Source organism: Xylocopa sonorina, chromosome 1 (assembly GCF_050948175.1).
Source record: "Xylocopa sonorina isolate GNS202 chromosome 1, iyXylSono1_principal, whole genome shotgun sequence".
NCBI classification, from domain to species: Eukaryota; Metazoa; Arthropoda; class Insecta; order Hymenoptera; family Apidae; genus Xylocopa; species Xylocopa sonorina.
In genome coordinates, this window is record NC_135193.1 from 14,861,114 (window position 1) to 14,933,202 (window position 72,089).

At 43.6% G+C, this 72,089-nt stretch overlaps 3 protein-coding genes across 10 annotated transcripts in view; all 3 read left to right on the top strand.

Annotated features, from left to right (window-relative positions):
• Positions 1–6,031: 6,031 nt before the first annotated feature.
• On the top strand, positions 6,032–59,276 carry For (cGMP-dependent protein kinase for). Of its 3 annotated transcripts, none has more exons than XM_076909252.1 (10): positions 6,032–6,734; positions 36,074–36,240; positions 55,687–55,906; positions 56,589–56,652; positions 56,757–56,929; positions 57,027–57,173; positions 57,883–58,329; positions 58,405–58,704; positions 58,790–58,852; positions 58,923–59,276. In XM_076909252.1, exons 1-10 carry the CDS (start codon positions 6,265–6,267, stop codon positions 59,086–59,088), a joined length of 2,217 nt encoding a protein of 738 aa, XP_076765367.1. In that variant the 5' UTR covers positions 6,032–6,264; the 3' UTR covers positions 59,089–59,276. The 3 variants fall into 3 exon arrangements, with proteins under 3 accessions (XP_076765367.1, XP_076765368.1, XP_076765370.1); XM_076909253.1 differs by lacking the exon at positions 6,032–6,734 and adding an exon at positions 35,023–35,256; XM_076909255.1 differs by lacking the exons at positions 6,032–6,734; positions 36,074–36,240 and adding an exon at positions 42,747–43,198.
• Positions 59,277–61,935: 2,659 nt separating this feature from the next.
• Positions 61,936–66,235, top strand: Ago3 (Argonaute 3). The gene is made up of 11 exons (XM_076893009.1): positions 61,936–62,157; positions 62,366–62,533; positions 62,702–62,934; positions 63,006–63,279; positions 63,369–63,630; positions 63,887–64,240; positions 64,494–64,744; positions 64,849–64,999; positions 65,141–65,341; positions 65,515–65,706; positions 65,787–66,235. Exons 1-11 carry the CDS (start codon positions 62,030–62,032, stop codon positions 66,114–66,116), a joined length of 2,544 nt encoding a protein of 847 aa, XP_076749124.1. The 5' UTR covers positions 61,936–62,029; the 3' UTR covers positions 66,117–66,235.
• A 1,634-nt stretch (positions 66,236–67,869) lies between these two features.
• Chico (insulin receptor substrate 1 chico) overlaps positions 67,870–72,089 on the top strand; it is an 11,910-nt gene continuing 7,690 nt past the window's right edge. The window contains exons 1-5 of one of the 6 annotated variants that reach the window (XM_076905693.1): positions 67,870–68,345; positions 69,023–70,363; positions 70,877–71,022; positions 71,125–71,410; positions 71,813–71,908. In XM_076905693.1, the coding sequence (XP_076761808.1) occupies positions 69,979–70,363; positions 70,877–71,022; positions 71,125–71,410; positions 71,813–71,908 (913 nt within the window). In that variant the 5' untranslated portion in view covers positions 67,870–68,345; positions 69,023–69,978. Of the gene's footprint in view, positions 68,346–68,906; positions 70,364–70,876; positions 71,023–71,124; positions 71,411–71,812; positions 71,909–72,089 lie in introns of those variants that run through there. The other 5 variants (XM_076905702.1, XM_076905717.1, XM_076905726.1 and 2 more) reach the window with 5 other exon arrangements.

Genomic DNA, 72,089 nt, shown 5'->3' on the forward strand with positions numbered 1-72,089 from the left:
ACGGGCCAGAGAGCGGAGGCGCGGAGGGTCGTGGCGGGGGCAGGTTGGAAGGATGGATCCTGCCTGGGAGCCATGTTCCTCCTGCGGGAACGTCAGCCAGCCTTCGTTCTGGATGGAACAGAGGCTGCTGCCGGGGAGGGTGAAAGAGAGCGAAGAAGGGCAGAAGGCGGCGGTGGTGGTAGTGGTAACCGTGTAGCCTGCTGGTGGTGGTGATGTTCGAAGCTTCTGGGCTCTGTGTACGCCGCGCGGGGGAGGAACGGTTGGGATTCTTTGGTGCAACGCGACGGATCGACTTTCCAGCTTCTGATGCTTTGTTGCTCGATCTTTTTATTTCTCACCGCGCGCACCGCCCAGGCCCCCGCCTTCGGCTCGGGCGCAATAATCCCTTCTATTGGGTCAACCTTTTTACTCCATCCACTTCCACGTGGAATCTCTTTGTCCCGCGGTTTATGCGCGACACCGAGATCGCGAAAATTTCTTCTGTTCCCCTTCTCCTTTGTTCGTTTTTTCTTAGACGGATAGTTGCTTCGTTGTTAAGTGGGCTTTGCGTGCTTCGATAACGGAATTATTTGACATGGAGCGTTGCGATGGAAATACGGTGGTTGGTTGCGAATAAGAAAGTCGTCTAACGTCGCTCGAAACTGAACGACGAACACTGTCGATAGAGTCAGATCGTCGACGTAGACCGTGGTGTCTTTTTAATAAATTGCCGTTGTGAAATGCGATTAGGCGTAAACGTGGTGTTTTAAGGGTGAAAATCCACGCGGGGTCGGCTCGTAACGCTCCTGAGTGACGGCGGACAGACAGGTCGAGACTTAAGGTTCCCGCCGTTCCTGCAGGGGTGAATACGGGGGCGACAGATGATTTAGCGCGGTGTTTCTCGTGTCACTGTATCAAACATCCGGGAAAGTTGGCAGCTTCGCGGGGAACTCGATATTCCTCTCGGTCCCTCGTTCATTTTTCAGATGCGTAAGAACGCGAAATTTTCTTTCAACATCATGTTTGCGTCATCAGAAGCAAGTACAAATTTACAGCAAAGAAACGAAAATTCTATTGAAATCGAAGAAATTTCCATCAGCTTCGTTCCGCGATTTCCTCTTCTTTTTGTTTAAATTCTTCGTAAAAATACTTTTCAAATTCACTGCCTCCGCGTCATTCGAGACTGGAAGAGAGACACGAATAGGCCGTGGATGGACGATCGGTGTCCAATTTGATGAATCTAGTTTGTTAGACCGCGACTCGGGTACGCTGCGGATAAGAGGAATGACCGGGTGAAGGGTGGATCCTTTACCGGTGGAATTCGAGTGTCAATCCATATCTCTTTCTCCTCTGATCCCTTCATCCTCGGGGACTTGGACACAGAGGGAACGCGAGACGGGAAGAGGATCAACGACGCCGTCTTGGTCTTCGAGGGGCGCGCGAAATGAGAGCGGGAACGGGTAGGAATTAAAGAAAAAGCAACGGAGGAACGTCCGTGCGATATTCTTGACGCAAATTGACGTCTTGAAAAACGTAAAACGTGTACGAAAATTGTTTAGGAGTGATTCTGTGGAAGCGCTCTTCCGCTGCGGTACCTTTCGTACAGTGTATATAAATGGCGGATAAAATATCGAGATGGATGCAAGGTTTCGCTTCAATAAGTTGCGCTATAAGTTAAATTAATACAATACGAAGAAACTTATTATTCGTTCGTTCGATAAGATAAAGAAGGGAAGCGGATGGATACCGAACGTTAAAATGGGGAAAAGGGAAAGGGTAGAAACAATTTAGGAATATCTTCCCGGAATGAATTGTCGCGCAACGCGCTCGACACTAATCTTAGTTATCCTAGTTGACATTTCGGTGGTTCGCGAAGACGAGGCGAGCCAAGATTAAACATAATATGCGGTGGCTTCATTCCGAAAATGAAACTGCGCCATCCTCTAGCGACGATTGAATTATTTCCAGGATGACGGCAATAGGCCTTAAGAGCTTTTCTACTATGAAACTACATAATTTCAGTACACTCTGTTACATCGCTAACGCCTGTACAATGGTCGTTAACAATTCCGAGCGATTGAATAGATTCACTAAAATTCTATGTAATTCGAATTGAACCAAATGGCTATCCTTTTTGTCCCTTATAACTTCAGAACGTAACGCCATAATTTTACTGATCAATGTTACTCTGAACTCACGAATCACGGTAAAATACATCTTCATCGTGTACAAGTTTCTAAGTTAGAATTATACGAGAGCGGACTCGAGAATTAAATGAACTAAACGCATTCTCTTAAATTGCCCTAATGAAAATATTGCTTTATAAAGAACTCCTCGTAAACCGTTCCACAGCATTCGTGGCATCTCGCTCAACTATTTTCGAAACAGAACAAAACTTGCAATTCGTCTCGACCTCTCTCGATTCCGTCTCTCTCTCTCTCTCTATATATATCCTGCTCGCGATGCGCAGGCACGCTTCGCGGAATTCTTTGAAAAACTACTCTGCAAAATTGGAGCCGCGGGAGGAGCAGCGAACGAGCCGCTCCTTCTGAATAATAAATGCGGTTATCGTTTAGTTGATATTTTGAGGGGCGCGGACGGATCGAGGGAACCGGAAGGGTGTCACGGTAGGGGGTGGTGGTGCGCAGCAACGAAAGCGAGAGAGAGAGATCAAAGGGGATGCTTGGTAAAGATGCTGCTCCCACGTTCTTTTGCCACCTCGTTGGCGATTGGATGTGTGAATGCTCGATGAGTAGCATTGTATTATCGTTCGACTCGATATTAAAACGTCCGATTGTAGAAACCATAGATACTACTGATTGTTCGAAGCCTGATTTTAACTAAATTATAAAGTTCCTCGACGAGACAGAGGCAGTAACGGTTTTAATCGATCGTTCGGATGCGCGTAATTCCGTTGCGATGGTATCAAGCCTCTTGAGCGAGAAAGCTTTGACAAAGCGTATAATCAGATTGAAGCTCGTCGAGATATAGAGGGGAGTCACTGTTGACATAAATACACGATCGTTTAATCGCAAACAACAGAGGAAACGCTGGAATTAGCAAATGTAATTAGCAACAAAGTATTTGTACAACATATCGTACAACATTCATATCTTCGGTTATAGTTCCCCTAATTGTTAAGTAGCTGCAACTTTCCATCTCCATTTCGATTTAACCTCGTCGCGAGCGATCTCACGAAAACAAGACCGAAGCCAGTCGTAACAACAGTAACGTGTCAAAAAAAATCAACTCGCCGCTGTCGTGAGGAGCAAAAAAAAAAAAGAAAAAAAAAAAGAGAAAACGACGGGCAGGAAAAAAAGAGAATCGGTATCGAGCCGCAAAAGTTCCTTTCCCCGTTAGCCATCCGATGGAGCGGCTAATAACGATAACGATGCCAGAAACGATAATCGAGTTAGCGGTTTCCGCGGTTTCCACGGTTCTCCCAGGGCGCTGATTGCTGGAACGGCGGCGGTTTTGCCGTCGGGATGGCCGATGCGCGCCGCGCCGCGCCGCGCCGCGCCGCGACGCCGGCGCGTCCACACACAGTCGGTGGAGGCCGCGCGCGGACGAGGAGCCGCGTAACGAATACATACGTATATATACACGCAATGCGATGCAAATTGGGCCTCTCTCTGCGCGTACCCAGTCAATCGGCCGGTTGCCTACGCCGGTGCAACGCGATGCTATTACTAACATCGCTATTCTATTATGACATTACGGTTCCCCGAGCAGCAGCCCGGGCTATTACCCGGCCCCGGACTCTCCCTCCAGGCATTCGATTCGGTATAACTCGGTAACTAGTCATCGAGACGCCAGAGACAATGCCCGATCGCTAGCCCCAGGCTGGTCTTTCAATTTATTTTCATGCATTCAATCGTCTCTCTCTCTCTCTCTCTCTCTCTCTCTCTCTCTTTCTCTTTCTCTCCCTCTCTCTGTTTTCTCGACGTTGCGCGAGCGAGCGTACGATGGGGGTGGAGGCTGGATTTATTTCTTCTCCTGCGTACGGTAACGCAGTTCTTGACGATTTTTTTCATTTTGTCCTGTTGTGCTGCGTTTCGTGATCTTTAAAAAGGAATCTTATTTTTTTTTTTTTGGTCTTCTAAAGGGGATAGGTTTAGTTTGGTTTTTGGATATTTCTTTGGAGTGGACGTTGACTTTAAGATTAATTAGCGGAATTTGTGTTCGCGTTTAATCCTTCCAAGCGAAAACACCTCTAATTCACTGAGCGGAAAATTCAGAATTAGATTTCAATTGGTTCAATTGGGTTCGATGCATGAAACAGAATTACGATCCGTTGATTCTGATTTATTTTGCGGACTAGCGGTGCCCAGTAGCATATTGTTCGCGATACGTTGGTTTCATTAAGTGATTTATGAAGTACACAATCTTGCTGTTCAGATATTGCGCTCGCAAATTCCTCCTGCGGTATGGCTGTCGTTTTAATCGTTTCAATCAAAACATAACTGCTATAATGTAATGCAATAAGGTCAGCGGACCACGTGGCGTCATCTCTAGAAATCTGATGCACATAAACCACGGGATCAACTCTTGTCCGCTGTATAAAATTATACGGTTTGAATACCATTATGATTCTGCTGGCCACTCTTCTCTTTTTCTTTTCTTTTTTTTTTTCTTGTAAGAATGTAATTTGTATTTCGTGAATATAATAACAAAATCCATACCATACAATGAAGTTAAATGGGTATAATAAGCAAATCAACATTCATGGATTATTGACTATGATTTATAACAAATTCTTTCTTTTTTACCTATTTTTATCTATCCGTGACAATTATCTTATTGATATATTAATTTTTGTAGGTTCGAATATTGTTTAAATATAGAATTATACGCAGAAAAGAAGGGTTGAATTGAGGCACGAAAATTGATCTCTTCATTAAAGTTTCTATGAAATCTACCCAAACTATTAGCTTTGACAACGATCGCACTGAATTACCGACATAGATAAAATCACGATCTATGAAAATTATTCTACATAACCACCATGTGGCGTGATGTGCACGAAATGCTTCGAAAATGCACTCACTTTTATCCAAGGTAAATAAGGGGTAGCGCGACTGCAATTTGAAATGAAATTAAAATTATCAAAAGCGCTAAAACTGTTCGTATCAACAGCTCCGGTAATTATTATAGAAATTACGAAAAATACAATTTTTTTAAATGTTTATCACTCAAAAATAAAAAATCGTAGGCAACAAGTTCGAAAATATTTGAGGTATTAATTTCAGTTACTGTGCTTTTGGAGCAAACATAGTGGCAATATAGAAAATAATCAAATGAACCTGAAGAAACGAGTTTTCCGCGGAAGTAAGAAACTAAAAGGATTTACCTGTAAAATTGATGAACTTTGGTTTCAAAATACTCGCGGCCGATAAAACAGGTATCGCGTGAACCCTTTGAATGGAGAGGAACACCGTAGATGCCGCGTAAATCGCGTGGCGCAATCCACGAGTAAATTTGAACTACCATCGCGATTCTCGCGGCAAAGCGTAAGAGGAAGATGGAACGTGCACGATATAGCAGGCAAGAGGAGGACAGCTAGAGGCGATACTAGCGAAGTTGGTCGAGATACGGCGAACAAACTCGACTCTGTTTCGTCCGCATCGTTGTTGCGTTCGAGAGGAGATTGGAAATAAGTGGCGTGCACCGCGTAGAGAAGGTAGAAAACGAACAGGGACGTGAACGAAGCGAGAAACAGGAAACGTCGAAAAGCCAGTAAGTGACCGAGAGGAGGGAGACGCTGTTAAGGGGCAGAAGGAAGATAAGAAACTCGAACGGGACGAGGAACACGGCAACGTCACACAACTGCGAGGAGGGAACGTCCGAGAAGGAGAGACATTCCACCGTCCCGTGGAACGGCGAGGAGGGACCGCCTAAGCGGGGATCGGCATAAAGCGAGAAAAAGAGCAACGGTGACAAAGTAACGCCAGAGAGAGGTAAAAATATAGAAGGAGAGAGTAGAAGGAGCGGAGCGAGATGTAGCGAGAAAGAGGTTACAGTGCGAGAAGGAAGGCTTAGGTGTCGGCGGCGGTGGTGGGGATGAGGAGCGAGAAGGAGAAAGAGAAGGAATCGGGTTGGATAGGAGCGAGACGGCGATGATCGACGAAGCTCGTCACGGGAGACGGTGGTCCTCCGCTGTCGGAGAGCGCGGAATCGTGGAGTAGAGCGGGCCGACGACGCACCGTGTGCTCTCTTCACCGGGTCGTGCTCCTCGTCGCGACTCCAACGATATTTTCCTCTCGCGGTCGTTTTCGTACGGGTTGAATGGACGAGGGTACCAAGTGCAGAGTGCCGATCGGCGACGCCTGCGTGTCTATGCGCGTGTGCTTCGACTCCCTGTGCTTCTCGTCGACGCAGCAGCGGCTCGCCGACGAGGAGGACGCTCCCCAGCTGCCGACGAACGGCCCCGTGGCCGTGGTCGCAGCGGGCCAGAGGGCCGGCTCGAACGTCCACGGAGCGACCGCGATCACAGCGATGGGCACCCTTCGAGAACTCCAGGAGCTGTTGCGCGTCAAGGACGAAAAGATCGCCGAGCTCGAGACGCTGCTCTGTCGCCGCGACGCCGAGATACAGGAGTTGCGCAGCCACCTCGACAAGTTTCTCAGCGTGCTCCCCTTCAAGTCACCCCTGACACCGACTAAACCGAGACCACGAAAGCAGAGGGCGCAGGGCATCTCCGCGGAACCACCGCTACAGGAGCTCGCCACGCTTACGGTCGTAGACAAGAGCGACAGGTTGGTCACTCACTCTGTTTACGTCTCGCCTTTACCCGTTTACGCATTGCCCTCGAAACCAGCGATGTGCAAACCTTCCCCGCGGAACCGTCGCGCGTTGAGCTTCTGCCACCAGGTTAACCGCTTAACGCCGCGTTCGCTTGCGCCTGATGTCCGCGCGTTCGCCTCGCCTCCGATCCGATGCTCTCTGATTTAACCGCTCGTTTTTCACGCCGCGCGCGGCCAAACCGGAGAATGTATCACGGGTTCACTGATAAAACCTATGCGATATCGATGCGCGTGAGTTTGCAGATTTTCTAATTGAAAACTTGCTAACACCCGTGCACGGTTTTTCCGCTGCAACGCGGCGTGTTTTTGGGTGTAGCGCGCGTTTCATCGATGATAACCGTTTTCTAGGTGCATTCGCGCGATCGACACCGCGACGAGACGTTTTCGAAATTGGTTAACGCGTTTTCGCGGAACCCGCGGCGCAACCGCACGCCTCTGATCGTTTGTTTGGAGTGTCTGTGACGTATCGGCCAGTGCCAGTGTAATACGCTCGGATGCGTTCGGCGACAGTCGGCAGAATTTCACGTATTTTTAACGTCGCCCAGCGCTACTCTACTCACGCGTCGTCGACATGTTTATTATGACGAGCACACGCGTACACGCGTTTCGCACTGGCTGGCCACCATGTGACTACGGACCAGTGCTTTTCCACCGCTGGCTATGCAGCCATCGACATGGTACGTGGCTTTTTTACAGCGATTTCGACCGGATGTTTTACCATGCTACTTTATTGTCGCTGGGATGCTTTATGAAACGATTAAAAAACCGGTGTGTATACGCGGCTCGTCGACGAGTGTTAACCAAACTCGTAAAAGTGACAGATTTCAAATTTTATGCTTCACAATTTTAGTCGTAAGATGGGGGCTCTCGTAACGGGAGTATAATAAACGGAATAAAAATATGGCGTTGCGGTAAATATTTGCACGCACCAGGCCAAGTTGGTCGTTGTCGCGTCCGTTGCTGGCTAGTCTAAGGCCCAATTTTTTTTTTTTCGTTCGAATTCGTTTGTTTGACGCGTTAACTGTTTGACGTTCGCTACTGCATATTTGCGTATTATCGAACACTGACATCATCCTTATTTTGAAGTACTACTCCGAGCGTAATCGTTATCTGCAAATCGGTGACATTCAATAACTCGCTGAACGCGATCGAGTCGTGTTTTCTTGCTCTCCTTTTTGCCCCATTTCTTTCGAAACGATTCGAGATTACATAGTTTCGATGTTTTCATTGACACTCGTTGATCGTCCGCCACTTTTTTTCTCGCGCTAACAGCGACGTCCGCTATTGCCGTGACTCGCGATGCAAGGGCTCTTCAAATTCTTCGCACAACCTTCATCGATGGTCGTTCGATCGCAAATTAGCGGGCTTCTGGGCGGACCTATGCGTCTCGCAGACTTTGGAGCACCAACTTCCTCTTATTCTTGTTTCTCTTTTTTTCTTACACCGCTTTTAACGCGTTTACAGACGTCCTATTAGCAGCGATTTTTTCAATCTCTTTTTTCGTTAACGATCCGTGTAATTATTATTGTTTTCAGAAATCATTAAAAGCTATTTTTGGAGCCGCGTTTACTTCTAATTAAAAGTATCCTCATTTTTTCCCACTGTTTGCAAATTATGGTGTTAAATATTGCGTTCAGTTTGTGTGAGCAGAAATTATGAAAGCGTTACTAATAAATTTTAGCAAAGTAGTTACACAAGGGAATCGTATACACGCGCCTGTTGAGATACGAACGAAATAAACTTGGACGAATAGATATCGAACCGGGATTAGATTAGCAATTTTTCCTCGTTCTTTTTAATAGAAAAGATATTGCTTACTGTAATTTTCAACTTTTATCTGCAAGACTTACTCGCGCGGATTTATTTATTTCCCTTCTCGATTCGCAAAATTTATGTTCGAAAGATGAATGCATCTCGCGATATGGCCACGTTACCGTTTAAATTGGAGCGATACCTATTTAAAGCCTATTCAACGACTTAATTGGACTACTTACGTTGATTTCTATTACCGTGGATACGATTCTTTATCATTATCGCTAATAAATCTTTGTTCTGGCAATAAAAATCTTTCGCGCGACGATAACGTACGAAAAGTTTTCGAGGGGGGGGGCAAAAATTCTGAATACAAGCGATCATTTATATCGTCTCCTCTCGCTCTCTGCCTCGAAGCACTTGTCGCGCTCGTAACGCTAAATCGACAATGGAGGATCGAATGGAATAATTACCCCTTTCCGGCGAGATGTCAATTAAAACAAGAATAGTCTGAACAGGTGCAAATTGGTAACGCTAATAAGCGAAACAACCGCGAAAATATGGGAGTTAATAATTTTCCTCCTCGGTCACTTAACACCGATACCACCCGAACGATAAAGAAAATAATTCCATTCCGCAGCCAATAATTATCTCTGATTACGCATCTGCGTATAATATTTATAGCGCAGCCTGTAAATATCGCCGGGAATCTCTATTGTTTTTTCGCGCCTCGCCTCGCTTTTCCCGATACGCGGGTTAATTTGAATAATTGCGCGCGCGCGCGCGCGCGCGTGCGAAGGAATCGTTGAACGACACAGCAACTGGAGGAAACTCGACGAGAAGTTTCACGTGCGTACTTCTTTTTTTTTTTTTCTTACCTATCCCCAGCCTCTAATATCGGTGAACGGTAAATTTTCATCGCATTTTCCTCTTTCGACACCGTCTCGAGGCCGTTCCGCGTGGATTCCACTTTTCTTGCTCGTTTTCCTCCGCCAGGAAGGCAGAAATTATTCGCGCGGACGTTGAATCTGGACGGCTCGCGCATTTTATTAACAGGGTACACGCTCGGACCTTGCACTTCCGGTAATTCTATTCTATCTTCGAATAATTGTTGCTGGTCGTTGCTTCGAAGCCTCGTGCCGTTCGAAGGCCACCGTGCGCGAATTCCACGGGGACGTGGATTTCAACCGAACGGAACGGAATGATTTCGTTTACAGTCAGTCGAATCTGTTTAGCGTCGTGGAGAGCTGTGAACGAAGGAATGTCGTATTTTTCTACCCGCTATTTGCCATGCAATAACACGTGTAATATGCCATCGAGGCTTGCTTACTCACGTAACGAAAATAGATTATGATAATAGATTGCAAACAGAATATAACTCGTAATTGTGTGTATCGGGAATTCAAACGATCGATCGTGATTAGATATTCCGAACGAAAGGGTAAGCAGCGTCGGCTGTTAATTATTTGCGTGCAGAAATAATTAGAGTCGATACGAAGCGGCTGGCCCGGGTATGGCCGGCGAATGCCAAGCAGAAATGTGTTTTCGAGCCGAATTCGAGGCAGCTCGGTTCCCTGCTCGATATGCAAATCGGCCGTTTCGTTATTTAACATTCGAAACGGCGGCTCTGTCTGAATAATAAAGCAACGTTAATGTATCGTACGCTCTGTGGAGGCGCGATCGAAGACACGCGCTCGCAAATACGAACGAAACGGTAAAATTCGACGCGTTCCTTTTTTTTTTTCAAATCGACTCCGTTTCTCCGCGTCATTTTCGTTACGCGAACTTTGCGTTTAACTTCGTTTCTCGTCAAATGGACGATAAATTTGTATCTCGAGCGGCTTCGTGCTCGAACAGGGTTCAACAAACGCCAGCAGTTTTCATTTCAAACTGTACGAAATTGTTTCCTCGATAATTTCACGTTGCACAAGTTTAATTTCACCTTTGATCATCGAAAGGGATACGTACAAGAGATTATCGAGCCTGTATAAAGAAGAAATTGTCGGTGTAATTTTATAAATGGTCATTCGTTATTATCAATAGAATTTATTTTGGTCAGGCGCGGTATCAGATACTCCGTGAGTAAGTACGATAATAGAGACTGGTTGCAAAAGTTTAGAAAAATAATTAATTGAAGTGCACGATAATTACAGCTCTATCTCGCAGAGTAAACATTTGTACGCGACTGATCGCTGAGCACCGACGACGGGAAGGGCGGTACGAGCTACCTGTTTAATTAATAACACAGCGGGTAGTCTTTTTTAAAAATCCATTCTCCCCGACTTTTTCTCCCCCTTCGAATAATTGCCAGAGAACGGCATCAATTTGAAATAATCGCGGTAGGATAGATACGCGCATCGAGGATAATTCCATTCGATTCGAACGATTCCTCTGCAAATGTAAATCTTGTTGCACCCTGCAGTATGCAGATTTTAATGGCCGCTTATTCAGCTATTTTTACAAGCCGTCGCGGACGAGGCGCGTCTTGAAATACACCATAAAGGACGGCACTATGACGGAAATAGAACATTCATCTCTCTCCCGACGCACGTATCTTCGATGTCTCTTTGTCTCATTTCGATCGAGACTTTAACCCTGTTTCGCGTACCCGTCGTTCAGCCGTCGAATCACTCCTGCTGCTGTTAAATAACGTTTTCGAAGTGTCGCACGGTTAATCGCGCGTCTTATCGGCACGGGAATCGGTACGAATTCTCCGCGCGCGACTTTGCATTTCAAGCGCAGCTGAAAATATGTCCGTTAATATCCCGTGTAAATGTAACGCGCGATACTTGGTCATATCTGCTGGTGATTAAGTAAATAAGGTTCTAACGAGACGATAGGAAGTAAGCATTATTTTCCCTTTCTTCAGCGACTTGTTCCTGATCGCTGCGCGATAACGGGGTTATACTTTAATTATTGCACAATACCTGCCGCTTGGGAATATAATATATTTCGAGTGGTTATTGTCTGTTATTCAATGGAATCATTTTCGCTGTTAATTGCAGGAAGTATAAACTCTACGGATTTAAGTTAACGAGCTGTTACATATTTACGAAGGCTGTTTATACTTTTATTTTCTCCGAACGGGAATAACGAACAGGTATACGACGCGATGAGGTATTGAACTTTCAATTGAGAAATCCACATTTTCCAACAATTACCGATCGTTTCGACGGATGGTGTATAAATTATATAATCGCGAAACTCTACGGACGATGCGTTGCACAATTGTGCAATTTCCATGCGCGTAGCCGAGACGCGATGGGCGCGCAAGATTTATGTTACGATCAATCGAATGTCGACAACCGTGTGTTATAAGCGCCGAAAGGATTGACTCTCAGCCAGAGATGATCGTTATGGAATCGCGTATTCCACGGTGTTAGGCACGAGGAAGGCGATATCCGCGAATGTAGGGCGTGCAGCGGTGGTGTAACGTTATGTGCCGAAGAAACATTCGAAACGCGCGAAGAATTCGTTGAAAAATATCCCACGTGAAATCGATGCGTAACAGGACGAATTTACCTACTCTGCTGAACCGCGAGCAAGGTAATAGCCAGGCTAAGCACCCGCGGGTTCGCCATTGCGCGTTCGAACGCGTCGGACGTAATCGAAGCTGCACAACTCGCCGACAACAAAAACACGGTGTGATTTCACCACATTTCTGAAAACGCACTTTCACCGCGCGCTGGATTCCCATCGATTCTTATAAAACGAGGCAACCGTCGTGTCGCCAGCGCCCTCCGTCGCGTTTCGACACCAAGCTCAAGTTTACGCGTACTTTAACAAGTACATCTGACATTTCGCGCGCGCTCGTTAAGCTTCATTGAGGTTTCATTAGGGTAATCGGTAATAAATAAAAAGGGAAAGTAACCGGTGAAATCTTCGCGAGTCGAGGAAGAAGAAGAAGAAGAAGAAGAACTTGTTTACGCGGCACAATCAAATTTTATTAAGGATTCATGCTTTTCCCCCTCAGACTTAATGAAAATGCTTGAATTCGCGAAAAACCTGTACGGCGGCAGTCTTTATGATGTTGTTATTACTATAAATCTCGCAAACGATGGGCAAATTGATCGGTGTCGAGTAATTTAATCCATTAACAGCGGACAGTCGCATTAACGAAACGTTCGACTCGCAATTTCCTTCGCTTAATTTGCATTATTGAATCGAATTGGCTAGAAAAAAAGATTTCGAACGATACGTTGTGTTAACACAACGGTGCTCCTTTTTTAACGGATGAAAGCCATTCCGAGCGAGTCTCGCCGGCGACGATTATAAAAGTTACGAAGTGGTAATTCTTTTACGCGTAATTTTTTTTTAGTAACGACGCAGTGAAACCTGCATTGAAAAGGTGGGTAAACGACGGAACACCTGCCGCGAAGAATAACGATGAAATCCATCCATATTTCATTACGAATTGACTTTAAGCCTCGTCCGCAACGAATTTCAACAATCCACCGGAGAATAATAAAAACAAATGTAAAATTCACTTTCACCTCGATTGGTAGAGACGCGTACGTAAAAAACGTATAAAATATTTGCGGTACGAAGATTTTTTGCCCAACGAAAGACATAATTGGGCTTCTACACAGTTCTCGCAATTGCATCGATAATATTAAACAAAAAAATCATTACGTCTACGAATAAATTATTGTGCGTTCGCACGGATGATTAATGATTGGTAGATGATGATCAACGATAAAGTATTACACGCGATATCCGAATCGAGGCTAGAAAATATCGGCGTATCGGGTGTAGAAAAAGATCATTTCTGCGATAATTTGAAATAATCATCAGGGATGGAAGAAGAAAAATACTCGTAGCAAAAGAATGCCTCGCGTACATTTCCGTCGCGTGTTTCTCTATCCACCACCGGTGAAAGTGATCAGAAACGCATGTAAATGCGAAACGATAAAGAGAGGATCGAGATTTTCTACGACGCGTCCGAGGACCAAATCTCGATGCAAATTAATTCGCGTTTATTTATCTTGGGGACGCGGATTTTGAGAGTCGCGAAGCGCCGGGACGGTGAACGCTCGTACACGATCCGCGTGGGAGTGGAACGATCCGAGCGAAAACAACGTTTGCTTTCGTTCGGGATATTAGTAAACGAAAATCGGTGGATCTGCCTCTTCCTTGCATAAATATTGAACGATTTTAGAATTGAGAGGAGATAAATCTGTCTTTGAATCCGTGTAATGATTCGAGCGGTTAAAAATAACCGGATCTCGCTTCTATTGACACAGAAATAAGAACGGAATAAGTCGGGATGATTCATCATTTTCGCCGCCATATTGGCGATTGATAAAAACTTAGCGCGCCGCGTAAATTGATGTATTCCACGTTCGCGTACCGCTCACAGCAGCCTGTCGGTTCAGATTGAATCATTAGCGCCGGCTGAATAGGCGAAAAACTATTACCACGTTCTACAAAATGTGGTCGGCTTTTAAAACCATCCCACAGCACCTCCCACGTGCGCGCACGTACTACCGTTCCACTCGATGGTCTCTAGAGAAGGTGAGAGAGACGTCTGACTTGGTGTGAAAATTCTACGCGTACACTTATGCTTTGGTCCGTGTCCAGTAAAAATTTCGTACGTTTTATTGTCAAAGATGGCGGTTCTGCTAATCGTCGCTGAGGCAACGGACCCTTGCTGTATCCAGTTATAGAGATCGTCGGTTGTACCTATTCACAATGCTTGTCAGAGAGACGAGCAACACGTTCGTTGATGGCTAAAGCTGGCGATAGGCTTCCCCTCTCGTCACAGGGCCTGCATTCCACTTTCTAAGACTGGCGCCTATGGTAGGCGTAGCATTTAGCATCGCGAACGTGATACATTTCGTTGCACCTTCACGTTTACCACGATCCTTCTCCGTCTTCCTCGCGCGAGCTTCTGCGTGTCCGCCTTCCTTTCTCTTTCGCGGCACTCGGGTACGGTTGGATCAGAGAACGCGTGTGCATTGCGAAACAAATTATTCCGCCGGTGCCTACGGTAGACGCTATTGTGTCTGCTCCGCTGGCTCTTTTTTTTACCGAAACGGTGCAACGATAAAGCGGAGCACGTGCTGATGGAAGGCAGAGAGGCAGCCGCGCGGTAGTCGATGGTTCGCGGCTTTTACTCCCTCGACGGTTCAGAATCGAGAAGAATAGTCGAGAATAGGAGAGCGTTTAAATAGAAATAAGAACGAGGCTGTTCACTCGCTACTTTTATATATTTTCTTTATTCGAATACCTTTTCTCTTCTTTGTTATTTAACGCCAATTGCTCTTGCATAAATTATCGGAGAAGTTAGAGGAATCTAACTGTATCCGTCTCGACGAATGTCCTGTATAGAGTCGATGCTATCCAGTTTGAACGCAATTATGGTAATTAGTGGTTCCTCGGTTTTATATTAACACGTTGGACTATGAACGACGCGATTTCGCGGTTTCGTTTCCTGAAATACGCATGTCGGACAATGTCAATTAGCGTTGGTTAAATGAGAACTACGACCAGGCAATTGCAGAGGACGGTTCGATGCGTTGCTCCAACGTCTTGTTTATAATATATAACGCAAATGTTTTCGAGAAGGAAAGAAAGAAAGAAAGAGAGAAGGAAAAGGAAGGGTAAAAGGAATGATGCACGTGAAATGGTGAACGGAGGGGCACGAAAAATAATCGGACGAACGAGGATCACGATCGGCATTAGACCTCAAGGCACGAGCGGAGCGACGCGAAGAAACGCGGACAGCCGTTAGTATGGCGCCACGGAAGGCATTCCGTAGGGGCACGCGTTCGAGATTTGACTCGCATTTTGACACTGATTGTGAGTTATACACGATCGGAACCCAGGTCAGGAGCAGCCGGTAATTTTAGACCTCGGCTACTTCGTTATGCGCGGTGCGAGCTTTTCCCTCTCGTTCTCTCCACGCCCGCCACGCTTTTGTAATGGTGGCAACGCACCCGATACCGACCGTTTCAGTCGTTTTAATTCGCGTCAGGCCGCGATTTTTAATGGGCCTTTGAGAACGTTATTAGAATGCTACCCGCGCGCGGGCCAATTAACCGTCTGCCTGATTGCGGATCGCTGATCAACCTTCGCGCGTTCTTTCGCCCGGCACAATACTGAGAAACCCGCTAGCCCTCCTTTATTGCCAACTTTTTATTGTCTCTATCAACGTAACCGCGTTACTTTCGGAGTGAATCGAGCTCTTTTCGTCACTCCGTCCTCTTCTCTTTTCCTTTCTACCCTCCCGTTCTTCCATCCACCTGCAATCAGAATATCGTTCGCCCATGAGAAGAAGCCGCGTCCATCTTGCATAAACCGCCACGAGCGGTTCTCGTAAATCGCTCTTCTGTATTACATTACACGGTGATCGCGATCGTCGTTTCTTCGTATCAGTTCAAATCACTCCAATTCAAGTTTCATTGCCGCACAAACGAACCTCCCTCTCTCTCTCTCTCCCCCCTCTCAGCATCGACTGGAAAATGTCTAAAGGCTCGTTCAGGTGGCTGACGTCATCGTGACCAGCCGTTAGCGGTGTTAACGAATCGTTTTCGTAAAACCGCGCGCGTGCACACGCCGACATAAAGGAGCGTAAAAGAACGCGGGCACGGCCGCAGGAAGCCGGGCACCCAAACGTTCACACCCGAGGCCGAATTCTCAAGGTCGTTGCACCGGAGAACGCGTGCACAGGGGCCCCCTGCACTTGACGCCACGCCGAGCACTCCTCGAAACTTCCATTCACGCCGCCTCTCCCCGTCGTCGTCGTCGTCGTCTTCTACTCTCCTCTTCTCCTCCTCTCCTTTTCTGCTCTTCCTTTCCCGTTGAATCATCGTTATAAAAGTTTCCTCTCGATGAAACATCTTCCTGGAGGGTTCTTGAATACGAAGTAGGTGTCGCGGCTCGGATCGAGAGCGTGCACGGCTAATTCGCCGATGATGCTGGCAATTCGTCCGAGAGGAACAAAACGTCGTCGATTCGTGTATTTCGTGTACGCGTTCTTCTGCCATTTTTTTTTTTTTTTTTTTTTTAGTCGAACATTGTCCAGAGGCTTCGTCTGCCTCGCCAAGAGGGTTCTCCAAGATGGAGTTGGGGTATCGCGTTGGTAGCAACGATACGATGTAATCGATCTTATTTGAAATTCATTTCGCTAATCTGCTACAACATTCCTTATTTTACTCTGTATTTGTTTAAGAGCCGTTCAGAAATCTTTATTGCGAATCTTTACGGTTTCGCCACGGTGATATAAATCATTGTAATTTTGTCTCGCCACTTATAAATATTACAAATATATTCATTAGATTCCATAAATTAAGCGGCTCTAATGGCTGCCCGGATTGTGAAATATGGTAATCGTTGCTTTATATACTTTTCTTATGGAATTATCGTTTTTAATGCCCCGTTATCGGTGCGTCGAAATAAACGATGCATCCTGAAATAGCACGCGTTCTTATCGTAACGCGTTAAATTTGTTACTATCACTGATGGATTTATAGAAATTGTAAATTGATGACAGATAGTGCAGCCATTGGTGATATAGCGCTAAGCGTGGTTCAGTCCACATACGCGACGAAATGCCTTCGCCGATGAAAGGTAGCAATACGCGTGAAGTGAAATAATTCCAACAAAACGTCGATTAATTACAACGCTGCTCGCAACGAATTTCTATACTCGATCGAGACATTTTAATTCGCAAATTACAACCACTTTTTGCAGCAATCCGCACTTTGCTTGCTCGCATTGCGGCTGAACAGAAGCGTGGAACAATTTCTTATCAATTCGGCATGACCGAGTACCACTCACGGATACAATTTTCTTTCCCGTAATCGTATCTCGAAATTCCTTTCGAAACTATCGTCTAACAATGCCTGTTCGATTGTATTTACGATGCTCAATTAAACGATTCGATAGCGAACGGCTATTTATCGAAGGACGCGGAGAGATACCTTCTATTACGAGCTCTGCGAAACATTTTCATGCTACGATAAGAGTTCGTAGGAACAAAAGGAAACGCGTAAAAATAGCTGTTAGATGATTAAAGCGATAATTAATGTGATCGTATCGCGCTTATCTCTTCAGCCATCTTTCCAACTCCTGCGCTTACTCGCTCCAAAGCAATTTAACAAAAAAAAAAAAAAAAAGAAGAAACGACCGCATCTAAATTTCAAATTTTTTTAATTACCCGTAAAAAATTCAATTCTTATCTGCACCGCTTAACATGACGTTAAACCATTATTTTTCGTTGAGTAATGAACACATTTCGTTAGTTCCATTTTCTGATGCACGTAGGAATTTAACTTAAGAGAGGAAAAGAGAGGATTTCAATTAGACGGAGGAACGATGAAATTTCACGATTTACAGTTACACAGTTACGATAGAAATGTGCGTGTTTACGGTTGATTAACAGACAGGAAGTAATTACGCGTTATTACGCGTAACATCGCCTCGCATTATTATTCAAATACCAATACGATTACGTCCACGGCATTGTTTCTGAGAAGCTGCGTGTGCTGATTAGATAGTAACTAGAAAACCGTATAATGCACCTTCGAACCCGTTCCGGCGGCGAGCGTAAACTGAAATGAACGATCGAAAGTTTAATACACCCAAGCCTGCGCTCCTCGCGAGACAGAACACGAGCCAACGCGGGCATTTTTTCATTCCTATTAAAATACATACCATACGTCATACTTATCCGTGCGCAATGCAATGAAATAAAACGGAACGCATCGATCGTTGCCGATATATACGGCTGCGTGCCGGTTAGGATCGATAATAAACGCGGAATATTGATCGCCGTTAATTAGCAGGCTGGAATGAAAATTGTTGGGATTTTTCGTCGAGAGAGAAGTTCTTCGATCGCGAAGCAGGTTTGCCACGGTGGTGTCGTTTAGACGAAGCGAGGCCTCCACGGGCGATTTGTCAAAAGCAGAACACACCTCGCGCGGTCTCGAAGGGAAGATGGAAGGTGATTCGAGCACCTGCTACGACGTCCCATGGCGCTCTCGAGAATCCCATAGACCGGTCTCGCGCCTAGCTCTCCTCTATTTCTTCAGGAACGCTCGAAACTCGTTTCTCGATAACACGACCGGGTCTTTAATGGCCTCATTCAATGCGCCTGGTCATAGACTGTACGTATATACGTATGTACTTTGTACATGGTCGGTCATAAACAAATACCTATTTACGTGAAAATCCCCGTCGAACGATTCTCGATCGCCGTGAATCGCCTCGGTTGTCGTTATACGTTTTTATCATCGGCGGATCGATGGAGATTGATTAAAACCTTCGAGGTAGCCGGCTATTATTAGAAGCTCGTTCGTCAGATCCGTTTCGAGGGATCGCGTGTACTTTAATATTTCCGCTGATACTAGACGTAATCACCATCGCGAATTATTATCAATAGATCGAAATGTTATCGTCGATAACAATTTTAGTGCACGCTCGATCAAAGTATCGAAGATCCAGTTAGCCTGCTGTTATTACCTGTGCTATTTCGCGCGACAGTTTTATATCGCAAATTAACATATTCTTTTCGTCCACGATCGGACGAAGTGTGTCACAGAATTGGCACGCGTCGTCTCTGTTATATGGAACGAGCCGCGTAAAGTATCGCGAGCCGTTTCCTTCGGAACTGGTACGCGTATCTTTAATTTTACGATCGGTGATTTAACGAGCGACACTCGCGATCGTCGATCGACGACTAAATTCGTTTTAATCGCGAGCATCAATCGATCGAGCGAATTGAAAAAGTGTTACCGTTGGTACTCGATCTGTTATTGCGACAGACCGGCTACGAGACGAGCGCACGGTCGTATTGGCTAACGTTCGCGTCGTGTTTAACTATCGTGAGACTTTCTTTACGATGCCACCGGGTACCGATGCCGATTCTAATGTCACAATGTGCTACGAAAACACACGGCAAGTCCAGATTTCGACTCGCGTGCGCACGTGCCGAAGTTCAAAGTGAAATCTCTCGAATCGTCTTGAAAACAAACAGCCAGGCAGCACCCTCGATGGCCTCTGAGATCCTCTAATATTTTAACGTTGCGTATTATTCGATCGTTTTTACGAGTGCTACCACGCTGCTCGAATCGCCGCGGCTTCGTTCCATTTATTTTCGTTCGCCGCGCATTTGCTTTCCCATCGCCGCCGTTTCTCCAATTCCATTAAAACCCGTAAACGCGTCCGAGGGAGAGAAGAGATCACAAACACTCCGCCGTGGAAATCAAACAATTTTTCATTAAACCGTTGCGGTCTTCGCGCGTGTTGAATAATAATCAAACGCGGATCGTCGATACAGTCCTCCCGTTTGTCAATACGAGAATCTTTACGTTTTATTATATCGCAGGAATAATATTTTCCCGTTTACCGTGAGATTCGTTGCTCTACAATAATGTGGAAGCAATATAAACGGACTTCAATTATTATTATGGATGACGAGAATAATGTTACGATATGATTGTAGAGGCTGAAACGAGACAAAAGTCAAGAATAACAAAATTGCGTTCGACGATTCATTTTATCGAAAAACAGGGTTGAAATTTCTTTGCGTAAAGGCGCGTTAATGTTGAAGTAAGGTCCCAGAAGTCGCGCTTCAGACTTTCGAACTCGTTCCTCTTAAAAACGAAGCTCCAAATAAAATGTTGCTGTTCTTCATTTTTGTCTTGGTTCGACCCGTACGATCGTTCTCTAAAATTTCACTTAGGAGTGGTTGAGCAGCCTGCGCGTACGGAAAAAGCATAAAGAAATGTGCACAATTTATTATCCTACGTCTATTTATCGAAAAGGTTACTAGCCGAACATGTTCCAAGTATCGGAGCAAATCTATCTGGCCCCGGAGGACTTTCACAATTAACAAATAAAAGAACTGCCAAGCTTCACCGAAACTCGAACAGCCGTTCGTCCCACTCTCATCGTTGCAATCATAGCCAACATCTCTCGCCTATTTATAGCTCGTTAGATCAAAGTTGTATCGCGAAAGCTGTGCATAACGAATTTGATCCGCTAAATCACGCGTGTCCCCAGGTCACGTAAACAGGGTGTTCAAAAGTGTGCAGCCGGTCGAGGGGTCCACCCTCGTTGCCAGAATAAATCGAGAATGCACACCGTCGAACGGAGCTACGAGTTCATCTAATTTTTTCGCTTAAATAATTGGTTATCCCCATAAACAGACGACAGGTAACCATACTCGTGACTAGAAGCCGATAAAACTCCCCAGATTTATGAACGACAGTGTATTAAAGTTTACCTTCGGTTTGGACTTTCACGAAAATAAGGCCTCTCGAATGAAGCCATTTTATTCGACGTTTTCCGTTTCACTTTGCATACAGAATAACCTCCTGACCGGCAGCACCATTCATTCTAGGACACCCAGTGAATGCGTGAATACACTGTCCGTGGTTACGGTTACATACGTAAGTTGTAACTCCTTTCGTGCGGGTACGGAAAATCGTATTCGCGGCAAGTGTTTTACGAGGCACCTTTGAGACCCACACCGTCACGCTTGTTCTAATAATACTACCGTGAAAGAACCACGGAGCATTACATATTCGCGGAACACTTTGATATTTGTTACGCGTGCGAATAACCAGCGGCAACGTATTATTCTGTCGCAATAATTGACGATCGTGAGGCAAATACTGCGCGAGCAACAAAGCGCTTTTCTTGGTCAGCGTTGAACCGCGTCGGGGAACGTTGGCTTACGCATCGAATTTCAGTGTTCCATTAGTTATACAAATAAATATGATTACATGATTTCTACTCTGCTCTCCGAACAATATTGTAATTTGCAGAAATTCCAACTTCGCGATTCTACGTCTCAAAATAAGACGAAAATGAAGAGTAGCAAAATTGCATTTCTGACTTCGTTTTCGAGAGAAATAACTTTGAAAATGCGCACCATAAGGAAGATCTATCGCGCCTGCGTGGAAGTACCCGCGCTGGATATGGTTGCGCGTCTACGCGAAGAACTTTCAACCTTACTTCTCTCAAAAACGAATCATCGAACGCAATTTCATTACCATTGATTTTCGCTTTATTTTCTCTTCTAGAATCACCACTTGAAATTTTGTTCAGATACGATCAAGAACAGTGCAATAATATCAATTGCAATATAAATTACACTCGAAGGAGTGGTCGCGTCGTAATTTTTCCGCGGACCGTTCCCAACGTACTAATTATAAACTTAACCATTTACCACCCAAGAGAGAACGGAAATCTGGCCAAAAGTTACCAGCGGAATAATTAAACGGATGCTCGAATACCGTCACGTAGTTATAGGAGGAACAAACAAGGCGCAAAAAGATTTGTATGCCGCCGCGTGGCTTCCTCCCGCGGATAAGCTGCCGGAATTTATGTATATGGAAGTCGCCATCGACGATTGTAAATAATCAGAGCCCTCTGACGCGCGAGATTAAGCCGCGATAATTGGACTATCGTCATCGGCGATCGGTTGCCGGAGCTTAATTTATCGGGACGCGGGCAGCGAGCACTGTGAATCACATGACTCTATTATCCATCGTCCGTTCCGTGGAACGTCCTCTGGATAATAATGCGAGTGGGCCTGAAAATAGCCGCGTTCGTCATGGCCCGTGACGACATCGTATGTGGGCCTACTAACTTTAGTCTCGACTTCGAAGTTCGAGGCTCGATTCATTTTCGTTGAATTATCGATTCCTTCCGATCGCCGTTTATATAACGTAACACCGCGCGAAACATACCAAAACCGGCTACATTTATCAAACGACCATGAAATTATTGCCACTATCACAATTTCCTTCGTTATACTTGTAGAACGGTAAGTCGTTTTCGCTCGTTGGCTATTTATTTTACGTTCGGTATGTTACAAACACTCAACGACAATTCAACCGTAAACATTCGAATAATTCAAAGGATTTAGCCGAATGCTACTGGCCTTTAAACGAGAGAGTTTCACAGATGCGTTTAAAAATCATATTAGAACGTGATACGGAAATCGCGTAATTAATTACGAGACGTTTTAATGGAAACGAGACAGAATCGCCCCTCGAAACCGTTCACTTCCAAACCTGACGTTGCCAGCTAAATAATTTTCAGAACATCGTAATTCATACGCTCCAGATAAGATTGGCCGGATAAGTCAGGCCTGCATCAATGAATCCGCGCGAGTGCCACCCGTTAACAGGTTGAACCTTCGCGGCAAGTTTCCATCTACGGGCCTTTTTTCACCGCCGTCAGAATGCCTGCTATGCAGCCGCCCAAACTCTACAATTCGTACGTTCCACGAACGCTGGCCCCACTCCTCCTGAAAGAAACTTAACCCCCAAAAGGAAACGGAGCGCACAGCAAAAAAAAAAAAGGAAAAAATAGCGGGCAAACTGGATACTTCCACGTCGCCTGTGTTTCCTAATGGTTAATTAAGCTTTCATTGAATTTCCTATTCGTCACCGTTGTTATATTACGGTTAATGAGCCTCCTGGCCGCACGGGGGGGAAGAAAGGAACGGGCAACGGGCCTAACGCGCCAGTGATTTACCGTCCATAAAGTTTGGGAGTTCTATTTTTGCTTCCTCCCACCTCATCTGGAGCGAGATGAGCGACTCCTCGCGCTCCTCCTCTGCTTACACGCGCAGCTTCCGTCGAGACTGCAGCTTAGAAGGAGAAAGAAACGCGCAGGGAATGCGAGGAGCGAGGGAGAGACGTCTCTGGCCCACTTGCCGTGACTTGACTCGTCGAGTCGACTCGGTTGCATTTGACTCCGACTGTTGAAACCAGTCGAGTGACGTCACGTATAATTAGTTCTTTGATTCTCTCCCTCTCTTTCTCTCTATCTGTCTTTATCTCCGTTACCTCCTCCCCGCCTCGCCCCTCGTTCGCCACCCCCTTTCCCTCGTCCCACGACTCCATTCGCTCCAGTGTCAGTTCTAATCCAACAAGTCCCCGTCGTTCCTGTTCAGTGATGTAATTGAATCAGTCTCTCGGGGATTAACAGTTTTTAGATTTTGATAACGGCCCGTTGCATAATCGAGGCCGTGCTCCGCGTGGCTGAACAACACCTCTCATATTATGATCCGGAACGTGTGCGTTCGCGGAGGAATCGGAATTGCATGGTAATCCTCACGTGGAAGCGTTTTATCGCCCGCAGATACGACGATGGTCGGTAATCTCTCATCTGGGGACAAATTGCCTGTCGTCGGGAATCCCCTAGCATCAACATCAGGGACATTTATTCGATATGATATTTATGCCCGTCTTCATACGTTATTCATCACTTTCTTTCCGCGCTCTAGTTTCCGTATACGAACGATACGTCTCGTTCGTTTCGAAGGCGTTCGGATACCCGCGCCGTCAGTCCCGCGTTGGAAAGTAATTTAGAACGTCGAACGCTTTGATGTAGCCATTTTATACGAAAAAGAGGCGATCGAATAGGTGTGTTCGCACATCTAGTCCCATCGATTACGATGCGGGCAGAGAGTTAATTAAACAGGTGTTTTTCCAAGTGCCTACTAAAATACCATCCGGTTACGCTACTGGCTGTCCCACTCGCGTCCCCTCTGCCCGTCTCTCTTTCTCGTTCACCGTGTTACCCCTTTTTTCGTCTCGCTCGCAGGTCTCTCCTCGACCGTCCTCCCCGCCGCGCTTATCTCACCGTGGCTAAAAATAGACCCTGTCACGGCCATCGGCGACATTTTAAAAAGTTAAAGCCACAGAAGCGGCCGGACGACGAGCTTCGAGCCAAGACCACGAACGAGCGAATTAGCGCCTCCTCGTGATATCGTCGTTGGCCGGTGGCGCCTTCTCGCGGTCGCGGCTCACCTTATTCTCCGTCACCTGTTGTTGCTCGACGTGTATCGTTTTCTACACAGATCGGCTCCGTCGGTACTGCCAAAACGCGTCGTCTGCTTTCATCGATCGCTTCGCTATTACTTCCGTTTGGACATCGTTCCTTACGAAATCGTACTACCATTCTTTACATTTTTGTTGCCCTTTGAAAGTTTTCTGCACGAGTGAAACGTAATTTTTGATCGAGTTTTTGTATTTCTTATCGTTCGGAGAAATACTAGAAGATCTGTTATGTGTACAAACAATTATGGTATATGTATAGTTTTTTTTTTAAGAGGGAATGCTTCTTTTGAAAGTATTGTTTGGTAAATAGAACAGTGACAGATATTCTTTTATAGCTTTAATCTCTATTTCTATAGATTTCAAAACTCTCGAGGACAGCTGTAACTTATTATTAGTTTGATTCCACGCGAAGTCACCGATAATGATTCAGACCAATTGTTCGACGGTGTTGACGCTAAATTTATCGATACACTATCAATATATTGAACGATGCTCAGTAGGAGATAACATTGCACGTGATAAAAGATTGACACATGTTTGTCGATTAAAATATTCGTCACAGAAGCGTTATCTTCCTTCGACAAAAGAATCTTCTGTGGCAACGTGGATAACGTCTACGCGACATAAAAAATATCCAAATATATACATATACATTAACAATTAGTACTAATCATTTTTCAACTTCCAATTAAAAGTTCCACTTCCTCTTGGCAAGATCAGCGTCGATCCTATTGACAAATCGACCAATGATATTTCATTCAACAGGCAACAAGATTGCAAACACGTTTAAGCAACATTAATCTTTCTCTTGTTGCGGCGAACTTTCACAATTTTTCTCGAGTGCAAGAGATATCCTCCCAGTAATCCAAGAAAGTAGCAAAAACTCGACGACTCTTGAATCGACGATTTTGATTCGTAACAAATATACCAAAACGCGCGTGTGCCAGGCAAAAAGGAAGGAGGCACGCAATTGATTTCGTAATTGTTCCGCCGAATCAAGGCGATGCCTGGCCCAAGGCATCCTCCCCAGAGATTGTCTCCACTTTCGATATTAGTAAAAGTGACGCGGGTAAATGGAACAACTTCCTTTCTCCCACGTACATGAACCGACGAAATCGTATAACCGTGGACGTTGCGCAACCGTGGTCCCTCGAGAGCGAGTATTACCGCGAGCAAAAAGCACGGACCAATTTTTGGTCCGATGAGACCTTCTTCGCTGACCTCGATCTCTTCGGTACCTCTCCTTTCAACTTTTACTTCTCGATTTTCCGGCCTGTTCACTCGGAACGATTATCATGTACAACCACGTGTGGATTTATTGTCGGCGGGGTTTGAGTTTCGTGGGATGTTTTATAGCCGTTTTATGGATTCAAATGGCTTGTGGCAGGAAATGAAAACAAGTTTACGTCGAGAGCAAAGGAGCATGTGGATAATTTCTGTTAGAACGAAAGAATGGAAGAATATTAAGTCCCTTGTAACGTTACCTTCGCTTGGTACCCCGCGAGTTTACGTGAAAACGACAAAAAAGAAGAAAGAAGTAACGAGGCCGTATATTACTCTTCGTAACATCCTGTTGATTAAACAAATGAATTTCGCATAGTCACCCGATTGCGAAGAATTGACTCGCCTTATCGCGGCTATCTCGTCGGCCACCGCTGAATGAAATACAGATTTTGCTTACTCGCCTGGTTTTATTTTCGAGCGCGTTCACCAAGGCCCTTTCCTGTCTCCGAACGTAATTTTTTCCGAACGATCGATACCAAGGACGCGTGCTAATAATTATTCCCGCGTATATCATTTCACGCATCGAGTGTACCGCTTTCGCTTTCAATCTCGCTCGACGAGGGAACGGGATCGTTCGATTTTTTTCAATATTTCATTTCCCTCTAAGACAACTGCGATCTACAATAACACCAATTCGTGTTCCTCGAACGATCTACCAATAACGGGACAAACATTGATTTCTATTCTACACTTCTTTTACCCACTCGCGATACATATTTAAAGCACATTTACGAGCAAAACTATGAACGCGAATCGATCGATCGCAAGCGTATAAAGAAAAAAACGAGTCGATCGATCCGACAGTCGTCATCCGCGATTACGCGATCCCGATTCAGATCCCACGCGTGGAACGGAATCGCGTAAAGAAGAGGGGCAAACGCGCACGGGTCGAACAAAGAAACCAGAAAGCCAATAAGAAACCGCACGGATCTGAATAATCCTTCGCGAGATCAACGAACTTTGTTGGACTGCGAACCGATCTCGACACGCATATGCGTTCGATATTCGCACGGCCGTTTATCGCGGGGAATCGGCCCGCGTCGCCATAAAAATAGCCGTCGTTTTCATTTAAACCGTTATCTGCCGCGCGCGTATAACGGGCTTCGATGCGTTTCGTCGAGCCGCCTCGGAAACGGATCGATTCGATCGAGCGAGTGGTGCGTAATACTCGATTTTTCGAGTGGTCGATAAACCAACCGTGAACGTGTTAGATTTTCTGCTTGATCGGCTGCCGAGGAGGATCGGTTCCGGTGGTTTCAGGCCAGTCCGTGGTTTCCCAGCGAATGCGATGCCCAGCTGTAGTTATTACGGGAGTCTGTTTAAGAGAATCAGATGGAAACGGTATTGTAACACTTACCAGTGCAAACGGTTACGTTTCTTCTTCGTCTCGACTGCTCGCGCGTGGCTCATTTCTGTCTGACGCGTTTGTCTTCCTGTTCTTTCTGTTTATCGATGAGAGATTACAAAGAAATTCTGGGAAAAGGTACCACGTAGTTCTTTTAACGGAATTTTAACAAGTAACTTCAACATGATTGCTTGAACACCAAGTACGAATAGTTGAACGAGTGTTTTAGAAAAAAGGGGGATGAAGCCCTTTCTTGAATCGGAGGATCAGACGCGATCATACCAAATGACTCTCGTGTCGATTTTAAGGGGTAATTGGCATTGCTCGGTGTAATTTGGAGCACTTTGTTTACTGTTTGATCGACGAGCGGACTCGATATTATTAACAAACCGTATTTGAATAACCTGGAATTATTGAATCTGTTTAGCATTTGCCCGAGCAGAATCTCGATAATGGCCGAAACAACATCGGTACGGCGATAAATTCTTTCATTAGTTCATCGAATAGTCTGATTCAACCTTGGTAGCCAATTAACCGTTTTCGTCATAGCGGCGCGGCGAGGGTGGCGATGGAATGAAAGAACCGCCAACAAGTTTCCACTTGCATTTAACGCGGTAACGACCGAACCAGTCGAAACGATTACGATTTCTCTCAACAAAATGTTTTTAAACAGTCTATTCTAAAAGTTAGAGAAATATAATTCGAAAGATCTATTTTATTTATATAGAAATATTAAACAGATTAAAATACGCGTAAAATAGATAAACGAATTTACTTTATTTATTACTATAGAAAATATATCGAATTAAAAACTCTTTTTTATTCTCGATAAACAAAGAACGAACGCAGATAACGTTTTTCAATCGTATCTCTCGATCTAGAAAAACGCCTACCTCCATCCGCGTGTATTAATCGTGGCGCTTAACGTCTCGTTAATCGCGATTTAATTCCAACCGATGGAGGGCCAGAAATTTGTCACCAATGACTCGAGGATCTTCCACGGCTCTTGAAAGACTACGCCAATGTCTGATCGCGACGGACGCCTCGCGTGTACGAGATCTTTAACCATTTTATATTGATGGACCACGCCTCCTCGTTTCAACGACTGACCAAGTAAATCGACGAATCCCGACAGTGTCCACTCGATGATTCGACAACGCGATCCGTATCGATAACGCGATTAAATAAGAAACGATCGACGAACGAAATTCGATTGTGGATACGCGTCCGACGATCTTCCTGCCAATTCGATCAGAGCAGTTCGAACGATCGAAAGAAGTTCAAAGTTTAAAAAAACGGACGTTCCACCGCGAACGGAAACTCTTGGAAGCCCAGTAATCATCGATCGTTGGAGATTTTCCTCTTGACGAAAGCATTGAGCTCGCGTCCGTTCCACTTGGTCGTCGCGTTCGCGTAGTAATTTTAATTGCGACCCGTCTACGCGCGGAAATTCTAATTACGATCGAAGATAGAGAGTCGAAGGAACGGGTCGATCCGCGCGTGCGCGCAGCCGCGGTTGCGAAACGGAAACGCGAAGGTTTTCGGCGGACGCCGTTTTAATAATTCAAACGGGACGCTCCCCGTAATGGGCTGACTGTGTGCCCGAAGGATCGGTGCCTACGTGCAACTGAACACACAAGCCTTTCTTACGCTGCATTGTGCGGCTACGAAAAAGAGGCAAGGCCTCGTTCTTTCGAGACCCACGTGCAAGCGGTTCGTCGGAACCGTGCCAGCGGTTTTTCTCTCGAAACCGCTGGTTTATGGTAAATTCTACCTTTTGCGGACAACCGTGTCCAGAACTCCTGATTAGAGCTCGCGGTTTATTCTTCGGTACCTCGTCTCGGAGGGAACGTTTTGCTGCTTGTATTCCTCTCCTTTCGCGATTCACTTGTTTAAGGGACTAAATGAAAATTGAAATTTGTGTATAATACGTGATATTTAATTGTTGGTGTCAATGTCACTGTGCTTTTAATATTCATATTTTCGCTGTTATTCATTTAATAGCCTTGTACGAAAAACATTATTTATATTTGCAAAGATTATTTTAATTGTGAACGTTGAAAGAGCAGGGCTTCGTTTCGAAAACTGTTTAATTAATCGCGTCCGTCTTGCGTCTGAAACTGCACCAGAATTATCGAGTTCCACTACTACGAAATCATAGGAATTCGAATCAACGCTGATCCTTTTTATCCCGTGCATCGTAATTATTCCAGGTCTCTGTCTCGACTACATAGACACTGTGTTTTAAAAATAATTAGCTGCTATTAACAGTAAATTATTTATACATGCATCGCTGTAATTTATGAACAGAAATTATTTTTAATTGCTACGAACTTTTTTGTATTTCGTATTTATTTCTGGAGTAACAAAAACTTCGTTTTCATAGGAAAAGGAGAACAAACACTCGTTTGATTAATCGTTCGGCGCGGCACCGACGATTCACTTTTCCAGCAAGTATCGCATCGCAACAGAAAGAGAGAGAGAGAGAGAGAGAGAGAAAAGACAGAGATCAATCGTTCGAATCTTACGTAGTCGCGTAGCCATCTTGAACTCGTGTCCAATGGTAACCAGCAATTATTCAATTTTTTCTTATTCGACAAAGACGAACGAAATTTTCTGTCTCTGTAAATTCATTTGATTAAAAAAGAAAGAAACGTCTATATTTAATTAATGAAGTTCAACATTAAAGTCGAAGGTGAGAACGATACCTTTTTGAAGAGGTAAAATTCGCTGATATCTCATAAATGGTGGTAGCAGTTCTTCGCCACGATCAAGGTCTGCCAAAGTCAAGGAAAACCTTCGGGGGTCGTGGCGATTGAAAATACCAGTTTCGTATGTAGGGCGCTTTAAATCAGGTTCACAAATTGCCTCTAACCACGTTCAACGCGATGTTAAATATAAGAACTGCCTACACACGTGCACGTATCAGAGATAATAACATAAAAGCAATAAAGGAAATAGTAGACGTATCTGATTTCATTCCGATAATTATAAATAATTATAGTAATTATAGACATGGTATTTTCGATGTTTTACAAGTTTTGTATCTACATCTTCCAATGATCGATACTGTCTTTTTGGAGAGGATTCTCTAATTGCATGTTAAACCTTATTTACAGACTTTAATTGCGATATCTGGCTGCATATCGCTCATTTCTTGATAATTAAAAATTCAGAATGCACACGAATAAAATTATGATTGCTTGAAACACGAGTGCACATTAACAAAAAAAAAAAAAAATGTTAATACAACTAGCCTCGTTAATAATACCACGGTATATTAATAACCGACGGCTTTATTTATCGTACATGCGATATGCTATAAATATAACATTCACGGTTGCGAAATACTGCTTGGAAATTAATCCGTCGCGAGTGGTATTTACGTAGAAACGATTGGTCGGTTAATGATTCCTTTGGTCCTGAGTATTGATCATTATTTCCTCTGATTTTTCTTTCGCAAATCACTGCGACCTCTCGTTTCTTTTCCAGTCTTGTTTTTATAGGTAAATGACGTAGCTTGTTATTTGTGTCACAGTAGGTGTACGAAAAGTGCATTCTAATTGACCAGTCTATCGGTCTTATCTACAGCAGGTTTTTAATTTGCTCGCTCTGATGTAACGTTGTAACGTTTCGCCTTACGCCAGTTGAACGCAACGTGCGCTGTGCAACATCGATTTGGTACGATTTCCATTCTTCTATTAAATCACGGGTTATGCTCTGTTATTATCCAATTTAAATCTAAAATATGACCACCGCATTATTTACGCTACGCTCAGAATTTCGTTCCGCGTTCTGAAATTTTAATTACACGTTCGAAACGTTTTCGTCCGGTACACGTTTTTGGGTCAGTATCCGTTCGATCTCTCGTCGTGCTTTTGTAACTGTAAAAATAAACGTGAAAATAGGGTGCGAGGAAAATCTCGGTCGTAATAACTCACGTGAAACGTGACGTTAAGTGAAATTTTTAGCTACTGAAACGAGAGCTACATGGCGTGATCGTGGCGGCTACTGCATTCGTTTTTATCTCGCGTTATCATTATATTGTACGTGGGGACAGTAACTGGGACAGTAAGTAATCATTCACTTTTCTTATACTTTCAATTTTACAATACATTCCCTCCTAATCTGATATCTCTAGAACACGCAACGTCCGCAAAAACTCAGCTTCGATAACCCCCAAACATCTACGTTACCCTAAACGACCACAAGGATGAGTTAAAAAATGCGCGAACCAACTATAAACTTTGCTACTTCATCATGATCGCATCAGTAGAACAAGTAGCGCAGTCAGACCATGGTCAGACAAGCTGCGCCCTTCTACACGAACCTCACACAATCCACCCCCATATTTACCACTCTACCACACCTAAGCTCTCCTTAACACATATCTGTAAAACATACCTCCATACCCTCCACTAAATGAAACAAAATAAAACATCCCCCAATGACACCCCAAACAATTCCTACAAACTTCCGTCCAAGATGCAATCAGTACAAAATGTCACTCCTGAACGACTCAATTGCAACTCGACCAGCATTGCAATTGCAACGTTCCATATAGAAACGCTCGATGGACTATTCGAATGTCACCTGCGACGATCGACTTCGACCCGGATGGTCGGGAAAATCGGTGAAATTCTCGAGAGGCTGTATTCGAGGGGCACGAACGCTGGTCACGAACGTTAGAGAGGCGAGCATGGGCCAGGTGAAAGGGGACCATTTACGAAATGGGCAGCGTGGAGGTGCGCGCGTCTAACAGGCGGCGCGTGCTCGCGTTCCGGGTTCGAGGAAGCGCGGAGTCGCGATTATATCTCAAAAATAGACCGTGCGCAAACCCGAGCCGCTTGTTAAGTCTCTCACCCTACGCGACCATCGGCTTTGGTCGCCGTCTGATCCTTCCACGATCAGTTCCGTGGTGAACCTTTGAGGTGCTGGGTTGGCTGGCTCGCGCGTGTTCCTTCGCCTGCGGATCGTGTCGACTGTGTCAAGTGCGTCGCGAGTGTAACGAGCGGTGTCGTTATTCGGTTGGTTAAGAGCGTTAGAGCTGGAGCAGTAACGAGTGTTAATAACCGAGTAATAGAGCGGCGATATTTAAATAGCTCCGCTGTTATTCGAGGCGTAAAAATAGGTGGTTTCATACGGAGATTGCTGGCATTGATATAATTAGGAAAGTTGGGGGGATAAAGTAGTACAAGTGGCAATAAAATGTTGCGAGTTGTCGGATATTAATATGGAATTAAAGTTAATACGTTATCTTTGGTTAATATAGTTGGCGGTGCGGTTAGTAAATCGCGTCTGCGTTGAGGTAGTAACGAGTGTTAATATTGGGGTAATTAAAAGTGTTGGCGTTTGGAGTAGGCGGAGGATCAATATTGAAGTAACAGAGTATTGCTATTAAATTGTGGTTGCTTTGGTTTATCACTGCAGGTGATGTGTTTTTATTAAAATAGTACGGGTTAATGAAGAATGTCAATGAGTAGAGAGACTTTTTTTTTGCTGACAGAAACCTCCTCAGAAATTACATGCACCCTAAGCGATTAGCATACCTGTTTCGTTTAGTAAAAGAAAAAAAAACATTCAAATCAATGTGCACAATGGTTTCACAGAAAACCATTTTTAGATTATTCAATTGCATGCAAAAAACCTTACATAAAAGGATATATCTAACTACGTGCTGGAAATAATTGAATATGGCGGCTATCTTGCATGACGGCGGAATCAATTTAGAAAATTAGAATCTTATTGAGACATTAAATTTTTCAGAATTTTTAGAACTCCATATTGCATAATCTAATGTAAATATAATTATTAATCAGGAGTGTAGAGCCGATTTCGTATCAATTTATAAGGCATTATCAAATAAATCGATGTTATCTAGATCAATCCTGTATTAACATACAATTGAGTAAATCACTTTTCCCGTGTAATCTCTGGCCGATCGACAATCATAATCGTCCAGAGAATATCGAGGTCTTTCGAGCAAATTTGCGGCCTCTCTTGTCAGTTCGCCGGAGACTCTTCCAAGTGACGGTTCTGCGTCCCCATCGTTGTCTTTCGAGCGATCCAGAGTCAATACTTTCGTACTAAAATATATTTTATTTCGAACGCGAATAATTACAGTGTTTCGAACTAATTACGTGGCCTACCGATCCGCAAAATTTTTAGTCGATTTCGTGAAAAGTGAAGTGTTCGAAAAGAAGAGTTTACTTCTAGGAGTTATTGCAATTTTGTGGTCGTGGCTGGTGATTCGTAATTGTTACGTTGAAAAGGTGGTTTCTATCGCGAAACGTGAGATCTCATCTGTAAATAGCAATAATATTATTGTATTTACACCGGTGATGTACACGCTGGCGATTAAAATCAAGTGCTAAGGTCTGCTGATTCTGTTCGATAGAGAATGTTCTTCTCGCCTTTATCAATGGCGCATTAAACGATGAAAGAAAAAAAGGAAAGTGGAAGTATACTTAAACGATTCGAAAGCAAACTATTCGTTTCTAGTTTCAGTCGTGGTGGAAGACGGTTGGAAGACACCGCCAGTCGCAAAAGGTGTCGATCATTGTTATTCCACGGCCATTTTCGAAAGTACACACTTCGATTCTATCGAGAAGCTCAAGAACGCTCGCCGTTTGAAATTGCCATTATATAATCGTGATATCTCGCTTACCTGTTCCAACTCGTTGATGCCAAAAATAAAAACAACGTCTGTAACGCTCGTTCGAACATGCAGTTTTTCCACAATTGTTTTAAACGTCATTGCGTAAGAATCACTTAGTATAATTCAGAATCTACATGTAATTAGGTATCCGTTCGACTGAAAAATGATCGAGCTTTAATTATACTCATTTCCATATCTCACGATGCAAACTTATCAAGCTCGATAAACATTTGTTAAATTGTTTATCCGATGAATATTTTAGATGACGAGTAACACTCGCGATTCGCACGCATCGTATCCTCTAATTGCATTAAACTTTGCTAATCGTTCGAAAATTGTCTTGTAACGTATTTAATGGGATTTACGTTCTAATCTAATTGGAAACGAATAAAATCTCCCACGAGATAATTAACGAGTAACGCGCTGCTCGAATCGAAGCATCCGGAGTTTGAATAGTCGAGACGGTGTTTTGAAATTCACGTGTACCAGCTCAGATTTTGAGATTAAAGCCAGTCCAAAAATAGCCACCCGTATCGCGATCATCGATCATAGATCTATCGATCTCTAGCATTCCACGAGCGTATCTCGATAACCTTGTGGAATTCGTGTTTCCTGTTGGATTTCTATCGGCCAATCCGTACATTTCCATGAAACCGATTTGCTCATCTTCATCGATAAAAATACTCCACGTTTGGTGGTCAATTTGCTCGTGATAACAGGGGATCTAAATTTGGATCAGCTAAAGAACGAAACTTTTCTTGTCACGTTTTTACTCGAATACTTCACATTTACTCGAAGGGGGACATCTCGTTGTTTGTAATCGATAGTTCTGCTACGCGGAATTATCCGCAACGATTTCATCACTTCGTTCCAATTTGATATTATAAAAACATATATATATTTATTTTTATCTTATTGTCAGCGTGTCTATCATTTAAATTCGTTTCACGTTGTCGTTGATCAAACAGATACGTATCTCGCAGATAATGAATTGGAACTCGTTCTTTAACAATATTTTTAACGAGTAAACTGATGCTTATTTAGAACAATCTCCGTGGCTTAAGAATTCTTTCTTTAATCCGACTGCTCTGTGCGGTGTTAAAACACCTACCAAATTCACCGATTCAGCTCGTCGAATGATATTCGACCAAACTATTATGAAATTAAAAACATCGTCCACCATTGTTGGGCCCATCGCAAACTCCACGTCCCATCGAGTACAATAATAATCTAAAGATGACCCAATGAAGAAGAAAACTCGCCAGTGGAAGTGGAAGTACAAAAATCGTCGCGAAGCAGAATCTCAGTGCAAGGAAACTTTAATCGAAGCGGAGGAACAGCGATCTCGATGGTCATGGATTCGATACGCGACCTGAAACGACTCCTCTACGAGAGGACGGAGGCGCTTCGACGTCGCGACGAAGTGATCGAGATCCTAGAGAAAGCTATAGACGAGAGAGACGCCACTATTCGTTACTTGCAGAACGAGATCGACAAATTTCGACAGATCGTCGATTTCAGTCTCGCCTCGAATGGCATCGGACCGTGCCAGCGTGCCAAGAGGCAAGCCATCTCCGCGGAACCGCTCAATAAAGACACCTGGGTAGTCGTCAAGTTTCAGAAACCGCAAAGGTACACAGCTCGCCCGTTTTTTGCCTACTTTTTACCCCTCGAATGGGGCAAATTACGTTACGAAAGATTTACTATACAAAATGACAGAATTAATGGCACTGATTATGGTCAGACAGAGGTGATGTCGTAAGATATATTCGCAGGGGAGGATTAATTCGTCTACCATTAGTGCCATTAATTTTTAAATTGTTTTTCGAACCAGAAGAGGTTGAAACGAAATGATAAATATCGTGGTTATGTTTCGTGACATAGTTTTGAAAGCAGCCCAAGAAAACGATTGTTACTGTCTTCGAGGCCGAGCAGAGTGATCGATGGCTCGGCGTTCACCATAGAGCTATTATTAAGAGTGAAATTTGGTCGACGATTGCACAATAACCGAGTCACAGTTTCACCTACACGAATCGGCGCTACCGCGACAGTACGTGACAGGGTGTTACTTCCAGACTATTTTCGATGCGGGACACGTGGCTTCGTTAACTTTTGCTCGTGTTGTTTCTTAAGCAACCTTTTTCGCTCGCAGCACCATTCGATTCGTCATAACTTTCCAAATCGTGGACTCCGCCAACTTTCAATTTCTTCGTTAGGCGATTTCAACGTTTCAAAGGTATCTGTTAACCGATACAGCGAAAATATGAGGCTGACGAACTGTTATACGAATATTATACACATATTATCCTGTATTTATGTATTATTCCGCCGGATCGACATTTCGATCCATAAAAATGGCGTTCGAAGCAATCCACCCGAGATCGTTCGGCGATTGGGAAAGAAACTGGCGATAAAAGAATAACATCTGCTTTCTTTTTTCTCTGCTAAGGTCTCGCGAACTGATCAAGGCTGCCATTTTGGACAATGACTTCATGAAGAACCTGGAGCTGACGCAGATCCGAGAGATCGTGGATTGCATGTATCCTGTTACCTTCTCGGCTGGTTCGACCATCATACGCGAGGGAGATGTGGGTTCCATTGTGTACGTTATGGAAGGTGAGTCACCGATTTTTTTGTCATTCGAAATTATTTTTTTAACAGACGTTGTTCCACTTTCATCCATCGATCTGTACAGTCTACGCTAAACGATAGTACGCGATGCAATTTTGTTACTAATATTAAACGCGTACCGATAATTTCTCTCAATACCGATATTTTTCGAAAACGAAGCATCGAACAAGCAATTTTTGTCTCGCGTCCTCTGAAGCAGAGGTTACGAAAGACCGTAGCGCGAGTAGACACGGTCGGAAGATCGGTTCGCCTCGGACGATGGAATCGAGATGGCTTTTAATCTACTCCCGCACCGTGCAATTTCAGTTTATTCACCAAGCCTGCATCAAGGTCGACCATTGTTCCCTGCGACCACATAGTGTACCGTTACGCCTTCCTGCATCGCGATTCTGAAGTTTCGCGCGAACACGATCCACCTTTCGCGATCTTACGCCAGTCAGACGACACTCTTTATTCTCCTAACCGATTTTCATTCACTTCAGATTATTCTCGGTTATATTTAACCTCTCGCGTAAAAAAGTCTTTTAATCGATCCACTTGCCACACATGTAAGAGTTAATCGTTAACGATCACTTGCTATTTAACGTTTTCTATTTTCTGTAGCAAAGTAAGTTCACTCTGTTCTATTTTTAACGTGTGCTCGATGTTATTCGAATTCAATTTGCTCAACTGTGACAGGGCGATTGCTCGCACTGTCCGCCATCTCGATCGGTTGGAAACTGTACCAAACGCGATAGAGTTAATCGCGGTAATCGTCGAAACGGAAAGTGCGAAGGAACGGAGAAAGCGCGGACAGGAACTTCTTTATCTCGTCCACCCACTCATCTCGTATGCTCGCAATTTTTTTAACGATTCCCTGCTACGGTTACGTAATCTGTTTTATTAACAATTTTATATATCTCGCGGTGTGTCTGCGTTTTGTATTTTAGCCTGTCGTCCGTGAATATAATTTATCCCATGCTGGATAAATCGGCTATAAAATCGAGTGAATTCCTTTTAATGGTCGAGTTATTCGAACATTCATTTACGTAAGAATTCGAAGAATAAACGAAATCGTTTCATGAATGTTGTTTAAGTAAATTATGATAAAAACGTCCTCGATCCCGTCGAACGAAAGAATCGCCTCGTTCGATTGACAAGAATTCTCCAATAAATTCAGTTTAATCCAACTGGCGAGCCGCGCGGTGCGTGATTCATCGTACTTTACAGGAACCGAATGATTCAAGCCTTGTTTTTTCTTCCGGAAAACCGGTTCCCGTAGCGACAGTTATAAATAAAACGTTGCTGAAAATACGGCGCATTCTTCCCTGGACGATAAGAATGAAGCTCGTATTTAAGGAAATCCAGCGGCGCGTTTCACGGGGCTGGCTTAAAATATCCGCTTGATATCTTCCAAATTTTCAACGCGCGTATCCGCCCCGGTTTATTTGAACAAAGTCTTGCGCTCCCCGTCCACGTACACTGCGTACCAAAAGTTTCCGATCGTCCCACAGATTTTCTCTCTAGCCTTCTCTCTCTTTCGATATTTTTTTAGTACTTTGCTTCTGCAAATAATATTCGTGCGTACGAATTTCAATAGCACAAAGATAATGCGAACGTTCTGAATCAGTGTAAGAGGTTCGTGATACGAGAAAGTATTTATGCGACCCTGAAACATAAAATGGTTTCGTCGCTTAGGACAAGATCGGTGAAAATAAGAGCTCGTGGAAGGAGAAGACACCAAGATACCATCTCTTATCTTCTCGTTGCCTGAACGAAAAATATGTTAACAAGAAGTAACGCGATTTCACTTTGCATAGAAAGCAAAACACACACGTAACCGGAGAAATGATCGCAACGTCTGCTGACGAAAAAAATGGAGAAGGAAAAGTTGGAAAAAAATTCCCAACAACTTGCGCAATGATTTATCGCGTAATGCCTTCCTTGTTCTTCTTTATTCCCGTTTCGTAATTGCCACGAGTATTAATGGGCTGAGTAAAATCGCGTTTCAATTCGCGTTCCCTCGATACCGATTTCTTTCTCGACGAATTTCCCTTTACTTCCGGCGCCGATCGGACGCGCTCGGACACGGTTTGCGCAACGATGCAACAATTAAATCTAAACGTAACAGGTCACGTGTAACGTAATAAAGCGGGGTTTTACTACAACTATCGCGGCTTAGCCAACTGTGTAAACGCATTACGTTTAGCATCGTGTCGCGTAAAGATTGCGCAAATAATTGCTGAGAGAGAGAGACAAAGATCGTGGCTCCTTCACGAGGAAATATTTGTTGCAATAAAAGCTGATAAGAGAATATAAAAGGATAGGAACTCGTAATTTCGCGGGACCATATTCATTATCGCGATTTCTTTCTAGCACGATTCAAGAACGATTCTTCGAATAAAAAGAAGCCTAACACTCCGTTCGTTTATGTAATGGTTTATGTACGACGTGTACAACGTATTTAACGACTGAAATATTTATAGAATGCCTGTAGTATCTATGTAAATGGCGAACTTTTCGAACGATTAATTTATTCACTTTCTCCGCCTTAATTGCGCGGCTAAAAAATCTCATAACGCGTGAAATGGAATGCGCTAGCGGCGCGTTTTTCTCTCAAACGGGCGTTCCGATTCTTGGGCTGTTGCGATACTTTAAATTCCCGTTTAGACGAGGTGGACGCCAACAGTTTCGTTGGTAACGCTCGACGACATTCGGTAATGCACTCGCGCGAGTCACGTTATCTAACGCGGGAATGAGAACCGCTGCCCCTTTCTCTCGGAAGTTCGCGTACCGTAATGGCATAGCAATTATTAATGTATCGGTTTAACGTATTTATAAAACAATGCTCCCCTTCTGTCGTTTCGACGAGTCGAAATAATCTGCGAGACGGGACGAGGAGCCGATCTGTTCAACGAAAACACGTGGAGCTGCGTTTTCATTCATTTCGAGTAACCGATTATTGCAAATTCCTCGCCGATTCGGACGATAAGAGTCTGTGGAACTCCGTGGAATTTTATGATATTCTTTAAGAAGTGCATCGAGGCTGAAAGAAATATGGGAAATATTTGTTAATAATTTTAAAAGAAAATACGTTTGTTAAACATGTTAGAGTTGGTGGAGATTTAAGTGGAGAAGAGATTTTAATCGCATCGAATTGTATGTCATTTAATGCTTTCTGATGTTACACTTTCTCTTATGATATTTTTCAATATGAATAACTTTACGTTTTCCGCCACGCGTGTATGCACAGTATTGAAATTAAATCGAAGTCGAGGAAAAACGAAACCTGTGCTCTTGACGATAAATAAAATGGCGCAAACGGAAATAAAGCAGGACTCGTGGCGATTACAGTTAATTACGGGAGGAGACTAAACGAAGGTGTGAATTAACCAGGTTAAATCGCGCAGCGTCGTATATTAGCAGTACTTTGAGTCGCGCGACGCGATGGAAACAGGAGCATTACCGCGATAGCTTAGATAAAAATTTAATGATAAACTTACGTTACAAGGTGCTCGTCAGCTGGTGATTTACATGAAATTATTACCTCATTGTAACTTTAACATCCACGTGTATTCCGTAATAGCAAAATTACCCTCGATTACCTGGCAACTGAGGGAGAAGAAAAAGAATCTAAATAACCGAGTGCATCCTCTGGAAACAAAGTATGCAAAATGTCGAAATCTAATGCCTGGTAATTGCAGAAGCGGGCGCAAAATAAATCATTATAGGTTTTCGTTTGGTGAACGCGGCTGCTCTTCTTTGGTAGCTCGCGTAGAAAAATGGCCGACTGTTGCGAGAGTCTAAAAAAAGGTGGTAGCAAATAAAGAGAATGATCGGCGATATTAAGGTCGTCGGTGAAATCTGATTGCTAAAAAGTAAAATGCAACGGTTCCACAAATGGAGAATAACGATAGGACGATGGAAATGGGGAAAAAGATGAATCACGGGCGTAAGAGGCGAAAAACAATTCCTGCCGGAGATTGCTCCACTTTTGCCTGGCCTGTTCCCACTTGGCTGCCCTGTCGCTTGATCTTGTTCTCACAATTAGCGTAGATTATTTCGCCGCGTTTTACGACAATTTTAAACAAACAACCGTATCAGGAAGAGATACAGCTGGTATCAAACGTTTGATTTATTCCTTGACGAACTCTGTGCGAATTTAACACTTTCAATCTTAAATACGAATATGTAATAACACCGCTGCGTGGCGCCAAGCTACGTTTCAAAACGCTGCGTTCTCTTTCCTTTGAAAGACACCAAAGTGCAGCTTCGTGCACGCGTTCCTCGACGAACACGAAGTGTACAGGTGTCCGCAAAACGACACGAGGTAGCTTCACGCTCGTTCTTCGTGCACCTTTTCAATTGCTTGTAATTACAAAACAACCGATCGTTCAACGTACGCGTACCTACACACAAGACCTCCTTTCATCGATTTATCGCGTACAATCGATGCTACGCGAACATCGATTAATCTATAAACTACAAAATTGCGAAGACGTCACGTTCTTCCTCGTCCCCGTATAGCAAGCTACTAATTACTCTGAAAACAAGGAAACACTGTAGACTCGTAGTAAAAAGGAAACGGAGCAAACGAAGACTAAAAACACGCTGGTGCTCATTGCTCGCATGAAAACTAGAGCAATGAACACTCGTAGGGTATCCGCTATTCACGAGTCACCCAGTATACACGTGGGAGTGGTTCGAGAGTGTGAGAAACAGCTAGCCGGATCCGAGGCTGAGAACCACTGTCCTTTCTCTCGCTGGCAGGAGACATAGTGGGGGATTGGCAGTCGGCAGCGGGGAAGGGAGTTTCTCGTGCACGCTCTTTGCGGGCGTACTTTTCACCAGTCGTGAACGCTGTCAGTGAGCGTCAGTCTCGAAGGAGTGGTCCTGCTAGCGTCCTCGTCCGCGGTTACCTCAGGATCGTCCTTTGCCAGGGCACCGTGCGAGCCCAGCATCCCCTGCGCGACGCGGGTGCCATCCGAAGGGACGCCGCGCGAGTGAGAACGGACCTTGGCCCGCGGTCTCCCGTTCGTCCCACCGCTGGGGATCCCTTGCGCAATCCCTAGCTCCGATCCCTCGCCAGAGTGCTTTGTGTGACCCGATTCCGACTGAAATCCCGATCGAGAGTGTCGCGAGGATAAAAGGTGCGCGGGACGATGAAGAAATCGCATTTGCATGAGGAGGAATGCGAGGTAGACTCGAGGCGGTGGAAAAGTTGACCCTACGCGGCGGCTGCCTCAGGAATCCAGATACCCGGATTCGTATCGGAAGGAATCGAAACTAAGAATAGCCGCGTCATTGTTCCGCTGAACGCGAGAGCCTGGAGTTTCGCCGCCTGACGGCTGTCGTTCGCACGCGAACCGCGAACAGGGTGAGTGAGAGTCCAGCGAACCCTTCGACCCGTCCGGAACACCGTCCGAGGGGGGCCATAGAATCGCCACCGGGACGCGCGCGCGTCCGCGGCATGATTCACGCGATTCGAAGACGGCTCGCGGGGAGAGATTGAACGAGCGAGCGAGCGACTCTGCCACGGAAGTTCTGACGTAAAAGTCAAACAGAGGCTGCTGTGGCTGGCGGAGGGGAACGTTCATCGATCTTGCCACTGGACGAACGCCAGATCGGCGTCGAATTTCGCGTTCCCACGGTAAATCTCGCCGAGACCGGACCACGGACGGCGGACACGCGACCCTGATCGCCAACCTGGAAACGCGGAACCCACCGTTCCACCCTGGCCAGCTTTGGACGATCTAGAGTTTCAGGGTTCCTGCCGGTGATTTTTCACTCCTGCGATAATTACGCGCCACGAATTAAGACAGCGAATAATTCGTATCCTGGAACAAACATTGAACGCGTCTGGGCTTTAATTGCACCGGGATTATATTGTAATTTCTATCAGAGAACAAACCACCGAACCCACGCGTGGCTTTTAATGATTACGAGCCGTGGAACGCGAGATTATATTTTAATTTCCACCGGAGAATGGAACACTGAACGCACGCGCGGGTTTTAATAGTCAGGATTTACGAGTCCAGGATGTTACGAAGCGAACCCCGTGTTCCTTCTGCAGGAACAACGACTCAGGAATTACATCGCAATGAACGCTAAAAACCCATGACTCTTAACGATCACTAGACTCACGACTGCAAGATAGTACTATAATCTCTATCCTAGAACGAAACGAACACTGCCCACGATAGTCCAAATCATCTACTGCCAGATCGCAACTGTATATACTCGATTCTAAAGTAAATTATCCTAAAATCGTATTAAGAATGCAATAATCGCAACAGCGATTTCCATCTGGAAGCCAGAAGCGAGTGCAGCGTCGTTAGAAAATGTCCTCCGCGGTGAGTCGAGCCCAAGGTCGGCAGGCAGGGCCAAACCCTACCAGCCATTATTCTGGAGCAACGTCCCACCGCCAGTGAACGAGCGAAAGAGCGTTGCAACCTCGTCGTAAACCACCTCCTCGTCTCAACGAAACTGCAAGGTTCGAAAGGAGAGAGCATCGAAGGACTTTCGACCATGAAAGTGAGAAGTTACCCGGGCAGAGCGGTGCTCGAGGACCCAGAGCTGCTCTTGGACCCGGACGCGACTCGAGGACGAGCCATGGAGCTCCTCTACGAGGCCAGCTGGCGCGAGTGCGGCGTCAACTGGACGAACAACGCTCGAAACGAGCGTTCCTCGAGGGAGGACGAGTGCAGACAGCCGTACGCCGAGGTGATCTCTCAGCTGGAGGGTGTCTTAGAGGGTGCCTCCTCGGCCAGAGATGAGTCCGAGTCGAGGCGATCGAGCAGCACCGCGACGAGTGACAGCGAGTCGAGCGAGCTGAATCAGACTGGCAATAACCAAGGTGGATTCCTTATACCCAGACCAAGGCTGATCGTACCGGTTCACACCTACGCCAGGAGACGTCGAACCGGGGCCCCTCCCCCTGTTAGGAGGCGACAGATACGCGAAGGTATTCCAACGGATTTTTAAACCCTCCTACGTGCGTTTTTAGTCTGCTCGAAACATAGTCTCTCTGGCGAACGTGATCAGTTATTCGAGCTAGTTTGCGAGTTTCGTTTCTGGCCAAGTCCACCGTTTGGATTTTTTTGCAATCTACCGGTATTTCTCAATTGGTTCGAGGAAAAAGTACACGAGTCACGATATTTCGCTTGGCGAGCGCGAACGTTTCGAAAATGAAACTCGAAAAAGTGAGTTTCAGCTTCTTTTTACTTGATCTTAATGAAATTTAATTTCGCAATTTTCTTTCGCCGATGATCGCGTATTGCACCGCGTGCAAAGTCACGGAGACCACTGAGACGCAAGAAGTGCGTCTGGAAACTTTTAACTTCTCCTGAAAAAGTTGCGTCCTAAAATAGCCAAGTTATTCTTAACCAGAGATTTCTTTTCAGTTCTGTTTCGATCTTTAAATACGTTTGCCTCGAAACGAGCGTTGAATTGAAAATTCAACATTTCCATTCCCAAGGAAAGACTTAATTAGAGCCTCGTTTAGAAATGTGTAGGTAGAACGTCAAGAGCGTTTCAATGAATGATAAAATACGTTCCAAGTGTGTATTATAACTTCCCTGAGAACGATTTCAAACGGAATGTATGTACATATCTCTATTACTGAATGATCGAATCTTATCGGAAAATATCGAATGGCGCACTTTATAGATTATTAAATAAATTACCAACGCTTGCGAATAGAAGCGAAAGCAAAAAAGGATGCCATTGGCATATGACTGGTAACGTTATTGTTATTACAATTTCTTTATCTAGTTATAGATTTTAAAAGTTACGTGTTTGTGCTTTATCGCTATGTTTTCGACGTACGAATGAAAACCCCCGATCACTTCGAGGTCTCGAAACACGACTACGAATGCAACTCCACGCTTACTGCAGTAGAACTTCGATTATTAAAACAAATACTCGATTGTTGAAATGTTTCAGAGAACGCTGTAAATATTGAAAAGAGACCTAAAATCGAGATTGAAATCGCGATTAATTGCGCAGCCAATCTCGCAACCGGTTCAAGCGTCTAACAAATTAATCTCCAAACGAAATGGTACCGATGGACCGAGAGAACGAACGAGGTATCCCTCGTTCGACCCAATCTTGCAATGAGTCACTCGGTCTTAAAGTTCACAGCGTCTACGGTGGAGATATTTCCGAGAGAAGGATACGTCAATTTCTACCCCGTTTACTCCCCCGCGTTTCGACAAAGAGACGCGAGGAAGTTGTCTAATCAGAAAATTAGATACAATACACACGTAGGCAGGGAACGTCAATTAGACGGTGGCGCGTACACGCGGAGACTGGTTCGCTGCCACTCGCTGCGTCCAGATCCGGGTCGAGTCTCCTATCCAGCTTTTGTAACGCTGGGAAAAATCTTTGCCCTTGGTTCGATCGAAATCACCGTGTCGGACTCGAACGAAATTTTCTTCCATCTCTGCGTGCACGAGACTTCGTTATCGCGCCTTGTCGCCTCGCAATTTTGCGCGAAGTCACGTCTCTCCGATGGTTCGAGTGATATCGACTCGTTCGTGTCTGTTCCATTTGAAAATTGGCTCGAACACTGTTATTTTATTCGCAACAACATCGAGAGAAAGACGAATCAGTGTACATTTCAGGAGTTATTTTGTAGATCGTTTGTCTTGTCGACACTCGTCGTTTATCAGCCACCAATTTCAGTTAACGCGATGTAAATTAATATACAGAAGCAGGAATTTCTGATAATTTTAATATCGTCTTGAATAAAAGTTCGGAATCGTCTTCCTATTTCTGATAAACTACTACGTGTTTAATCTGACCCATTAGCCAGCGATCGTAAAAACTAGATTTAGGTCGGACGTCGCTATCGCAAGAGCAACATTGCTCAAGCCCACTGCTGGCACTATCTTTTAACACGAAGGCCGATTAGGCTACCAGTATTAACGCTTCAGGCGTTTACTTCGATTTTATTTTATACACAGCCTCCGTGTGAAACGTCTCGCGTCTCGAACGTGTTCCAGGTGTTGCTCTGCTCTTTATATCACGAAGGAACAAAAGAATCGAGTACTTGAAAACGAATGTTGCGATGGACACAATTTGAATTAACGAATCGAAAGAATTGTTCGTCTACGAAATTGCAAAGTCCTTACCCTGCGATTGTTATAAAACGTTCATATTCATACGCGATCGTAAAATGTTTAAACACAGAAGATAAGAACGAATAATTACTCAGAAGTAATTAATTATCACACGCGGGCGAAACTGTTCTCACCTATTTAATCCTCTCTCACGTTGGAACAACAAAAGCCAACCTAGTCCACGATTATCGTTCCATCGCTAGACGACTTTGACTTTAATTGACATTTTAATTGATTTTATTAACGTACCTCTTGTACACTCGAATGGGAATAACGATTACGTCGTCCAGTCTGATTCGAAACTCGACGATCGTCATCGCACTTTCCATCGTTTCGTGTACAAAACATCATCTCGAGCGAGCATCGCGATTTAATTCCCGGCTTTCTGGAGCACGGAACACGGTTAAACGGTGGTTACCACCGTTTCCTCGTCGACTTCGCTTCACGTTGGAAGCAAATCTTTATCGAGGCGTTTTAACGCGGCTTATTGTTTTTTCTGCATACAAAAGAGAGGGAGAGAGAGAGAGAGATAGAGAGACTCCATTCGTTATTCATACGATGCTCTCTAGCTGCAACTTTCACGGTTTTCGACCGTGCATCAATGTGTTTAGGGATTTCGCTGCTCTTTTTCCCCTTTTCTCGCGAACGACCGCGCAGAGGCGGGACTCGGTTGTTTAGAAAACGTGGAGCACGTTACTCGAACGCGAGGAAAGTGGCCGATCTCCGTTTTTCCCGCGATCCAACTTTTATTAACCGACCGTAGGAAAGCTTCGTATTTCGTTCGTACGCTCGTAAATTTCATCGACACTCGTTTTCGATTTCACTATTTTATGGACGTGGACGCAGAAATGGAACGCGCGCGAGAAATTAAAACGCGACTCGAATGTATTCCACGCATTTGCATATCGTGTGCATTCTGTACTTTCTTCCGACATTTAAATGCTTCTGTTGTATTCTGCAATTCCGTTCAAGCGTTCCGCAGACTGCGCTCCAATGAGATTAAAGTACCGTGTCTTCGTACAGTTGTGCAAGCAAGAGTGTTTTCAAAAAGTAATCTTAAAAATCGGTGAACGCATTGTCAGCTTTGATCATCTGTATTCTTTGAACGCTGTTTCAAAACGCGAAAATAAAACGGTGACTCAAACCATCCTTACTTTCACGTGGACTGCGAGATAGTTCGAGTCGAACAGAATGTGGGGTATCGAATGGCCCCCGCATCTGTCCTCCTAAATAAAACGCGCAGTCTGCACGGAAAACGGTCGGGGAACGGCACGTAGGTAGCTAAAATTCCGGAAGATTCGGTTTCAAAGGTAATCGCAGCACATCCCGTAGCGGAGCGGACAGCTGTCGAGCGGGATTCCCGTGCTCGAAATCACCGTTCGCGGCGATTCGGTCACGGTTCGCGTAGAAGAAACGGCAAACAGCGTCGATCCTAATTATTTCCACGCCAGGTGATAATTCGACGCTTACGCGAATGGAACAGCGCGTCGAATCGGAGTTCCACGGTTGCACGCCGCGCCATAAATGACGCCACTGCCCTTTGGCGTTTTACTTTCCGCAGAATCTTTTTTCCAAACGTTATCGAGAAACCGCAAGCGTGACTTTTGGGTTTTCCACGATGATTAACTGAAGTTCACGCTCGAGACTGACGACTAAGGGTTGTTAATCTCATCGAACTCCTTTTTCTAATCGCACAGATTCGAAGCCCTCTCAATTGGCTTTGGCCAAATCCAGTTTCCTGAAATACCTAATCGCTAGCCTCCAAGCGCAGCTCAGCCAAGCCAAACATACGAACGAACGTGTACCAGAAGCGAACCATAACAAACAGCACCGAAAGAACTATCCCATAGCCTTGACAACAGACTCGAGCCATCGGGGCTAATGACGTTTCGTCGTCGATTCTGGAAAAAGGGAGGGACAGAAAAAAAGCGACGATCCCGTGATCTAGTTCAAGCGACAGAGGCAAAGGCAAACGCAGACGGCTGGTAAAAAACCTCGTAGACTACGATCCGCTTTCGCAAACTGGCTAATCGAGGTGTATATACCCGTGAGCAATGACGTAAAAGAGTGCCGTGCCATAAATGGAGCCCCTTACATGGTTTTGTTCGCTCCTCGCGCGTCGTTAGTGGTAGAAGAGAGTTCAACAAAGAGAAAGAGAGAGATCAACGGATGAGTCAAGGAATCCTAAAACAGTCCCAACGCTTTATTTAACTAGAATTATAATTCAGGTTAACGATCAACTTCTGAACATTTCTTTCGTGACCCACTTCTGATGTTTAACCCGATGGAACTGTTTTTCATTTCCAACGTCCAAGAACTTGTTACGCAACGTTCGATCATCCGTAGAGTATAAGAAATCGTAGACACGCGTAGAAAGGGAGAAAGAAAATTCGAAAAACAGTGGCGAGCCCTCGCTCGACCAGCTCGACCAGCCTCGAGAGACTCGAGGCCTACCAGAAAGCGCAACCGCGCACTTTTTCGACGAGCTACGCTGTCGTTACCACGGGCCCAGAGAAACGAGATCGTCGCGCAGGGCCTTGTCGACGATAAGAGACCGCTAGACCAAGTAAGCGGGAGTTCAGTTACGCGGCTTTCGAATAAAACCTCTCGAGGGGGTATCGTATGCGAGGCGTAAACTCTTTGTCCTGTTATGTCGTCATGCTAGGCGGTCTTGCCGTCTGTTACACACGCAGTGTGCTCTTTCAAACCGCTCCACTCGATACAATGGAGTGCTTTTCGTTCGTTCAGTCACGAATTGTAATCCGAGCGAAAGGACTCGGTCACCGAAGGACACGCTCGACCGAGACTCTCCATCCGCTGTGCGATTCCTCGCGTTGCATTTCGCGAAGGGATACTCTTTTGTACTCGCGAATTTCTGAAATCGTTCGAACGAATTTTGCGTGAAAATCGCAGTATTTTTAAGGTAATTCGAGGTTAAGTAGGTAATTATAGATGTAACTTAATGATGGAGCGGTGTTGAGACCAGAAGGGTGTCGAGTGGACAGAATTTGTCTATGCGAGGAAAGCCAGCAGGTTGTTTTTAGTATCGCGACATTTCGAGCAGTGTCTTCGATGGTTCCAGGCAGGAGCACGAGTCTCGTTACGCGATACAAAAAACTGGATGCTTGAATCATCGTTTGTTTTGCAAACATCGCGACGAAGAACGCTGCGGCGATATGCTCGAGAAACAACGCTTTCAACGACCCTTTTCCGGTGTTCGTGCCCGTTTTTTTACACCTCTTGGACGAGATTTCGTTTTTGCTTCCGCTTAGCAAACTGCGTCTTCGAATACCGTTTCGATATTTAAATATCGTGCAGGCGATCTTAAACCATTTCAAGTTAGAATTACGGTATAGAAATTGCGTTTGGAAATACTCTTCGAGATGGAGATTGGAGCGCATCTCAGGTATACGCTCGCGAGTGTTTCGAAGCAATGAAAAGGGACGCGAACAAAGAAGTCCACCCGCTATACCTGACCCAGCAGAGACCTCAAACGAGAGAAACCAACAGAAGGAAGAAGAAGATACTCTTCTTCGTGGTTTATCCGGTTTACGTTGGCGCGCCCGTAGAACGAACGCGACCCTCGACGTATCTACAAGGTGTTCCTCGCGTCTCGTCAAATTTTCCGATAAAACTCTTCGACATTTTACGCAACCTCTTCTACGCAAATTTATAACGAACCGTGAAGAGGAATAACACAACAGGCTCTCGTTTTGAAACGCACCATCGTCGCTGAACCCAGTCGTAGCGATTTGTCCTTTCAAATTTTGCAACGTGTAACAACCTGGTACCTCGTAGACTAAGAAAGTTGCTCGTAACTTTTGTCAAACGGTTGCTTCGTCCAGCGAATTCGAACCGCATTTCGACAGTAAGGATCGAGCGAAACGAACGTGGAGGAGCGCGATTTCGAATTACCCTGACGTTCGAAGTCGAAATCTTTCGCTGTTAGTCTACGCGAGCTTCGATGATCGTACGTAGAGCGGCTCAGAAACGACGGTAGAAATAAACGAAATGTCATTTACAAATGTCACGTACGTGTACAGCGGGAACAGGAGGGAATTACCGTACGTTATTTTTTCCTTTTCTTTCGTAATCCACGACTCCGTGACCGGGTAACGTTAAAATCCGGTGGCCGTCGTAATTATGCTCACTTTCCAAACTTCATCGCGTTTTACACGGGACGAGAAAGTGTTCTTTTCAAGTTCCCTCGGGTGTTACGCGAACTTCGCTGCACTTGACTCGCTCGACGCGCCGATCTTTGTCTCTCGTTCCCGCGCTAATTGGCTAATTTCGAAATAAAATATACTCCCGAATATCTCGCTGCACCTCGCATAATTTCCGTTTTATTTACGCGTAAATTTCGTAGCATGAAAAACGCGTCGCGAGCTGCATCTGCTGGAAGATGGGAAGATACAGATCATTGCGATGCTAACAGGTATACTCGCTTCAAGTAACAAGGTGACTGTCTCGATCTGTCCACGCTTCCATGTGTCGCATCGCTCGCGCGGAACCCATTTGTCAAATTCCTGTACTTTCCTATTCCAGCCAAATGATAAATAATCGCGGAACATCTTGCTTTCATCTGTGCCACTGTAGCTCTTACCGCTTGAGATATTATTACGACGACACTTTCTGGTCTTCTCGTTGGTTTATTTGTCAGTACGAGATTCACGGTGATTCACGTAAATGGGTCAGAAGCAAAAGTGTACGTAACGTGTTTGTACCACTCGCGAGCGATGCGCCCTTTAAAGCTGTCGCGCTGGTTTAAGCGTCCTCGCGTACTTAAAGCCTCGTCAGAGCCGCGTTAAATCTCGCGTATCAGTCGAGACTAATTTTTCTGACCACAGCCACGGTTCATCGCGATCCAATCGATTCTGAAATGTGCTTTGAGATGAAACGCGCGAAATTTTCGTTAATTTACGAGCGAACGAATCCGAGAGAAATCGGTTTATGTACCGTCGTATATCTTGACGGCACGGAAAATGAAAATGAAAGTTGCACGATCTTCTTTGAAGAGTTGTATGCTTACAAAGCGGATAAATAAAGCGGGCAGTTGAAAGTGGATTACGGGAAATTGAATTCGGTATTGAGAATAACGCGAACGAGACTCGAATTGAAACGTAAGATGAATATACACTACGTGTAGTGCTATTTAGCTAGAATACAACCTTGGTTTCGAAGTAATCAATTTTTCTATCAATTCGAATTAAATTTCAATTACAAACGTTCTCAATCGCTCTTCTAGCCGTACTTTTTTTTCGAATTCGATGGATATTTTCAGATGCACGGAATCGATCGTCTAATAAATAATTACCAGACGTAGTGTCATATAATTTGCATACACTTAGCAAGGACAAGACGCGAACAACGAACAGTGAATTTAATGGAAGTTAACGTTCGCGTTCGCCGTGAGCGATATTTCGATTTAAATTTAGATGGGATTGCGAATCGCGTTGCAAATTAGAAATAAAGAACCTTGATTACAAGATACCGTGGAGCAACTTATGTAAATGAATAAGTTCTTGTACAGGCATTAGCGTATTGCGTTACGATATTGCATTACGCACAATAGCTCGCGCGTACCTAGATTTTCAATCTCCTTTAACCGTTTGCGAAATTTCGAAAAACGTTCTACCGTCTCCGCCATCTGCATGCCAATTCTCTGGTTGCTTCTCTCGCCTCGAGTACGACTCCAATTGGATACTTGGCTGGTAATAATCCTTCCGATCGAGGAAACCAGCTTCTTACGTAACTTTCTCGCTGAAAACTGAATTTTCTTACCGCGCTTTCAGTACGATGAAACGAAGCATCGTTAACCATCGAGAGAAATTTCGATGCAAGATGAAAACGATGCGAATCCGATCGTTCTTACGAAACACTTCGAATGTCGTGAATCTGTAATGCTCGCTCGCTCGCCAGCTACCGGATTACTTCTTTCGCAAGTTTGCAACTCCTCGACACGCGCTGAATATTAATGTCAAATAGAGAGACCGACTCGTAGAAACTGCGCGCGCGCGCGCGCTCGCAGCTAGAAAACGGTCGAGGGGTAAACCCTGTATTTCGAAACCGCTCCTCGCCACCGTTATTTATAGTTCTACGAGGAAATAACTTTCTCGAGTATCCGTCACGCGAGGAATTTTTATCGAAACCGCGTGCTTTCATCGCGGATGGACGTTTAACCTTCGGGTGTCCCTCTCGTTTTCTCCGTCGGTTAATCGAGACGGAAGAGCGATCTTCGACGATGCCCTTCCTTTCGAAATGAAATACTATTCGAGCGTCCTTCGCGCGTCCCGGAATTAGCAATCGAAAAATCACTAATTAAACTCGATCCTCGAGGCGAGCCTTGGTAAATGGTAATTAAGAACTCGGGACACAATCGCGACTTAGCCAATCGTAACGCTGACACCAGCTGCGATTAGCATTCCTCCGCGACTCTAACGCCGCTTGTCGATATCTCAATCGATTTGCAATTCTAAGGGAAAAGAAACAAATCGTGACGCGTGTGTAAAATGTCAGGGACCGAGTGGAGAACTCGGAGGACCGCGAAATTCTTGTTGCGCCTCGGCGAGAGAAAAACGAGCGGTCGATTAATCGCACGGTTCGCGGCGTTGTAGCCATCCGCATAAATCACGCGAGTACGCTTTCGAACCGCGTCTAACACCCACGCGAACGAAAGCTACCGCTCGCTTAAGCGAACAACGATCGACGGTGGTTCAACGATTCTCGCTTAATCTTCTTTTCATACGTCGATTCCCGGCCGTCCAGAGCTGACCTAAATTTACCAGGAGATGATAGATCCGCGATGCTCAAGAATGCCAGCCATCCTGGGGAATCGCGTCGGCTATAGAACCGGTTCGCGAGACTCTTTTGTACACCTCGTTCTCTTACCAACACTTACACGCATCGATGTATCCACGCTGTCGCTTAAAAGCTCTGACCATTTTTCATTATTCGAGCACAATAAGCTTCGACTGTGCGGCTCGTCTGACATCTTTCAGTGGCTCTCGCGCAGGTGTAGGTCAGGATCGTTACATTAGATTCACTTCGAACTGATAATAAGCACGTTGCAGCTATTCAGAATTTATTATACGATGCAACAGGCGATGAGTGTGGATTGGGAATTGATATTGATGCGAAAAGTCTGAAATACCCGAAACTCTTGAGCAGCAGTGTATGCACGCACACGCGAGCAAGTGAAAGCAACGTTCACGGGACAATACGGCCGTGGACTATCCCCTTCCATCGAACCCTTTCTCGGTTAAAATATTCGACGAACCATCGACGCACAACGGCAGAGGCAAAAAAAAGAAAAAAAGGCAGATGAACGCTGGTTCTTACGCAACGAGACGTTCTTTCATTCACGATCTTGAACCATTTCGCGGATGATCTTCTCGACCTTTCGTGACACACTCGTACACGATCGCGAAGCCGTTCGCGACCCTATCGTTCTCTCGTTCGAGCAGAAATTATCGCGACGTTACCATCGAAGAAAGTGCTCGCGCTTCAGTGAGATTTCTAATTTCTATCGAGAGCACAGTTTCTTGGGCAGCAAAATTTGTCGTCGAGTGATTTGCCTCGTTGCTCAGCATCTATTAAAATTAGATTGTTAATGATCATTAGTAATATAGAAGCGGATGTTAAACAGCTGAGCTGTTTAATAGAACCGTGAATCACGTTCGACGTTAGAAATGACGCGAACTGAGGCGGTAAATCAAGCATTTCGCGAAAGAGAAGACAACGCGAAGAAATCCAGCGCGTCGAGAAGCGGCTGTGTGGCCTCGTTTAATCGAGAGAGGAGCACGCCTTCGCGACAGATACACGAGATGCATAAATCCCGTACCGGGACGAGTGTCGAGGAAGCTCGACAAAAAAAAAGAAAAAGAAAAAACGGAAAAACGAGGCTTTCACGCGGCTCCGTCTTCTTAACGAAGCGATTGATCGGAGAAAGCAGAGATGCTTATCTAACGCGTGCCGTTTACCATGGTAACTTTTAATATTTCGAACGCTGAACCGTGCCTTCGAATCGAGGATACGTACGTCTTCGTAAGCTCTAATTACAGCGATGAACAGTGGCGGTTGGTCGTTTGATTGGATAATAGCGAATCGTTACGTTGAATTCGTTCGATGACACAACTAGTACTTACTTGTTCGTTTACCAAGAATTCGAGCCAATATCTTTTTCTCTAACTCGATTACTAGTTAAATAGTATACTATACTGTACTTGTGTATCATCAAACTAAAATGAAAGTCGATATCACGTGGAAATATCCCAGCTGAAACTAACGAGATCGTTTAGGAAATAATTTTGAAAGAGAGAAGTATCGTCGATAGCAGAAAGTAGCCAGCCATCGTATGTTATGGAGGAGATCACGTTCACAGATCTCCCATCGTTCGCTCGCAGACAGATCGGCAATATTTCAACCTGAAGCCTGGTCGAGTCGACCGATTATTACGTCTCGCGATGAATATTTATAGCAGCTGCCGCTGAGGCCACGATTGGCTAATCGCTTTCATTTAACAATTACCATCCCTTCCTGGGAGCTATTTCTGCGGCTGGCTCGCGGTTTTCCGAGAAAAGAAACGAGCGTATCTAACGAGCGCGATGAGGACGCGCCAGGGTATCGCTTCTCGGAATTAAAACGCGGACATCGCGCGCAATTCGTTAATCAATTCGTTGATTTTCCCCGATGCACTCTCGCCCGGCGCTTTCTACGCTTCTGGCGCGTCGCTTCGCGTGCGCCCGTGGAAACCTCTGATGGAAATTAATTTCGCAATCACTGGGATCGTCGACGAGTGCAAAACTGCTCGAGACAAGGATAATTGCCCGCCTCGTCGTCGCTTATGTTTACTTCAACTCGATGAAAAGTTTACGCGGCTGCACGGAATTGGCTGGTCAACTGGCGAAGGGGTCGCGTTCCACAGATCCTCTTTCTTGAAAAAAACAGCACTTCGTTCTAGCGAGATAGATGTACAATTAATCGACTCGATCGTTACTTATTTCAATCGTAAGAAATGAACGGTTTTCGTAACGTTACGAGCGAACGATACCAGCGGTAATAAAAAAAGACAGACGTATACTTATACGCGTGGAGACTTCCGGCATTAAATCGAAACTCCAGTCGTTCCTCGTGAGAGTGGGGCGAAAAGAAACTGGAGGAATTGCGTAACGCGATGCTCGAGTTTTGTTCGCCACCGCGGTTGGTAACGGTGACACGAACGGTCCTCATCCGTAGGGTGAAGAACGGGGGCGAGATCGAGCGGGGCAGAAAACCGCGCAGGTACCGGATGCGCTCGTGAATAGGCCCATTGTACGCCAAAGGATTGGGTCCGCGATAACTGCGCGTACGTTCGTCGCGTCCGGTGCGCCTCGACGCCGCTGGAAAATGTCGATTGCCACACTTTCGAGGATGATTCTTTGCCATGGATCCGTTACCACCACGGTTCGACCTTTCGAGCGCCTCTTCGACTCTTGGACGGATTCCACGATGGTTTTTCTTTTTTATCGTTTGAGACGAGACTATTGGAATCGATGGAAATCGTCGTGTCATTTTCTCAACCCAATCGCATCGTGTTCGAAGGCGATTGAACAGGAGATGGTCTCACGCGTTAACATCTACGGGTATTACGAAATCGTTTGCCACTTATTTTGAGACACTCTGTACTCCAACAGTCCGAAGGCAGATCTCAATAAATGTCACGTTGCAATTAAACGCGCAACTTCGGTGACCCACTTGGTCGTCGTCGAAATGTCAGTGGTCCTTCGGGTTCGCGAGTCGTTAAACCCGCGCGGCTCGATCAACTGATCCAGAAGAAAAAATACAGCCAATCGACGACGCGCTATCGGCTCCGTCGTGCGTAACAAACGGCCGCGGTGTTGCTTGAATTATGAAATAATCGGCTACGCGTGAACATCAACTGGTAACGATAATCGAACGCGAAAAGCGGACGAGACGCGAGACGCGTAATCTAGTCGATCGTTCGCTTACCGATCGTGAAAGACAGCGCGACCAGAGAGATGACTCGTGTCGTCGATCAATGTTTTTCTCTTCGAGACCTTGGAAATCGTGCGCTGAGGTACTCGAGCCGGTTCGATTAACATTTAAAACAGTTTCATCTGTAGTTGATCGTTTAAACAATTTCACATGCGATTCGAGCATTCGTCGAATAACGAAATCAGATTTCCAATCGCGAGCAATTATAAAGGACAAGTAAGTATACACATCGATGTTTGGCTAATAGCTACATCTGAGTAAATCGATAATGCTAGGCAATTTCGTAAGCGAAGCGTCGATTAAGGTGAAGTAGTGAAATAATTTGTTACGTTTCCAGAGGGTAAGGTGGAGGTGTCGCGTGATGGCAAATATTTGAGCACTCTGGCGCCGGGGAAGGTGCTCGGCGAGCTGGCGATCCTTTACAACTGCAAAAGAACAGCGACGATAACAGCGGCTACAGATTGCCAGCTATGGGCCATCGACCGACAATGCTTCCAAACGATTATGATGAGAACCGGCCTCTCGCGGCAAGCCGAGTACACCGATTTCTTAAAGAGGTAAAACAACTTCCCCTCGATTTTCGATCGTCGTTACACCCCATTCATCGCCCAGTAAGAATCGCGACAGCGTTTCTGGAATAGTTAATAAAAAATTACAGTAATTCGATCGAAAATTGCCAAGTCGAACGTGTTTCTCGAAAACTCCACCATTTTTGTTATTGTCCGTCAACTTTGAATCTTGGAGGCAGATAGTTTATAGATGGTACCGAAACGATATCGTTAATTGCGCCAGGCTGCATTCTTGATAACTCTGGATTTAAATAAAATCAGATTAGAGCCTTCGCAGGAATAATGGCTGACAAATGGTACCGAGTAGAAACAATAAACGAACTTAAATTGATGAATGGCCAAGCCTGTGCTTGCCAAGGAAGCTATCTCTGTAAATGATAGTCAAGATGAATGATTCTCCCAGCCTCTCGTTAATAAATCTTTTGTTTCCCTACGTTCCCCGTCGGTGGAGCGCGATAAAACGGATCCCATTAATCACCCGGAACATTAATAAGCCTCAATTTTACCGTTTCTAACATATTAAACAAGCCTCGCATCGTACCTAACCCAATCTAACTCTTTCACTCTACACCCGCAACACGTTCCCAACATCCCGCGTATACACATGGAACCCGTTGCAAAGTTGATTTTCTCGTTTAAAAGCCAACGACCACGAATTTCTCTGTTACAGCGTTCCTATCTTCAAGAACTTACCCGAGGAGACTTTAATCAAAATATCGGACGTGCTGGAAGAGGTGAACCTTAAAATTTTTCTAATTTTTTTCTGGTCCTTTTTCCTCATCTTTCTATGCTGTTTCAAGTGTATTGTGTGAGCGCGAGTGTTACCTGTGTTTTATAGACATTCTACAACAACGGGGACTACATAATCAGACAGGGCGCGAGGGGAGACACGTTTTTCATAATAAGCAGAGGACAGGTACGCGTGACGATTAAGCAGCCGGACACACCCGAGGAGAAGTACATCAGAACGCTGAGCAAGGGCGACTTCTTCGGTGAAAAGGCGCTCCAAGGGTAATCACCCTCTTCCGCTACATAGAATTCGATCGTCCCGACGATCCAGAGTTGGCACCGTTCCAATTAATAAAACGCACCGAACGTGTGTTCGCAGGGACGACCTGAGGACGGCGAACATAATCGCGGACGATCCGGAAGGAGTGAGTTGCCTGGTGATAGACCGTGAAACGTTCAATCAGCTAATCTCGTCCCTGGACGAAATCCGCACGCGGTACAAAGACGAGCTGGTGGAGCGCAGGAGGTGAGCGTTATCGAGCGCGATTAATTCTTAAGCACGGTGATAATTATCGAGGGGAGTCGCGATAACTCTCTCTCTCTCTCCCTCCCCGTCGACGTTAATTACCAAGCGGCGTTAAACGCGAACCAAATCAATCGTCTGTTAAACCCTGTTGCTCTATGTGTACGTATGTGTATGTTTCACGCTTGCCTACTAGGATGGGAGACTAGAGCACACGATCTCAGAGTAAGTCTCGCGTTACGGTAAACCCGGCGCTAATCGCACAGAGATTAGGCTAACGTTCCGCTTTTCTGTTTCTCCTTTTGCTTTTGATACGCGCCGGCCATTTACTTGCCACGATTCCATTCACCTCGCGATACAGATTCGCATGCAGCGCGTACACTTTTAAAGAGGACACCATCAGCCTCAAATAAATAGAATTCAATAGCACAGCTTCGTGGCTGGAAATCGTCGAATACCTTTCGCGACGAAATCAATCTTAATTCTGGTGTTCTCTGAAACTCCTTCAAATTTGATTTTCATCAGACACGTAGAATTAAACCGATTGCATCCGTGTAGAATTGTACGTAGACGTACCTCGACTTCGCGGTATACGACCCTTCGCTGTCTAAGTGTTACTTATAAAATGAACGTCCAATGAACGTTAACCACCCACGAAGGGAACGACGAAATCGTATACCAGTACCCTTATTGAAACGATGATTTAATACAGGTTGAACGAGGAATTCAGAGACCTGAGGCTGCAAGATCTACGACCGCTGGCCACACTCGGTGTGGGCGGTTTCGGAAGAGTCGAGTTAGTCCAAATAGCCGGCGACGGGAGCCGATCGTTCGCGTTGAAGCAAATGAAGAAGGCGCAGATCGTCGAGACGCGGCAGCAACAGCACATCATGTCCGAGAAACGGATCATGGGCGAGGCTGATTGCGACTTCGTCGTGAAGCTGTTCAAGACGTTCAAGGACAGGAAGTATCTGTACATGCTGATGGAGGCGTGCCTCGGTGGCGAGCTCTGGACCGTTCTGAGGGACAAGGGACACTTCGACGACGGCACCACGCGGTTTTACACCGCCTGCGTCGTCGAAGCGTTCGATTACCTCCACTCTAGGAACATCATATACAGAGACCTGAAACCGGAGAATCTGTTGCTCGACAGCCAAGGGTAAATAGTTTGTAACGTGGAGGAACACCCTTCGCGAATCTAATGGATAACCTTTCTCGAAATTTTTCCCTTCAGATACGTGAAACTGGTTGATTTTGGCTTCGCCAAACGGTTGGATCACGGAAGGAAAACTTGGACCTTCTGCGGCACGCCCGAATACGTCGCGCCGGAAGTAATCTTGAACAAGGGACACGACATCAGCGCAGATTACTGGTCGCTGGGCGTTCTAATGTTCGAACTGCTTACCGGAACACCGCCGTTCACTGGCGGTGACCCGATGAAAACTTATAATATCATTTTGAAAGGAATCGACGCCATAGAGTTCCCCAGATCGATCACGCGTAACGCGACTGCGTTGATTAAGAAACTCTGCAGGTAATTATTCAAATCCTACGCGAGTATCTAATTCCAGTTAGTTATTTAAACGTGTAACTAAATTTCGTTATTCGCTCGTATCAAGGGATAATCCTGCTGAACGTCTTGGTTACCAAAAGGGTGGCATTAGCGAAATACAGAAGCATAAGTAAGTATTGACGTGTATAAACGTGTGTGTAAAGGAGAATCATTTCTGATCGATTAATATTCCCGTATAGATGGTTCGATGGTTTTAATTGGGAAGGCCTAAGAGCGAGAACCCTCGAGCCTCCGATCATGCCGCGGGTTCAAAATCCAACCGATACAACGAACTTCGACGAGTATCCTCCGGACTCCGATCCACCGCCGCCTGACGATGTATCCGGTTGGGATAACGACTTCTAATCAATCTAATGATCTCGTTTATAGAAATCGTTACCTCTGGGAGAAAGAAAAAAAGTGACGAAAAGCTGTTGCTTCGAGCCGTGTATCGAAGAATCGTGATAGATAGTCAGAAAATCGGTGAGAAACGTGACTATCGGCATCTGCATTTATTCAACAAGCTGATACCATGTGATGCATAGATGATCATCTATAGAATAAAATGAATCGTCGGAAAATATAACGCGAAAGGAGAAGAAGAAGAAGAAGAAGAAAAAAAGATGAAGACTGGCATGTGACGAAGAGTTAGGCTGCCGAGGATTAGGCTTTCGAAAACCTTCGAGTCTGTTACGCGATCTACGGATCGGAACGATCTGTTAGCAACAGAGACAAGTCGTTTTTTACCGTACTATCTAATGAGGAACACGAATTTTTTATGAACACGTCGCTCGAGAGACGTGTCGGCGTGAATCGAACACGCGTCCGATTTAGAGAAATGTTTTTACACGCACGAGCGTTCGCGTTCGATGATATTCCGGTTCAGCGCACCCTACGAACCTTTTGTCTGCGGATAATGTCGAGAGCTATGGGAAAATATGAAAGCGCGCACAATACGCATCTGTCACAGAAGATACGCGTTGAGTGTCGCGTCTCGTAATGTCATATCTATATCATGTGTGTTCTAAGCTTCTTAAAAGCATCTGCAGAGAAAAAGTTCGTACTGAACGTTTAATCCAGAGTCGCGCATACAATCCGTATGATCAGGCCTGTACAATCGATTTCAGTATCTTCGAACGATCGTTTCAAACTGTCAGACTTAATACCGGATACTGACGGTCTTGCACGTTTCATAGTGTATCGATACATGATTCAAAGTGTATGGAGCGCACGAAAAATCGAACGCGGCATCGTGGGACGCGCACAAATGCGTCAAGTGCCATACCTAAAAAAAAGAAGGTAAAAGTCGAATGCGACGAACATGTACAGAGCATCCACGCGAGAATGCACGAAGTATGTAGTCAGCTCAAATCGTAAGGGACATCTTGCCATCGGACTCGATTAAGTCGTGCACACGCAATCGCGGAACGAACCACAACGGATCCTTTTCGCATCCGGTTCATTGTTGTTTGATTTACTTTATAGTTTATTATTGTAATAATTCTATTTTAATTAATTGTGCGAAAATGTGACTCTTGTAAATAATTGATTATAAATAAATATATATATATACATAAAATCCAATGTATATCGATACTAAATAAAGTTTTATTAATGCTAATAATAACGAAATTGATTATTGTTTCTACTCCTGTTCTAAAAAAGAGTAAGTTGGAATCAAAACTTCGATTACAACAAAAACAAAATGCAATTCTAATTAAAATGAGGTAAGTGGTATTAAAGAAGGTACCGTAATCTCTCCGAAAAACGCTCAAACTACTCGCACATCGTTACCAGCAGCAAAGTAAATTTTAGTATCACTCGGAGCATTACCGATACAGTACAATATACTGATTTCAGTACAAAATAGTTGAAATAGCGAAATGAACCAACGATATACTACTGATGACGCCATCTTTTAGGATAGTACTAAAACCAAGTTTCAATCAGTTTCAACACTTTCCATAAAGATAGCGAAACTAGTCTATCAGTAAAACCAAACACAAAACATTCCTAAAAAGACTAGTCATACGTTCTGAAATACATCAGTTCTTATACATTACATTTCCTTATTCCAAGATATTTCTTTAAATATTAATTAATTCCACATCTTAATTACTTTGAGATTCGCGCAAATATTTCAATCACCTCCTAGAAATATTCACAAAGTGTAAAAATTCCACTTCTACTAATATGAAGTCTAGGATCAATCATTGTTGGCAATAGTGAACCATTTAAACAGTAGTTCTTAGCATTTAGTATTTCATAGTTCTCAACGTGCTTGTACTGAGGTAAAACGATACATCGTATTTCGTTAGAGAAAGTAAACTTTATGTAACAACGAGGTAAGTATTATAGAAAAGATGTACCTAAAATTCATGATAAATAAGAAAGAATAAAAATTTATAGCAATCACATAATGTGTGCGACTTAGAATATTTTGTACAGTACAAAGTTAAATATTTCTCGTATAATCCACATAGTAATTGTTTAAAAGCAACATTAGCATCTTCTAAAACTTACAAACCAGTAATATTTATTTTAATTACCTATACGTACATCTATAAGCCTACCTAGATGTTTACGTGTGTACCATACTTATAAATAATTGTGTACTCTACTTGCAAACATTATTATTCACATATATTTGAATTTTAAAAACGATTTCCGAAAATGTATAACTTAGATGCAATTGGATCTATCAAAGCATAGTATTATATTCGTTACATTAAAGAAACAGGTATTCTTGTAAGCAGTTTGTTTTGTTGACCTTCAAGTTTTTTTGGCAAATATACTTATGGAATATATATGGAATAATCTGGTTCCATAGTATTACAAAATAAAAATTGATTACTGTCGTTTGAAATTTATTTTAACATAAAAGTTTTATCTGATATTTTATCATAGAAAATATTATGGCAATGTGTGTCCTCAATTTAAAATTGTATACCACATCTTATTATTTAAATTATATACCAAAATGTTGTTAATCAATTTTTCTTGTTTAAGGTATTCATTATCAGAGAAATTGATAAAAACTAAAATTACCTTGTAGTTGAGGACAATGGGCGATGCACATAAACAATTTGGTAAAGGAAGGGGAGCTATCCTTTTGAAGCTTTTACAGGAAAAGGAAAAAGCTGACAATGAAGCTGCAGCACAATCTGCAGCACAGTCTGCATCAGCTGAGACCTGTACTTCTAAGGAGTCACCTCAAACACAAATCAATATTCCACCCACAATTGAAATTTCAACAACTTCTACAGCTGCACGAGGAAGAAGTAGTTTATTGAGTAAGATTAGAACAATGAAACTTACCGAAACAGCTTCAGTTCCAGTCACAAGCCCAAGTTCGGATCTAAGTCCTAAACCTGTAGAAGTATCAGTAACTGGCCATGGTAGAGGATCTTTGCTTAGTAGACTTAAAGCTGCCGGGTATGTATTCTAAACTATACAAACTGATGATAACATTATTTTTTATATAAAATATGAAATATGTTAGAGTAAAAAAGTAAATATATTTATACATCTCTCATCATTTATCCCTCTGGCTTTCCAATTTTAATATACAAATCCTTTGCTACAATATTATACAAATATTTTTTAATATCTAAATAATAAGAAGAAATATTTATTTTTTTAGTTCAATTGATAAACCGCCAGAACAACCAAGCATTCCTACACCATCTTCTGATGATGCAGGAATGTTGGGTAAATTATCTGATACCACAGTACATGAGACAAAAATTTCACCAGAATCAACAGTTCCGTCTTCCAAACCAGTATGCAGACAAGGAACTGGCGGTAAACCGTAAGTACTAATGTGTATGATTAGTTATTGGACTGTAAATATTTATGCATTTATAGGAAACCTATTCTTTAGATACATTCACAGAAACTTAAATTTGTATAAACATATGTAGTCCATTAATAATTACAGTAAATAAAACAAGACTACGGAATAATCATAAAATTTTAGAATACAACTAAGTGGCAACTATATAAACATTAAATTAGATCCTGGGAAGGGACTATTCAACTATGAAGTTAAATTTAATCCTGATATTGATTCAAGACCACTTCGTAGAAGGCTTCTCAGTCAACATTCAGAAGCGCTTGGGCGAACAAGAGTATTCGACGGGGTAACACTTTATTTGCCAAAGAAGTTAGAATCGCAAGTAAGTATAACTAATAACAGCCTTCAAGAAGAGGAGATGGAATAATTTATGCGACGTGTAACGTTTAGATCATCCTTCAATCTACCCATCCATTAGATGGATCAAAAATACAACTAACACTCATATACAAAAAGGAACAAAGCATATCTGAGAATATTGCATTTTTTAATGTTCTATTCGGTCGTGTAATGCGATCCCTTAGTTTAGTTCGCATTGGACAGCATAGTTTCAATCCAAAAGGAGTGCACGCTGTACCGCAACACAAAGTGGAAGTATGGCCAGGTTATGTTACAGCTATCAATGAATATGATGGTGGCTTAAAACTATGTATAGACGCACGGCATCGTATAATGCGTACAGAAACAGTACGTGATCTAATGTAAGATGTTGACGTAAGCAAATTTTATTGAAAATTGTACCAAAACTGTACCAAATTAATTCATATTATTGTAAAATATCATGGTACAGGATTAACTTTACTGGGAAACCAAATTTTAAAGATATTATTGTAAGAGAAGTAGTCGGTTTGTCGGTCTTTACAAGATACAATAATAGGACTTATCGTGTCGATGATATTGCATGGGATAGAGACCCTACTTACGTTTTTGATAAAGGATCAGATAAAATATCTTTGCTGGATTATTACAAACTCCACTGGAATTTACAAATTAAAGATAAAAATCAGCCACTTCTAGTACACTGTGCTAAAAACAAATTACCTTCAGGAGAAGTGAGTACTTCTTAGTTACATTTAGATAATGTCTTTTTTGTTAATGCAACAAGGTATGAAACAAAATTAATGTGAATTATTGCAAATCGAATATCGTGAGCACTATATCTAATCGAAACATATAAATCATATGCGACATCATGTACCGTGTCATATAAAAAAAGACATCGTCTAAAACAAGCTTTTTCTATTGGAAAAGCTATTAAAATATAAAACACATATATGCCAATTACATTGTATAAATTTTTAAATGCAGACACAACAACAACTGATATTATTAGTTCCCGAGTTATGTTACATAGCAAGCTTGAGCGAGAGTATTCGTTCAGATTTCAGAGTAATGAAAGATCTTGATGTCTTGACCAAAATGTCGCCTGTTGCCCGACGTGATGTATTTAGACATTTTGTACAAGAAATAAAGAAGAACGATCTGCCGCGAGAGATATTAGCTGAATGGGGCTTAGAATTGGAATCTGATATAGCAGAATTTCAAGGGAGAGTTCTTGAACCTGAACGTATTTTCTTTGGTAATGATGTGTCATACACACCATCAGCCCAAAGACCCGCAGAATGGAGTTCTGCGGCATGTAAGAATCCTGTGATAAGAACTGTAAGTATTTTTGTACATCATCAATTTATAAATGTATCTGTTTTCCTTGTACATTATGCATATAAATTTAATACCTTCCTGTCCATGTTTTCTGTGTAAAGTCAAAACGGAAAATAAGTTATTGCATTAAACAGATACAGAAATCATAATTTCGTCTCTATTAAGACAAATCCATAACGCGACTTTCCTATAATGACACTAAATGTGTACAAATTAATTACAGTCACATTTCAATGTACAATCACATTTCTAGACCAGTTTGAATCAATGGTACATACTGCACTGCCAAAAAGACACAAGGTGCACGCATGATTTTATTGGTATGTTCAAAAATGTCTCGAAAGTCATGGGTATAACTGTTAGAGAACCACAGACAGTTTGCTTGAAAGATGATAGAATTGAGACAGTCATACAAGCACTGCGAAGTAAGATCCAACAATCGGTTAACTTAATGGTTATTATCTTTCCTTCAAACAGAACTGATCGATATTCCGCAGTGAAGAGGTATTTTACATAGTACATTTTAGAGTCATATTGCTTCAAGTTATGAAAATGTTATGGATATATATAGATACATACATGTATGTATATATTTTTAATTTCATTAGAGTATGCTGCGTAGAGATGCCTGTGCCTTCGCAAGTAATCATATCTAGAACTATTTCACGTGGTGATAAATTGAAAAGTGTAACAGAGAAAATTGCTTTGCAAATTAATTGCAAGCTGGGCGGAGCACTTTGGGCACTGAGTATACCTATGGTACGCCTTATATATCTATAACTAGATCGCAAATTAATATTTATTTCATCTTTTAAATGTTATAATTAGTGTTGTACTTGAAGTATTTTGTATATTTTTTCTGTTTATTCATATGTATTCTATTCTTTTTCACTGTATTAGGATAATTGCATGATATGTGGAATAGATGTGTACCATCCGGGAGTTGGTCAATCGGCAAAAAGCAGTGTTGCAGGCTTTGTATCAAGCCTAGACAAATTATTAACAACTTGGCATAGTAAAATTTGTGTACAAGGTAGTCACCAAGAATTGATAGACATATTGCAAATGTGTCTACTTTCTGCAATAAAAGCTTACAATAAAGTAAGTAATGTATAATGTTAAATACAAAAAATGAATATCGGTCTAAACATGAAATGTCTATGAGTAACATCTTATTACTATTATTGTTACTACATTCATCACATGTACAAATATTCTATGTTGTCGTTGTTACTGTTGCTGTTTTTATTATCACTAATTATTTTAAATTGTAGCATAATAAACGTTATCCAGACCGTATTATCGTATACCGTGATGGTGTTGGCGATGGACAGATCGATACAATCGCAAAATATGAAGTAAAGCAGTTATTACAAACACTTAGAAATATAGAGCCTAACTATCAACCAACATTAACCGTTATAATAGTTCAGAAACGCATCAATACACGATTATTCGAAAGAACTGTAAGTTTTTAAATGAAATGGAAATATCGTTAACGGATTAAATTTTTTAACTAAATGAATATATGTATGTATGTATGCAGCATACAGGATTAAACAACCCTCCGCCAGGAACGGTAGTGGATTCCTACATAACAAAACCATCTTTGTACGATTTCTTTTTAGTATCACAAAACATACGTCAAGGTACAGTATCTCCGACCCACTATATTGTTGTTTATGACAATAGAAATATGAATCCCACACATATACAAAGACTGACGTATAAGCTTTGCCACTTATACTACAATTGGCCCGGTACTGTAAAAGTTCCTGCTCCCTGTCAGTATGCGCACAAACTTGTTTCTCTTGTTGGACAAAATATCCAACTAGAACCTCATCAATCGCTCAGTAACACATTATTTTATTTGTAATGTAATTCTTATCTTTCGACTGACTCATTTTCCTAGGAAATTTATTCCAGACATATATTTCAGTACAAACCAAAGATATCAGGTGAGACAAAGAAATAGATATGTATAAACTTAACTTTTTTGTGATCTAGTGTATCTTTAACTAATGAGAGAAATGTGATCTCAATTCTTCTCAACTTACAACTTTGCTAGCAAAATGAATCCCTATGTTACTAATATAACTAATGATTAAAGTTTGAACAAAGTCTAGTGGCAACTAATACAGTAATATTTGTATTATATGCATTTTCTATTCTTTTTCATACATTTGAATTTTCCTATATATATAAAATCTATAACTATGTACAATCGAATTATTGAGATTTCGAATATATACCTCGAAAAGAAATTTTTAAGTATACCCTGCTATATCTTTTTGGTCGACTATACAAAGTATTCATAGTTGATACGTAACATGCAATGTTTAAAAGTATGTGTAATTAACTTCAGTATTGACGAGTGATAGTAAGCACTTTATTCTATCATTAAATTGCATTTGTTCGTATACATTCATTAGCTAATGTTACCTCTGAAATGTATACAGGTATAAAAGATATTGTATAAAACAGCATGTTCAATAACTATGTATTAAGCAAACTCTTATACAAATTAGTTATAGTCTGTGTAATATAAGTTACGATTGTATTACATTTTTTATTCGACATTTCTTAATTATGATGTACGAGACTAAAACAGGGCATTCTTTTTATAACGTAAACAAATAAATACTTTATATTTTTGCTATAAACACAATTATTGTAAATAATTACTTTAAATAAGTTTAATATCCATTAGGATTGGAACATCAAACACGTGATACGATCGTATAGAAAAAATTTCATACCCACGTGAACTCTGGACCTTGTATTAGAATATCCAGTACTTCGTTCCTTTCGCAAAATTACTACTTCGCAGATTATTAATCTACGTATTAGGTTAAAATGACTAAATTACGCGAATACATGACGTTTCACCTATTCGATTTCGCGCAGACACAACCGTGTCCACGTTTACCTCTTCGAACTATGCAACATTACGCATCACCATTTAATAAGATACTATATTTCCTTCTTCGACACTGTATTAAAAACGATTGATATGACCGATTAGCGTGTTGGAATTTATTTAGGTGTTTATGTATGCGTTTACAAACGACCCTGCCGATGAGGATCCAATAGCCAGAACGACACGAGCGAAATGCGTTTATCCATAGTCGTCCACCTTGACTTGAAAGTATACGCATTCGTGTGTTTGTGCAAGCGCACGTCTCTACATTACGACTATCTATGATAGTGTAAGACATTAAAGGAAGCAATGGCGTAACAAAAATTACAACGATCGAGACACGGCATCGTCGCTCGGGTATCGTTGTCGTTACACTGTTATTTGTATATCGGCATTTTCCATTATCTCGCAATCGTAAAGTAACGAATGAGTTCGCTAAATATTCTCAGGCTATCATCCGTTAACGTTAAAAATAGAGAAGCATTCATCGGCGATATAGCGAGGACGGTGAGTGAATCATCGAAAACTTACGTTTCTCAGCGGACAAAAGCAGCGCAGCTTGAAACGAGCTACGGAAGGATCCACCGCAATGCGGTGTTTGGTCGGTGCGATAGTTACGCCACTGCGAACGAGAGAACCGCGTGTGTACGTAAATACGTAGGTACGTATGTGTACTTACGGTCGTGGCGTATCGCGTATCGAGTCGCCGCCGTCGCCGCCATTCGAGCGGTTAGCGCCTGCGTACATCTTGTTTACAACTGCGGAGCTTACCATACACATGACCTTTACAAGATGGACATGAGCGCCTATTTAGCTGTCTAGGCGTGCGACGGGGAAAAAAAGTTCAAGATACGTGCGCGCGTGTCGTTCGTGAACATTGACGTGTACGGTAGGAACCGCGGGACCGAGTGATCGTTAACTTGATTATTTATCAAGGGGAAACAGTCGGAGGCACGCATTCGTGGTCACAAGTGACGCGGTATTTGTCGCTTGCACGCGGGCGAAACGGGGAAGAGAGGGATGGTGGGTACGAAAGGAGACCCGAATTTTTCACCTCAAGCAGATGTGATTGTCGTGAACGGATTTCGCGTGTGCTCGATCGCCAGTTCCTCTTCTGGACACCTCGTGCACGTTCCTGCAGTGTTGTTAACCGCATTCTGAGATTCGTTCGTGTGTTTTTACAAAGTGCATAATTTATATATATATATATATATATATATATATATATACGTATACATATATACGCACGCACACAGAGACACGCGCAAACACACAGAGACACATATATATATTTTTGTATATACATTTTGTATATACTTATATATATTTACAGAGAGAAAGAGAGAGATATACATATACGTATATGTATGTGCAAGGGGTGTGGGAAGAGGAGTGCGTTCTCGCATCGACCTGGAATGCTGCCGTGTTTTGATGTGCCTACTATTGCGCATGAAAAAAAATTGCCCTGCCCTTGACAATAGCCTGTTTACCTGAAGCAGGTCGCCTTTATACCGTGCTTACCAGTGATAAGAGGGGTTCAACCACCCACCTGCGTGTGCATCGCCTGTCCCTCTCTCTTTTTTTCTACCTCTCCACGTATTTCCTCTAAACGTATTCGCAAAACGAGCGAACGACCACGAGCGCGCGCTTGTGCGTGTATTGTGTACACGTGAACACGCCCGCGTGTGTCCGTCTCTCTCTCTCTCTCTCTCTCTCCCTCCCTCCCTCTCTCTCTCTCTCTCTCTCTTTGTATCATCGTGTGTACAAGCATTTCTTTATACGCTCCCCGTGTGTGTATGTGTATAACGCGCTAACCATTTGTGGACCACGCAGTAAATCGTATTATTCTACGTGATAAACAGGTGCAGAGGCTCTCTGGTCCAGGAAAAATAATTCGCCAGCCGACTCGAGACAAGACTCGGATAAAAACGTCCACGAGCGTGAGATATGTAAACGGTAGCAAATACTGTTGAACTCGGACTGCGTGCAACCCGCTGCCCTGAGATACCCACGAGTGCCGTACGAATCGTGACGGGCGAAATTAGACGAAACCGCGTGACAGGTGGAACCAAGAAGAGCGAACCGAATATCGTGGTCGTGCGAACCTGATGGAACCCGAGCGAGTACACGGCTGCTGTGTTTTTCGAGGGACGGTCACGAATGCTTTTCAGCCTTCGTCCCGGAGATTGAACCGTTTTCTAATTCTCTAGCCTCGGGAAACGTGGTCGGTCGTTACGATACATCTTTGTGCTGGTACCGCAGCGGGGAGACTGATCCATAACAACGCCCTTCGTACACATCGAGTGCACATGCACCGTGGTGGCGTGTTATTGCTTATTTACCCCCGGACACGTGCTTCCATCGTTTAGCGTGTGTCTCGAGTGCAACGATATCGACGGCGAACGTTCCGCGACAAATGCAAGACGGCAGACACGTTGCGCGGAAAAACAACAATACGATTGCGCGACATTTCAAACGCGTTTTAACTGATTCCTTCGCCGTTTCCCACGAAACCGCGTAATCCGCGATTCCGTCGTTCGATACAATTTACGTCGTTTCAACGTTACCGAGGAAATCGTTCGGGAGTGTGTCCCTTGTACATATCGAGTCGCCGTTTTAACAACGTGGGTGGGAGAGTACACGCATTCTATTGCGATGAACTATCTGGACGGCGTGTTTCGCTACAAAGATCTATACAATGAATTGGTCGTCCTCGATCATACGTGTACTATGTAAATGATCTAATCTAGCCTATGTTATTGGAGGACCTGCAAAATTCATCGTGAAAACAACGGCCTTTTCGATCGTCACCGTGACGATGTCTTCGAGCAGGAGTTTGATCTCCCCCTCGGGAGGCCCCGTCGTACTCTCTGGATACGTGAAGAAACTGAAGACGCAGAAAAAAAAGTACTTCGTGCTGCGCGGCGAGGCGCCAGGATATCCCGCGTGCCTCGAATATTACGATAGTAAGAAGAAATACGACAACAGGCAGCCACCTAAGCGTAGCATCTTGTTGGACAGCTGCTTCAACATCAATAGACGCATGGATACCAAGCACAAACACGTTATCGCGCTCTACACGAAAGACGAGTGCTTTTGCTTGATCCTGGAGACCGAGAAAGAGCTGCAGGAATGGCTGAAAGCGATGCTTCTGCTGCAGGGCGGCGATGTACCCGATGGGGAGCAACCACGGCCTATATTTGGTAATGCGCTATTACGGTTTGAATTAGAATTAGGCTCGCGTATCGGAAGCGAGGCGCGTTTAGCGGATCACTTATTGGGTATTTATGAACATCGGTGAACTGCGATGTTTTGAACTTTCGGGCCACATGTTGTTTACCTGTTTTCCGTCTGCGTCACTGTCTATAATTTCTCGACGAGGAATAAAGAGATCAGAGATCAAAATAAGAAATACATACAGTGGGAACGGAACTTTTGTCAAAAGTGTTTTCCTGTTTTTTAAATATCTCTTTTCACGATTCTCGACAGATTTAAACGTTTCCTTTGTTTATCAGAGTTAATTGTTATTTCTTATAAATTCCAAAGAAGCATAACATCATTGTAAACTTCGTAAAAACTAAACATTGACTAGGTGCAATTTATACAACTACGTATTATAATATTGTTCATAAACAACTGTTTATGTCATGCATATATTTAGCATTTTTGCGATACATTATTATCGTATTAAGACATAAATTAATGTTTGATTTCAGAACACGTATGGCAAGTTACAATGCAGAAAAAAGGACTAGGCGAACGAAAGAATATACATGGTCCTTATAGGCTATGTTTAACTGACCGAACACTGAGTCTAGTAAAAATAGGAGCAAAGGATAACTCGGATTCTACAGAATTTCCTGTAAGCTCCCTTATCTTAACGGATGACATAGTTTGGAATCTAGGAAAATAAACCTTTATTCATGGTTAGGACTTACAACTGTACAAACCTCTTGTTTCACAGTTGATTTGCATCAGACGATGCGGATCCATGGATCGTATTTTCTATATGGAAGTTGGACGTTCGGCAGTCACAGGTGGTGGTGAATTGTGGATGGAAGCGGAAGATAGCAACATAGCACAAAACATGCATACTGCGATTATGAATGCTATGAGTAATTCTAGCAGTAGCAAAGAGGACGTGGGACCACGTCAAAGGATGCGCAGTTCTTCTGCAACCGAGGCCAGCAAGCCAATTTTTGTTCTACAACATCGTCAGGCTGGACAAAAGTTTCATAATTCACCATTGGGTAAGTCTTAATTACAAGGAGTTATACTTAACACTGTATACCTCAGTGTAACATCAGTTATGGATCATCACAAAACTATCTTTTACCATGCCAACTGATCAACAAAAAACATTAGTTACTTGCTGTAAATATTCGATCATGTGTTTATATTTTAACGTTTCATTTCGTCTCTTGAATATTAAACAACTTGCGCAAAAGGCCCCATTGTACAAAAATCATCCTATAAATTCCTTTCGAGTCCATGTGTAAAATTGTTATCCGATACTTTGGTTTTTTTTTCTTTACATCGTACCATAACTGCACTTATACGATAGTACACCTTGATATATTCGACTGAATTGCGAAATGTTTAAAAACTCAGCTTCATAGAATAACACAAAATATGGGTTGCGGGTATTACAGAGGAACACAGGACGCACGAGGAGCAGATGGATCCAGTTCAAGAACAGGAGCAGTCTAATCAGACTCAGAGTACCTCTTCTTGCATTACAGTCACGGGTCTGTTTTCTGTCATTGTAGTTGTATGCTTCTTTTTCTCATGAGATACGAGCGTCAAAGGATTATACGCGCAATTATAATTGAAATCAAATTTCTTGCTATATACAGTATTTTCCGAGAGAGAGAGAATAAATTTCGTAATATAAGAATGCTCGTGCGTATTTCAAAGAAATTCGAGAAC

Bases quoted from the DNA above. Each gene is read 5' to 3' on its own strand.
- For (XM_076909252.1), top strand. From the start codon at position 6,265: ATGGACGAGGGTACCAAGTGCAGAGTGCCGATCGGCGACGCCTGCGTG. The intron at 6,735-36,073 runs GTTGGTCACTCA...TTCTCTGCTAAG, and splicing joins GTCGTAGACAAGAGCGACAG to GTCTCGCGAACTGATCAAGG. The intron at 55,907-56,588 runs GTAAAACAACTT...TCTCTGTTACAG, and splicing joins TACACCGATTTCTTAAAGAG to CGTTCCTATCTTCAAGAACT.
- Ago3 (XM_076893009.1), top strand. From the start codon at position 62,030: ATGAAACTTACCGAAACAGCTTCAGTTCCAGTCACAAGCCCAAGTTCG. The intron at 64,241-64,493 runs GTAAGTATTTTT...TCACATTTCTAG, and splicing joins AGAATCCTGTGATAAGAACT to ACCAGTTTGAATCAATGGTA. The intron at 65,707-65,786 runs GTAAGTTTTTAA...GTATGTATGCAG, and splicing joins CACGATTATTCGAAAGAACT to CATACAGGATTAAACAACCC.